The sequence below is a fragment of the Falco rusticolus genome, chromosome 1 (assembly GCF_015220075.1).
Source record: "Falco rusticolus isolate bFalRus1 chromosome 1, bFalRus1.pri, whole genome shotgun sequence".
Lineage (NCBI taxonomy): Eukaryota > Metazoa > Chordata > Aves > Falconiformes > Falconidae > Falco > Falco rusticolus.
This window is the reverse complement of record NC_051187.1, coordinates 78,040,150-78,111,504: the sequence shown is the minus strand read 5'-3', so window position 1 is coordinate 78,111,504 and position 71,355 is coordinate 78,040,150. Positions and strand designations below refer to the sequence as shown.

Below are 71,355 nucleotides of genomic sequence, written 5' to 3'. Positions count from 1 at the left end.
GTAAAGCTTGAAAATTGTTGTTCTCCTTCAGTCATCAATTAGGTTAGTGATCATTGCTGGACTGGGCACATAAAATGATCCTATTAGTCTTTCAGGGTTCAAAATCAAACTGCAGTTTTTTAAATTCTTCAAAGAGCTCTGTTAGATCTGTATATTTAGATCATGCTTCCATTTTCTTTCCTGGACATATGTGGCTCTTACAAAACCATTTTCTTCTAGAACATTTGCATCTCAGCTGGTGCTATCAGCTTGTTCTTGGGGCATGTATCCTGGCTATTCAATTGGAGCTGCCACCTATAAAAATAACAAAGCAATTCAAAATAGCTGTTATATTCACTATTAGTTTCCATGAAGTCCAGCTGAAACTGAGGTTTCCTACTCATGAAGAAACACAATGTTCTGAAATGTTTATTTCATCCCAGCTGAAAATTTAAAGTCAACATTATCTAACAAATGGTAATTATAAAAAAAAAAGGAATATCATCATCCCAGGTCCCCCTTTAATGCTGCAACATTTAGAAATTATACGACATATAGTTTTTGAGATTATTTTGGGATCAAACTTGGATGGAAATTATTCGCTCTCACTAATTTCAGTCAAAGCGATATTTCCCAAGAGAACCTAATGTGTCAGAAAACTTTGAGCCAGTATAGTCAGCACCTTGAAGGGATTGCCTCATTACTTTGTTTTCCTCCCTCTCATACTTTCGTCTATGACTCTTACCTTATGTACTGTGACTGTAGCAAGGATAGGGCAAAAGAAATGCTCCCTTGATGGGGATGCCAAATAAAGGGCATTTATGTCCAAGTTCAATACCATTGATGGATCTTGGATGGTGGCAGGTGCAGTGTAACAAGCAAGAGGAGCCCTTGGGAAGACCAACCTCTCAGACTCTGTGGTGTAGGTCAGCCTTTCATTGCTGGCAGGGTACCTTACATGTCCTAGTCTGTCACTGAGCTGCCCAGGCGCTTCTGTTTTAATAGCAAGAATGACCACAAGGAAATTATTTCCACAGCATAACTTAGGAAGGAGGTAAAAAGATATTCAGATGGAATAGCAAAGATCAATTACATGGGCTCTGCTTGTACCTTTCATTCACAGTAAAAGAGAAAAGAGGGGCTTTACTGCAAGTCACTGGACCAGATATGGTCCCTCTATCTCTGCTTTTCACAGTATCATGCTTGAGTCACTGCCCAGGACTGTCAGAGGCAGAGGAGGTGCTTGGCAGTATCAGTAGGGTAGTTCAAGTGAAGCAGACATCTCTCCCATGATTAGATGGTCCATGTCCCACTCCCTTTTCTCCTTTCCCTGCCTCCCTCCCTTGGAGCTCCTATAACTTTTGTAGAAAATTTGGAAGAGAAGTCTGGTCTTTAGCTGGGAGCTTAAGGTCCTCCATCCATTCTTTTCTTGGTTTTGTAGGGCTCGAGTTATTCTTCTGTAAGACAACTTTTGATCATCAGAAGACTGTACCACTTGATCGCAAATAAGGGAACAGTGCTATCTTAAACTCTCTGTGTATTGTTTCGTCTTCATAGGTTATGAGTTTCTTTGACATTATTGGCCTAAAAATACAGCACATGCTGTGAAATTTCCCGTGGGAACTGCAGTTTTAGGAGAGCTGTGGTGGCCAGGTCAGGGTGGGAAAGTGCTGTGAAAGCTTTTCGTAATTTGGGAAGGAGTGCCTAGAAATATTTGGTGGAAACAGATGAGATACCTTTTTTGCTCTATTTATTTACTTCTTTTAATGTCGTCGTCGTCGTCGTCGTCGTCCCATTTTACATTTGTGAAGGATCTGAGTTAGCCGCTAGATGTCGGTGGTGTTATAGCGAAGGGAAGGCTCGGCGCGGCGCCGCGCACCGGGGGGCTCTCCCCGCGTAAACGGCTACAAACTGCCGGAGCTCTTGGACACCGCCTGGAATCTGGGAATCCAAGCATTTCTGATATTTTCCGTTATCAAGACTCGCACCCGATGGATTAGGTGGAAACCATGATGAAGTCACAAAAACACGTGAGAGTCTTATAAAAGAGTATTTTGGTATTTTCATAATTAAATGGCAATTTTTCACTAAGAGAAATGCAGATACAGGAGTGAAAGTAAAGAGCTAGACTTTTTAAATCAGTGTGTTATTTGTTCTGCTATTATCTAGTGGTAAGCACATTGAACATTTTCAGATTGATTCCACTGAGGCTGTAATCTATCTGATAAATGTTATCTGATACACACAAATAAGTAAATAAATGAGCAGCCCATTATCTGTTAATAACTGAATCCTTTAAAGTGAGGGCAAATGTCTATTGATGAAAAGAGAATTTAGATGCCTCTTTTTAGAGTGGTAGCAGTTATTTGGAGTTGCATTGGCATCACTTACTTATAGGACAGTGAGAAAATATACATTTTGTCCCTGTAAGGACTAGACAACTAATTGTGTTTGAGTTTTAGTAAATTTTAACCTCTTTCCAATTTCACTTTTATTAAAGCACAGAGTGCCACTCCACAAGAAATACTGAGCCTGATCCCAGGACTGCCTCTTTCCTAAGCTTTCCTGAAAGTAAGGCTGGTCATCAGTACTGTGTTAGGATTTGGGGATGTCTGCTTTTATAAGGAAAATGGCATCTTCTGGACAGTCTTATATGTTTATAAGTGGAAATCAAGGATATTCAAAGGTCTTAATTTCCTCAGAAACACACACTTGACTGCCCAGGAATCCAGTATCTGTTTCCTGGGAAATAACGCACCTACACTAAAGCAGCAACTCACAGGGGGACCCCACTGGTTTCCTTCCAAGCTCACAAAATACATAGATCTGTGTTGTGGCTGTGCACATTCACCTACAGAGAAGAATATCTTGGGGTTTGGAAACTATCCCACATGCAATTTATCTTTTCAAATGATTAATAGTATGATCATAAATCCATGAGTCTTCTGCAAATTTTATAGGACTTTCATCGTTCATCAAAATTGTCATGTCCTTCTGCTTAGAAGAATGGTGGAACCAAAGTGGACCAGAATTTGCATTTTAACACACAAATCAATTGAAATGAGTTGAAAAGGAAATCACCATTGCAAAAACTGCTAAGAAAAAAAAAAAAAAAAAAGAGGAAATGAGGAAATCAAGGCTACTTTTTTTCTTTCCGTAATTTTAGTCAATATAAATTCAGAAACTTTTTAGGAAAATGAGAAGGTGTTCACAAAAGAAAAGATCCCTTTTCTTGAAGTATAAGTCAGAAACAAACCTAGTGCAACAATAAACATAATGGAGTAAATACAAGTTACAGAGACAGATATTTGCGCTGGCAAGCATCAATTCACACTAGTCAGGAGACTGCAGACAACTCAGGAGTTCAGCTATAACGGATTGGTCAGAGCTAAATATGCCTTTAATCCATTGCTAAGAGTCCCTGGAATGCAGTAGGTCAAGATTAAAAAAAAAAAAAAAGTACCCAAAGTTCAGAGCTTTATGGCAAGATTTTCAGAGGAACAAACAGACAAATGGATTAAGTTGTCTCTTTAGAACCTTAGTACCTTGTACCCTTAACATTCTTTAGCCTAAATTAATATGTTCTGCCCTAGTCTGAAATAATGCAGAGCACACAGGGTCATCCCTAACTTTAGTGGGTCTTTACTGCCACTTAAAAATCAAGTTGTTCATGCAGTGATCTTGATATTTGTTTATGTCTCCGTGTATTTCTGTATTCCTTCCTCGTTTTTTTTTTCTTTTTTATTTTAACTTGCTTCCCCATTACCCTTCTAGAACCACACAGAAAAATATCTTTCACCTTCACCCACAACACACAAACCGACTGGTGCCAACACCAGTGCATGAGCCTTAGCTTCAAGGGTTTGCACACAGTTAGAAAGCAGATTTCTACTGATTACTGTAAAATTTGAGGTGGCATTTCCACAGTGCATAGGTATTCTATCATGATTTGTACTTTACAATGTGTCAAATGAAAATTAAGCCACATATGCAAAGCAGAAGTGGCTTTTATGAGTAGCATCTGAGTACTTTTGTTCCCTAGAATATTATTCATGACAAAACATTACATAAACCCTGCTTGTGGTTTAGGACAGGAGGTAGACAAATAACTCTCTTTACACCATTTTCTATGATTTTGTGCTGCATGAAATGAAAGCCCTACCAGTCTAAGGAGAGCCATCAATACATCATTTTCCCAAATATCTACAGGGTTTTCTGTATAGTTACCTGCATACACACATTTTACACTGCAAGAGGAATGCAGCACCAGTTCAGGGAGTTCTGCAGCCACAGGGGCATTTTCCTTCCTCTCTCTACAGCACAGTGACTCCACACTGCACTTTGTTATGCTGCAATCTTAGTCTGAGACCAATCTTTTCAAGCACAATTATATGTATTACTGTACTTTTCTTGGCAAAAATAACACATTGCCTTTTCCATTCTTCTCAGCTCTTCAGGCCCTCACTCACTTTTGTTCTTGCTTCGGATCTATCCTGTTTCTGTATATAATCGATCAATTCGGTACAAGGTAATACCACCCAGCATGTGATTCATCCTCTTCAGAAAGGAAGCTGTGAAGTGTTGAGACTTTGAGACTCTCCATGGTTTTGAGCACCCACTGTCACCACATGTGTAAAGTACCAGCCACATTCTGTCCCTTTAGGTTTTGGGATTAAGGCAGGACAGAAACATGGACATTCGCAGTTACAGGGTTTGTATTTCCTCTGAGGAGGATTCATGATGATGACAATAGAAGTCCTGCTACTAGGCACAGAACTTCTTTTCCCCACCTCATCCCCGATGTCATCTTTCCCTGTGTTAAGTCATAATGCTCTGAAAAACTGTGCCTACACAGACCTATTGTGGACCTCATGGGTTGGATGGCATGAAGTCATTTTCCCTGCCTCAGTGCTTCATGAGAAAATGTGAGTCATTCAGGCTTGGAGGGCAGAGGCAAAAATCTGCAAAGGTTGTTCTGAGAGAAATAATAGCTTAATTTCTGAGGAAACCAAGGTAGAACTGAGGTGATGATAAATGATGCTGGCTCCTTTTGAAAACTTTGGTCACAACCTTTTGATATTAATATCCATTACTGCAAATACATCATGTTTCTATATTACAAAAGTAAAGATAAAACTGTCTTATTAGATCATTATGCAGATCATGATCAGTAAAACTACAAAAGAGTAGTAGCAAGAGACCATGAAAGCTGTCATTTTGAGCTTCCTCTTAGATTAAGCTCTTTAAAGCATACATCTAAAAAGACACTCTTACATGCACATTAAAAACAAGAATGAAGTAATACATTTGACAATGTCACCTTCAGTGGTCTGCAGCCATTTGCACACTTGCAAAATGTAGAACTTGTCCATCTGCATTGGGCTAACAGAAGTAGAGAGCCAAATGGGAATTGTGCAGCAGGCAGGCGTTTCACTTCATGGAGGTCCCAGTGGGATCCACCGTCTGGCTGGTTTGTACACACTGGTATATAGTGGCCCTTACAAATAAAATTGCTGATGATGCTGTGACTTCTGTTTGCTTAAACAACTTGTAACCTGAGTGGGGAATTTTCTGGATATAACCTTGAATATTACTTCTTAAGAAATTAAATAAAGCCATTTAACAAAAAAAAAAAAATAAAAAAATGGCTTTGTCTGCAATAGCTGGTTACACATAAATAGGAATTATTATAAAAGTCCATTTAAGAACAGATGCATGGAATTCGATTTTGATATGTATAATGCTGTAAGGTAGAGTGGGATACTGCTTTGTAACTCCAGTACTGGGGGAAGAAAAAAAAAAAAGTACCTGTTCTATTTCTTCACCTTTTATTGGTTTACTGAAAGCATCTTGGATGTTGCTGTTTGCCCAACCTGCCAATGACAGTATGTTTCCCCTATATTTGAATGCTTCTCCATCACCCAGATGTTCTGCTGTTTTTATTTACATAAGGTAGTGAAGCACTGCAAGTCCAAGGGCCAGATTTCAACAAAAGTCTGGCATGAACTCTTGTAGCAATGAGTGACTGATATTTTTCTTTGTAACACCAAAATTCCAGGTATGAAATGTATTTGAGTAGTGTATAAATGATGAAAATGCCATTACTCCATTTCCAAGGGCTTTACAAAAGCACATCCTCACAATAATGATTTTTCTATGAAAAAAAAATGTCTTTGTATTTCATAAGTCCACTCCTCTTTGCTGACTGTAGGTGTAGAAATGAAATGGCAGATATGTGGCTAGCACAAGTAGAATTCAAGTGCGCAGCTCCTAAATTCTACAGACACCTCACTTTTAACACCCAAGTCCCTAAACAGCTAAGCCCCTGTATCCATGCCCAGATTCATCTCAGGCTTTACAGGACTGGCCTTTTTAGCTTATGCCTAAACTCAGTCAAAACTGTAAAACAGTTTTTCCTCAGCCTATCCACCTCAAAAGGGGTTTGATCTAGTAAGACACAGCAGAACACAAAATATAGCATACACACACTGATAGTTAACAGGTTTTAAGGCTCCCATGCCGGAAGGAGATCTACATCCCATTCCTTCAACCGCTTGAGGAAATTCAAACCACATTTCTTCCCTTGCATATGGATTCCTAACCAAGGTCTGTAGGCTCTTCCCAGAACCAGCGGAAATTACAGAAGAGCTCAATACAATAAACGGTGGCCAATCTCTAGAACAGACAGTGTTCCCCAAAGAGTCCCAAAGAAATGTAGATTTGAAACTCCTAAACCAGTTATTAAAATCAGCCTCATGACCAGAGGAAGGGAGAGAGGTTCATGTGACACCTTAAAGTATCTGCTGCACGCCTGCAGAACCAGAGACTAGTATATCTCAAGCATCGATAGAAATAGAGCTGAAACGGCTTTCATGGAGAGAAGTTATGTCTCCTAAGTGTAGTAAAGTTCTTCAAAGCAGAAAATATGCCTGTGGATAAAGGTCACATATTTGATGTAATGTTCTTAGATTTCTAAAAAGCTTTTGATGAGGTCAATTATCAGAACCATTTAAAGTAGATAGGATTTAATGGGATAAGAGGGAAGATCTTTGTGTGGATTAATAACCGCTCAAAAGATTTGTAACAAAATGTAGTGATAAATGGTAGAAGGTAATTGCTGATGAAGTCCCACAGGCATCCAGATGTTCAACATATTTGTGAATGGTCTGAAAAGAAGGTAAGTAGTGAGGTAGCATGTTTTTTTAATGATAAGAATTGTCTGGAGTGGTCAGAATTAAAACCATCTATGAAACATTTCAGAAGTATCTTTTGATACAAAATGGACAAAAAAGGGAAAACTCAATACTGAAGAATAAAATATCATACACATAACCAATAATGAAACCCTATCTATGTATACACGCACACATAAATAAATGTGTATCTACATGTATATGTATGTACACAGTGCTGGACTCTCACCCAGCTATCACCATCTGCAAATGAGTCACTTTGCTTAAATCTTGGAAAGAATCATTTCATCATTGAGCTGTGGTCAAAAAGAAAAAGAGGGTGTAGGAAATATTAGGGAAGGAAGAGGAACCAATATCCAGAATGATGCCACATCAATAAACCCATCATGCATACACACTCCTTGAATACTTTATGCAACTACCTCACCTCAGAAAAGATTTGTTAAACAAGATGCATGAAAGTTCAAGACAGACCATTGAATATCCAGAATGACTCCCACATGAGGACAGATTAGAGAACAAGAACTCTTGCATTTGAAAAAGAGCTAACCTCCTGGTCCCTGTATTTCACATACTCAAGTATCCTTGCTGAGTTTAATACAAGTACATGTCACAAAGTGCTTTGGAACTACCGGAAGCAGTTTACAAGCAGGAGATGTCTGCTTAGAGACACCCTAGGACTGGGTGAGATGAGGACATAGCTGAGGGTGTTGTATAGGAAGTCGAGTCACCCCGTTTACAGCTCCGGACTGCACTTTTTGAACATGAGGCTTTGTTAGTAAGGATGGCACTAAATCAGGAAGAACTAGCTACAGTGTCAGTTGGAGTTTTCAGAGCAGCAAGTTAACAGTGGGAAGCAAAATCTTTAGACATTAAAATTAAATATGTCTTTAGCAAGAAAGCAGAAGTACTTCTGAAAATACTATGTTAGGGAGCCATGTTTCACATATGTATTATTTATTTAAAAACAAATGGGATTTTCACCTTATTGTGAGATAGACCACATAGAGCATGCCAGTTTGTTTCTGGTACCTAATAATCCTCTTATGCCAACCTTCTACAGAGAAATATCTCAAGACCTTAATTTAAAAGTGAAGTCATAGATTGCTGTAGAGACACAGGGCAGCCTAATACAGGCACCTTGCAGGTATAGCTGTATCATTGCAGATGGTCAGGCTCAAACTGAAGGGCAGCAGTATGTGCATATTTACCCCTGATCACGAGACAAGGTAGGAGGCATGATGTGTTCTGACTCATCATTAGATGCTGTTGATTGTGCGAGGATTATGACAGTAGTACCAAAACTCCTAAAAAACTCTCAGTGTTATTGAAATTCCTTCTGTCAGCTGGATCCAGTTGCTGTGACTACAGGGCAAACTGGTAGATTAAAAAAAGAACCTTAACAAACACGGGAAAAGAGAAACTACTAGCATTCTGAAAGGGTATCGGAAAACAAAAGCTAGAAAAAGGGGCAAAGGGAAAACTAAGTGGATTTATCAGTTATGCCAATCAGTGAGTACAAACTAAAATTCCAATTTTAAACAGCTCTGTATAAATAAAATCCTGCTGAGCAAATATCTGCTGGTTTCTTCCTACTCTCTCTTTCTCTCTCTCTCTCTCTCACACACACACACATATATTCCAAGCATTTTTCCCTCCACTTATAAAACTCAGTGAAAGGTAATGAAATTTTCTTTTAAAAGAAGGTTTAAATTCACATAGACTTTTTTAAAAATTCTATTTGGTTGTATTTTCCTAGAAACAGAAGAGTATTACAAGTACGTAACACTCATTATCAGTGCATGAAATGTATGGCACAGTAACCTATCTGAAACTAAAAATAGAGGCACGCTGGGAAGGATTAAAACCTGGCTTCATAAATCAATAGCAAACTGATATAGAACTGGAAATCTTTCCTCAAATTAGAGCCCATTACTGATTGATGTATTTGGCTGGTAAAGGTATCTCTGCAGTGTTTACAGCACAACTTTCAAAGTTATCTAAAGGAGTTAAGACAGACATTGAATATAACTGGGGTCAAAATCCCTTAACTTCCTTTGCCTCCTTACAAAGCTTTGGCCTACATGTACACTGTGGTGCAAAAATAATTATTTCGTTCTTCAGAAGAGTTTTCAAGATTTTATTTTTTTTTGCACGTTTGTTATTCTTACCTGTTGAATGTTTCTTGGTGTGTGATAGCTGCCTGGACACTGCCAGCTGAGTGAGAACACAGGGTTCCTAGTAGTATGGTAGTGATATTTTTGCCACTGTAAATTATTCTTACAGTTACAATTATTGTTGGTGTTGTTATTTCTAAAATATTTCTGGAAGTTACGTTACAAGTGCAGGTCCTGTCCAGAAGATGTAGATATTTCATTGCAGCAATCATTTTGCCATTTGCAGTAATCCTCACTGTTTATAATGATATCCAACATATTCTACTTTCCCTGACAAAAATATTCCTTTCCCCTTGTATCAAGTAAAATTCAGGCCAAAGTTTTAAGCATCAGGTCACAGGGCTATCTAAAAAAGAAAAGCAAACTTAACCTTCATATATATTACATCTGGGGTTTCTTCTTCTTAAAGCATCTGCACAGCACCCGAGGTCAGTTTGTTTTTTGCCTCAGCTAGTCCCCCTAACACCTAATCCTGGCCTAACACACTTGTGATCCTGAGTAAAGGTTGACTTTACCCATGTGCCAAAAATCAAAAGCCAAGGTTGAAAATTGCCAGCCCAGCCCCGGAATTCTCTCCATATGATCTGAATAACAAGCCTGTTTGTATGCCGAGTTTTTCTTCAAACCATCCCACTGGCACTGATGAAAGGCTTGAAAGGCAAAGGGCAGTGTGTGTGAAGAAGGATGTCAAAATCCAGATTTCCATGAATTCCCTAAGCAGAAGAACAGTGCATATCGAAGCAAATTAGCGTCACATTTCTTCTAAGCATGGCTCTTTACAATATTTGTGTTTCCAGGTGGAGTTTGGGTTCTGGCACCCTGCGTGGCCGAGGCGGCTGAGTGATGCTCTCAGTGGGGAAGCCTGTGAGGCGGCTGTTTGCTCAGAAACTCTGAGCTGGAATTTGCTCTGTGGGGGCTCACCGGCCTCTCGGCTCCTCAGTACCACGCATACCAGTCTGAAAAATGCAGGAGGACAGGATCAGGCCCTGAGCAGTCCTTTAATCCTATCTTATAGGTCTCAGTGAGGAAAATCCATATTATCTCGTAGCCTAATACTGTTCATGGGATACAAGAAATCAGCTTAATAAAAAAATCCTCTGTAGGACAAGTGCAAAATATTCCTTTTGCTTTTAAGTTAAAAGTGTATCCACTGGGAGGCAGAGAGTAGAAGCAAGAAAGGAATTTCTATCTGAAAACAATACAATTTGATCATATAATTATCTTTTTTTTAAGTTGGTTTACATACCAGATACTAATCCAGTCATTAAAGAGAAATCCATGTCTGAAATTTGGATGTTTCTTTCCTTTTTTTTTTAAGAAGGTAAATGTCCATTCTTTTAGGAAAATAGTATTTCCTGCTGTTGATTTGTTACGAATGGCTGGTGTATCTTCAGCAAAAAAAATCACAGGAAGAGACTTCATTGAAATCCTGGCTTCACTGCAGTCAATGGGGCTTTTACTGCAGCTTTCTCCAGCAACGTTAACACAAGTAGTTCTGCTTTTAAACAACCATAATGCTTTGAAACTTTTTTTTTAAATACTGTATTTTTCACAGTGTGCCGTTGTATAGTGGATAGTAAGAAAATTTGAGATAAAACCTTTTTGGCAGCCGTAACACCAGACACACTTTACGAAGTCACAGTCTGTGCAAAATATTCCCTCTGAAAATACAAGCAAGGGCCTGGACAGAGCCCTGAAGATGTAAGCATGACCAGTTAAACACCAACTCTGAACGGGCTGGCTTAGCACGCAAATACAACAGGTTACAGCCTTGTCACCTGCAGTCATACAACCATGTCAGCCTCTAGCTTTGGGGGGGGAGTTGTTTACTTTTTAGACTGTGTGGACACAAGAAAAGGTTTGGGGGAGGGGGAGGGGAAAGCCGAAAATAAGGGAGCAGGTTCAGGCAGGTGGGGTCTGGAGCTCTGAATTTGGGCCTTGTCTCTTCACACAACAATTTCAAAGTTTGGGTTGTCCCAAATAAGGCAGAATAGGGTGAGCAACAAAACATAACCCCAGAGAGCAATGGCCTGTCCGGGCAAGCCTCATTTCTGCTCTGGCTGAGCCTGAGGCAAAAAATTTCTTCCCATGTTCTAGCAGGGAAACAGGCTCTTTGCAGACTGTGAGAAGCCAGACTGGCTTTACGATGGGAGTTCATTTATGAAATGTAATTCTGGGGAGATGATAGAGGTAAACAGCAGGGGATGGACTTGCTTAAGCCTCCCTGGGATGCAGGAAAGTATGGCTCTTCCAGACGGGGAGGAACATCCCAGGGTCTCAGTCTGACCACAGCACATCATCCCATGCTGACATGAGCAGGGCTGCAGCATGTCACTCCCAGGCATGCTGGAGAGCATCCCATCAATCTCTGCTTTCCATTCAGCTCTTCTATTAACAAAGCTGTGACTGCTTTCCTTGAATCCTTGGAAGATGCCCTCAAATCCAATGCTCAGATGCACACATACCTTCCCATTCAGCCAGTCCACCATAAATCTGCTGGATTCCCCCTGAAAACACACCCCAGGACTGCAGGTCTGCAAGGCAGGATCCAGCCCTGTCCCTGAGCACCTCCCTGGGCTAAGAGCCTGATGCCGAGGTCCTGATCCAGTCCCATTGAGGTCGGTGGCAAAGCGCCCGTCCAGCCTGGGGAGAACAAAAGGGTTGGGCTTGGCAAATCATTCCCGTTAATGTACGAGACAATTACTGATGCCTCTTTGCAAATTGCTTTTCTTTGACATTTTTATAACTCAGTAATTTCCAGTTGTGTTCCCATGTTTGCCTCTTTTGTGTATAGTTTTCCTATTTTTGAGTGCATGGTTCACAACATTTAAACAAGCACTAACAACAAATTACCTGCTCAACTGGGTTCTGTGAAAAGAGGCCCTGGAACTTATTTACAAATTAAGCGGACTCGGGCAGGGAGGGAGTAGTCACCGGGAGCGACTTGCTGGTGTGCTGCAAATCACGCATGGTTTTCCAGCCAGAAAAGCACTGCATTTAGGGAGAGGTGAGGGCCCGGGAGCAGAAATCTGTCTTTCACCCAAGACCTTCTTCCAGTGGGGAAAATTCACCTGATTTCTTTTTTTTTTTTTTTCACCTATTAATAACCCTCCGGAGAAATGATCCATCAGTAAATCAATACGCGAACAACTCCGCACCCGACTAATTTGTTTTCCCGTTTAAAGAATTAAGTCTACTTTGTATTTGCTTGTTTATTTCTCTCTGATTGTAATAAAATAAATATTGCATATTGACGTCCTAAAAAAATATAACATCTCAGTTTAAAACACATTCATCACACGGATTCAAATTTCGCAGCCTTCCACGACTCTCCGCCAGAGGTTTTTTAACACAGATTTGATGACTCCAAATGCAATTTCTCCTCTCCTCACTTGAGACACATAATCGTTAAGCGAGGAAGTAGCTGCCTACTTTGCTTTGTTTCGTTTCATATTTTTATTCCTCTAAATCTCCGCAGTATTTTCCTGCACGGCGGTATTGAAGTATTTCGACTGGGGCTGATATTAGGTATCCTGCATCCCAGCTTCTTTGGCTAACGCTGCTCTCCCATTGCAATATCTTAATTTCGTTACGGCTATAAAGAAAACTCAGGGCGCGCTTTAGAAATAATTTTAAAGAAACGAACAGAACACAGATTACTGTTGAAGATGCCGAGCTAGGTGGCTGTGTACCCACCAACTTTAAAATTCGGTCTCGAGTCATTTTAGATTACTTTTTTATCGCTACACCAATAGCCTGAAAATTATTTATACCTCGGGCTTTCGCTGCTCGGCATTGCAGCTGTTCTTTGTGGTCCCGGCATTTTGTGTTTTCCTTTGATTCGCCGAAAGATAAACTGGGACCCACCAAAATTTGCGATCGGATTTGTTTGCCGCCTTTCGTCGCTGCGTTTCGAGGCATCTTTATCACGCTCCGCAACGTCTTTAACATTTAAAACGTCCTGTTGGACAGAAAAGCACCGACGCTCCTTGGGCTGCAAGAAGGAATTTTACACTGGAGTAGATTTCTGCTTTTTTGGTTGGTTGGTTGGGGGGGAGGGGGGTTAGTTATTATCGTCATTATTTTCTGCGCTAATAAAAATATAAGGTTTAAATTGTATTTAGGCGATGGCCGAATTGCAGGTGGAGCCTGAGGACCGGGACTATACCTTTTTTTCCCTCTTTTCCCCTCTTTTTTTGCGGCGGGGAGCCGCGGGCCGCCTTTCCCGACCCGGGAGTGGAGGTCGGCGGCTCCCGGTGCTCGGAGACACCGGCGCCGGCAGCACCGTGACGGCCCGAGCCGGCCGGGCCGCCGCCGGCCTCCGCCTCGCCCTTTGTGCGGGGCAGCCCCGCCTTGGCAGAGCTCTGCCCCCACACACACACAGAGGGCTCTGCCCCCCGCGCAGCCCCGCAGGCCGCATCCCTCCCTCCTTCGCTGCACCCCACCACCTCCCCGCGGTCCCCCCGCTGGGCACCGCTGAGGCGGCGCCGGGCCGGGCGGCGCTGCGGGCCGGGGGGGGTTCTCCGCACTCCCGGAGGAGCGATAGGTGAAAAGAAAGGCGGGGGGGGGAGGAGGGGGAATGATAATGATGCTTTTCGGTGTCGTCGGAAGAAGCGGCTCCGGAGCAGGATCAAGAGAAGGGTCCCGCGGGAGACGGCGGGGAGCTGGCGTGACCCAGGGGAGGAGGGAGGAGGGCAGCTGTCCTCGGGCACTCGAGTCGAGCAAGCCTCTTTCATCTTCAGTCCCTTTGGCTTAATTTACCTCTTTCCTCCAACGCCCTGTGAGTTTAATCACATCAGATCTCCTTCAAGCCAGAGCTAACGACTGGAAAGAACGAAAGAATGAGAGAGAAAGAGTATGAAAGAGTGGAAGGGGCAGAGACAGGAGGAAGAGAAGGGCTGCGGGAGGGAGGAAGAGAGGAAGGGAGGGAGGAAGGAAGGAAGAGAAAGAGAGAAAGGAAGGAGGAAAGAAAGGAAATGAAAAAGGGAGAGAGAATACGAATACAAAGACGAATATGAAATGAAATAGTTCCTTTATCTTAGGAAAGACGAATAAGTAGGTGGTCGAACGGTTTCTGGTGACACTTGAAACATCAGCAGAGACGTTACCGCTGGCCGCGCGCGCAGCGCAGGGGCCGCAATCGCGGCCGCAGAAGCGCGACCCGCGGGCCGGGCGCGGCTGGGCAGGCTGGGGCTGGGGCTGGGCCTGGGGCTGGGGCTGAGGTTTGGGCTGGGGCTGGGGTTGGGGGTCCTCCACGGGTCCTGGTGGGGCTTCGCCGCCTTCCTCCCACCACTGTGTGTGTGTGTGTGAAACCATTTGTAGCACTGACACGCCACACAAACGTGCCTCTGTGAGAGCCCGCTCGCCCCTGGGCACCTTCGAAACCTAGGGCTGACTGGGGGGCTGTTTTCTTTTGCTTGGGGAGGGGGTGGCGGTGGCGGTTTTTTTTTTCAGGAAGGGGGATCAGCATTGCGGTTCTCGACCTTCTCCCCTGAAACGAACAGAGGAAATGTTCCATTTGTTGGTTTTGTACAAATACTGTCATGGCGGGTTGCGATCCTTTACTAGTGTTTGCTGTGTTGTTTGGTTGCAAAAGGAGAACCAGGAGGATTCACACCATTTCCTTTTGGTTAATGGGCGCTTATTGATTAGTTGTCAGGCAGGGCCGTGCCTATGTCTGCGCCGTGCCCCCGCTCACTGCGCCGGGGAAGAGCCGGCGGGTTTCCCGGTGGGTTTCCCGGCGGGTTTCCCGGCGGCTACTCCCGCAGCCATCGCTCCCGCACACATTTCCAGCGCTGCAGGGCGAGAGGAGGAGACGCTGCCTCGGCGGTCGTGACAGCCGGCGGCGAGCTGGGTGCAACATATCAATCACACCCGAGCCTTGCATTTGTTTGTTTGTTTGTTTGTTTACTTGTTTGTTTATCGCCCGGCCTCTGTCCCTCAGTCCTCTCCCCGCCCGGCACGGTGTAAGTGTAGCAGTGCCCTGCCGCGCCGACCGCACGGTGCGACGGGCGGAGGAGAAGCCCCCAAGGCAGGAGCCCTCCCCGGGCAGGAACCTTCTCCGGGCGGGCAGCCGCCTCTCCCCGCAGCCCCCGGCCTGCCCTCGCCTGGCGCCTGTCCAGAAGCCCCGCCGGGGCGACCGCCGCCTCGACGGGAGCCACCTGCGGGGATCTCTGGATGAACCCGGCGGTGGGGGTGACCACCACCCCCAGCGGAACAGGGGGCTTGGATCAGCAGCCTGACATGCTTCTGTCACCTTTGAAGCCTTCTTAATGAGCAAATGTGCTCCCTTCCAGCCCCCCTTTCTGCCCCATCTACTCTGTTCATCCTCAAGCGGGTCGGCGCGGAGGGAGGGATGGGGCAAAGGGGCGGGTTCTCTGGCTGGTGGGGGGGAAGGGGAGCTGCCGCCCTGCCCTGCTCCTTGCAGGACCCCGCCTCACAGGAACGCTCCCACTTCGCAAACCTGGCTAACCCAGCGCTCCCGGCTATTTTCTAGGGATGAACCCGTCATCCCACTCCTTCTCCCCTTCTCTCGGTCAGTGAAAAGCGGCCACCCCTCGGTCAGTGCCGTGCGGGCTCACCGACAGCCGCTCGGGAAGCCACTAGAGAAGATGCGGCCCCCCCCCCCCCCCCCCCATGGGACAGGGCGAGGGAACACCCGCTGGCACTACCGGCCAGCGACAGTCCCGCCAGCCCAGGAGAAGGAACCGGCATCACTCGGAAGCCCTAAGCCTCCCGGCGGGCGGCGGAAAGAGGACCGGTGGCTGCTGCCTGTCCATGGGTAAAACGGACCGCAGCCCCGCCGGCAGCGACGGCCTCCCCAGAGCCATTGTGCAGATGTTCAATAAGGTAAAATGTGAAACCAAGCAAACAACGACACCCTGCCCCAGCGAAGGTGGCAGATAAGAGCTAAAGGAAAAGAAGGACCAGGTCGGGTGGACAGTTGTCGCTCCTGGGTTGCCTTTGCTATGAGTTCACATTTCAAATTACATTCAGGTGTACTGTCGACAGCGGTGGTAAGCCCTGCTTCACAACCTTACTGAGATTTTCCTTCTGGCCGGTACAATCCAAGCAGTCATTCTTTAAAAAAAAAAAAAAAATTAATTAAAAAATGCCCAAATGCGTGGAATTAAGGCATTACCAGGATTTATGCTTTCCTACCACCACCGAACAGCACCCCGGCATCGAGAAGACCTGCAATAGGGAGCACTAGTAACACCTTTCCCCTCTTGGAACAAGCAGACTAGTAATTTAAAAGTTTGTAAGCTTTTGCAAAGCCCCATGTAGTTAGTTTTAAATAGGCATCACCGTTAACAAGAACAAACTCGGCACATTAGCCCTTAAATAGCCCTTAAATACCGCGCTAATAGCCTCCACGTGGAAAGAAATCCCCAAGTGTTACAAATTCATTTTAACGACCAGAAAGCCGTCTGGGCAGCAGCAAAATGCGAAAACTCTTCTCTCAGTTCCCTGTCTTTGATTTATTTTTAACTACAGGCTCGTGGGAACGCAGCGCTAGAAAATTACGACCAGATGTACCTAAAGAGGCGCTTTCTCTGCTAAAATGCCCACTTCTAAAGTAAAAAGGAGAAAAAAAATTATCTAAAATAGTTTGGGTTTTGGTTTTAGCGCGGATGGAATTGCAAAAAGACGGGGCACAGCGGCGGTTGCGGAGCGCGCAGCTGGGAGGGAGCAGCTCTGAAAATAGAGCGCAAAGGGGCTGCGCTCCCCGCGGCAGCGCTGTGCCCGGGTGGAGGCAGCCCGGGGCTGCCGCTCTCCTCCCAATAGAGCGGGCTTGGGCGTTCGCCCCGTGCGGGCTGTGACGGGGGGCCGGCGCCCCTGCGCCCCAGCTCGCTGCTCTGTCGGCAAAGTAGCAAAGATGTGGCTGTGAAAGTGCGGGAGGAGGGAAGAGACCAGTCCCGAGAAACGAAGGAGCTTTTTTCCAGGTAAGAAACCCTTTGCCTAACCCTAAGTGGGGTCGTTTTAGCGCCTTGAAATTTTGGAACGAAGAACATCTATTTTAGATATGTTTCATGAGGTTTATCGTTTGTTTTTTTGTTTTTTTTTGTCCTTGAGAGCTGCATTTGGAATGGAATGGGGGAAGGAAAACAAACGTGGCTGTGCTCACTTTTCGTTTGTGACTTTATTCCTCGATTCTAATATGCCATGTAATAACAGCAAATAATAACGGGACCGTTCATCTCCTTTCGATTATACGATGTTGGACTTTTCTGGTACAGTAGTCTGGTAATTTAAGATTTCCTTTTCTTTCCCGATAAATAAAAAATAAACAAATTGCCTGAGCAGTTGCCTGCAAGGGGAGTACCAAGCTGTCTGTCCACGCCTTAGTATCGCGTATTGTAATTGAAATCCAACACTTTTCACCCCGTGTTATTGGAAAAGGTTATCGGGAGCTAGCTTTTGTTGCAGGAAACCTCATTTAAAAATGGCTCTGTAGGCTGCAATCCCCGACACTGATCTCATTACAGCTCCCTCTTACCGCTGTTTACAAATCCTGGGATTTACCAGCCCTTGGCTGCGATGCCTGGTGGCATCGCTTGCTGCGGGCTGCTGTTGGGAGACGGAGGCTAGATGCCGGTTTCTGGATAGTTTTGTCTGGAGGAAGCATTATTACTTATCGAAACAGTCGGCCAGAAGTAAATCTTGTGTGGTGACTCATGCAGTACAGTCTCTCAAACCTCGGGACTCTCCGTTTGGCAGAGGGCGTGGGTTTCTGTGCTGGAGCCTTCTTGCGGAACCGCCTAATTCAGCCAGGTGGGGAGAAGCAGCCCTCTAAGTGATGGGTTAATGGTTAGATTTATTAGTCTCAAGAAATATGAAACGGCAAATCAATAGAATTAATTTCTGTTTTAAACTGGCCATTAAAAAAATTCTGAAGAGATACTCGTCTGGAACATATCTTTGGGTAGGACTGTGTGTTTGCAGTTGTGGTTACCTGGCTGGTAAATAAGAGCATCTTTCGGGTATTAGCAACTGTATGGACAAAGGGAAGAGTCAGACCTTGAAGCTCGACTTTGTCTTGAAGTAGGAAGTTGCAAAACATATGTTGGGTGGAGGTGGAACAAAACGTAGCTATGAGTTCACTTTTGACTTGTCTACCACCAGGTAAAACCACAAATCAAAACCAGGCTGAACGCTTTCCTAAAACTCCTCAATTTTTTAATGGCAGCTGGGTCCAGGACCAGGGAGATATGTGGCTGTATTTGACTTCTGAAATAGATGGTAGTATGAAGCTTTTAAGCCCGTTTTTGAATAATAATAATGGGATTATCCCAGCGGCTACACTTAAAAGGTTTCTGTTAGATTTGTGTAAGGACAGAGCTGGCAGCCAGAATACTGCCTTTTGTGTCCTTAGAGAGTATCTATCTGTGATACCTAAATCATCCGTGGGATTTGTCTGTTGCAGTGCTGCCAAATTGGTTTGGGGTTAGGTACTTCAGAGGAATCGGAGAGTCTCAAGTTCCCTAGCCACAGCACCCAGGAAAAAAAATGGACTTTCAGGAAGAGAAGGAGATGCCTCCATCTCCTACTTACAAGACTTCAGAAGGACAGGCCTGACAGCCCATACCATATGGGATCTCTCTAGGGGCTCCTTTGTCCTGGTGTGTCATGTCTGACACAGCTGATATATTTTATCCAGTTGCTCGGCAATTAAATCATGCTTTGAAGGTCTGGAAGACCAATTCTCCTGCTTGAGTTGAAGCACAGGCCTGGAGTTGAAGGCTTTGCATCCCCTGCTAACTATGGGGTGGTCTAGGGTGAGGATTTCTTGTTAACGCTGCTCCATTTTAAGAGGATAACAGAGGGGGGAAAAAATGAGGCAAGACTGGAGCCAAGATTTCCTAAGTGTGATGTCTGTTATTGGGTTGTAGAGATTTTTCTCAACATTTTCAATTTGTCTTTTTGATTCTTTTTTCCCCCATGCTTATTTTTCACACTGATTTCTGATGCACAAGACTCCCTATCAGATTGAATATTCCTGTGTTATTATGAGTTTCTCTGGAGATTGTCTGGTCCAGCACCCCTGCTCAGAGCAGGGTAAGCTAGGGTAAGTTGCTGGGTAGTTAAATGGATTTTTCTGTATTTCAGTTTATGTCCATTGCCTCATGTCGTTTCACTGGACACTATTGAGTGCGGCCTCATCTTCTCTACTCCCTTTCCTCACAGGAGTGTTACTGACACATATTGGTAAGATATCGCTCAGCCTTCTCTAGGCTGAACAGCCCCAGTTCTCTCAGCCTCTCTTCGTATTCCGGATGCTTCCGTCCCTTAACCACCTTTGTGGCCCTTCAACAGACTCATGCCAGTAAGGCCATGTCTCTCATCTTGGGCAGCCCAGAACTGGACCCAGCACATGACCCCTACAGGTGCATTTGGGTGGGATGTCAGTGATAGGGTCCGTATGGGAAGGGTCCAAGGCAGGTCAGTTTGCTAAGACCTGACCTCATTTAGACATATTTTTTTTCTAGATGCAGTGAGTCAGAGATGCAGGTAGCAGTGCTCCTGATAGAAGTGTAATGCCTAGTCTGCCCTCTATGTGCTCATGGGCAGCTAATGTTCTTGTTCTTGTACTTAAAGAATTTATCTGGCTTACATAATTGCCTCCAATACTTAAGGCCTTCTTGTGTTTCCAGAGAGCATCCTTTTTCCTCTGAGCTGGTGCTTTTCTAGGCTTTTTGTTCCCTGGTAAAGTCAGGACAAATCCTCAGCTTCATACAATCATACATCACAGTAGCTTTACGCACATGAAGTGTCCCGCTAAATATTTCACTAAGAGGTGGCTGTGAATTCATAGCCAGCACGTAAATGGCCTCCATGCCATTTAAAAAGTCTGTAAATTATTTTGTGTTCTTTGTCTTGTTAATGTTGTTTTACATGTTCTATTATCTTAGGTTATGCTTCACCATTCAGAAGCTGGATCTTGTTGAATCTGAGTCGCAATCTCAGTGGTATTACCAGTGCTTTATCATATTATTGAAATGATGGCAGAAGAGATCTGATAAACTTGTGTTTAAATCGCGTGAAAAATTATGCAAGTTTACACTTTAATTTCAAGTTATTTTACATGTGTATGAAATCTGATTGGGAATTATTTTTATCTGAAAGTAAAAAACATTCTTGGACTGTAGCTTAAATTATATGAATGTTAAAAAGTGGGGTTTTTTCTTTGAAAATCAGCTCTTGGTTTTTTAGTAACAAAAGATTTATATGATGATTTGGGGAATATTCTTGGTTTTTTTCTGTGAAGAGAGACAATTTCCATTGCCCTGTTACACTGGAAAGATTGAAATGTGTTGCAAATGGCTTTTCCTTTTAATGGGCATACTTTTATACATTCCTAGCTAATATAGTCTTGTTCAGTGGGATGGAGAAAATGGAGCTAATGCAATAGTTTTTACCAAAAGATACTCTGATCTTTTTTTTTATTATTATTCACTATTTTTATGATGTTAACATCTATCCAAACACAGAATAAAAAGACAGTTTATTCCCTGGACAATTTACAGTTTAAATAATTCCAGAGTTAGCAGCAGAATCTGAAATCTCTGTAGCCCTAAAATTCACTGTCTGGACGGTTGATATTTCAGCAGTAATGTAGCACTGCTCCCAGCGCATGATGCAATGGGAGCCACTTCAGCTTATCAATAAGGTCATTAAAATGAAGCTGTAATAATGCTTTTGGAAGCAATATTACACAAACTCTACAAAAGTCCACAATCCATAGCCGCATAGCCCAGCAGTCTGCAGCAGCTGCTGTGTCTCACCTGAACCTTTGCCTGAAGTGTGTCCATCACTTGAAGACACTCAGTCACCTAATGGCTGACCTCGTTGCTCTGTGGTTTGCAGGCAGAAGGCTGAAGGTTTTCCTTGGCATGCCGACAGAAATATTTTACAGGTAGTGAGAATGGACCTCAGGAAGAAGGAACACTGAATAATTCTTACACCAAAGTAAAAATCAGGGTTTTGGCTTCCAGAAGGTATCTGCCACTCCTGGGCTAAAGTTTGGCTCACAAGAGTAAGGTGCTGTTATATCCCAGGCTGGCACCCAAGCACGTGTGGCTGTACCTCCAAGAGGGTGGTTGCTTTAGGAGTAGACCCCATGTCTACAGCTGTTCACTACTTGGGAGAAGCACACACATATGAGCAATGTCATGGGTGAGATAAATATCCTGACAGTTGGGGCTCTTCTGGGTCTGCCTAGGGATGCTGCCTGGCATCATCCTGGGGCCAGCCAGACTCACCTTGTGCATGGTAAGAGCCGCACAAGGCATTTCCCAAAGGCCATGAGCTGCTGGCAACCTGAATGCAAGTGGGTCTTGCTCCGCTCAGCAAGGTTCACACCTTTGGCTTGGTTTATCTCGAGCCCCTTTCAAATACTGAAAAGTTGTGCCATGAGGGTGGGGTTTCTTCAGCATTGCACACAGCAACAGAGCCCTGCTCACCCCAAAGCTGCTGGTCCTTTGGGCATGCATGGCTACCAGCAGGAGAGCAGCTCAGTGTAGTGAGACAGAAATACCATGTACTTTTTGTCTACCCACCTTGCTGATTAAAAAAACAGGGAAATTCCGATTTCTTGTGGTATAAATACTGTTAGTTCTAGTCCATTACTGAACATGCACCCAGCACAGTAGGGTTTTATTTGTGAATATGAAGCACTGGTGCATCTGTGCTGGACAAACTCGGCGTTCCTCTGCAATTTAGCTAAAGCTGAGGATAATCTCACTGATTTTATACTGATGTTCCCCCAGGCACCATCTACCCATGACCCCCTCTTCCCACTGGCACTGTTGCCCTCAGGGGGCTGAGGGTGAGCCCTTTAGCCTGCCCACAGCAGCTGCACGCTCTGCCCAGGCCTAAAGAAGACGTTATTTTAGGAGGCGCGGTGACTCAGCCAGGATGAGAAACCATCCATTTCAGGAAGCAAACAACCTTTAACATGCTGCATCCTTATATATGAAATAAACACTTGCCTGAATCATCTACAGAAAAGACGACTGGTTTGGCAAGATTACATCCTGTGTAACTAGGAACAACAATACAGTATTAGCAACAGCAGATCAAGAGTTAGTGCAAGTGTAAATGGTAAGAAAAGGTCTATTCTAATAGATGATTTACCAGGAACCTTACAGTCAGCGTTGTTTCTTAAGTTCATCAGCAATACAGTATAATGTATGTTGCAAAGTCACTGACCCGGTAGTACATGTAAGAAAAAAACAGGTGGGATTTTTTTAATGTATGAGAGAAAGAAAAATGCCCACTTTGGAAATCTCTTCTGTGCGCAAAACCTTTCTAGTAGCTGAGCACTCTGCATGCTCTTCCTCTGCTTCAGTGTATGTAGCAAAGCAGTGCTCCATCTGTTAGAAAGGCACTACCGTACAAGGATGCAAGCTTAATAAATTTCATTTATTATTATGCAGACATTTATAATTTCAAATAATTGGGCTCACAGTCTTTGAATCATTGAGTCATTTCATGATCAGCAGGCTCATAAGAGGAACACTGAGGTAACGTTTATATCTTGTGGAAAGCCTTTGGCACTTGGCATCCTAAGAATCCAGGTTTAGAGAGGATCAATATGGCCTGAAAAGATCAGAGCCATGCAGGGAGATGTTTCATTCTACCAGGCTGTGGAGAGGACTTTCTAGAGGGTAAACCACTGCGGAAGTCTACGAGGATCAGCCTTCAGTAGTTGGAACAGGGTTAGGCAAGGCGAAGGGTGGAGAAATGCCACTATACTTTCTTGTGCCTGGATGCCTGTGGGAATTTAGCAGATAGATAGTTTGTTTTCTACTAGCAGCCCTTCTGCTGATGAGGGGTACCAAGCCAGGAAGCAAAAACTAGCTCTGGATTCTTGGATTGCTTCTAATCCCACTAGGCGCTGTTGTTAGCACTCTTGGTTCTGTCTCCAGTCCACCAAACTCTGCTGCTTTTCTTAGGGGATTTCAGCCTTTGTTCAGGGGTGGTATTAAACAAGACTCAAATAATAATTCTTAGATTTCTGTACATAATATTATAGTTAGTCAAAATCATTTTTTGACTGACAAATCAAAATTTTTTATTGACAAAAAGAGAATTACAAAAGCAAAAGGTGGATTTTTTTTTTTTTTCCAAAGCCTTGCCTCACTTCTGCTGACCAAAATGCTCAAGAAAACTCAAGGGTGAGATTTGTCTCCGCAGCTCTCCCAGGCAGGCTGGGCTCTGTGCTCTACACCAGGGAGAGCCAGGGCTTGACCAGGGACACTAGTGCAGCTGATTGCCCTGAAAGAAAACCCTCCTGTTTTTCAACTGATTTATGTCAAAAAAGTGCTAAAAGGAATTTTCCAGCTGTTGCTCCTTAAATGCCAAAACTCACTGAGCTGAATTTATTCAGCTACCTGACTGTATCTGAGAGCAAAACTGTTCTGTCATCTCTGATCTTGCCTTTGCATATGATCCACACATTAGGGCCATGGGTCAGGGAAAGAAAAAACAAATGAGCAGCGTTTTTCAAAAGCAGTTTCCCTGCCAAGAGAGTTGTTCAGGAATGATGCCTTAGGCTGACTACCTGCTTCTCTGGAAGAGCAGCTGAAAATTCTATTTGGGGTCCCTCACCTTTGTTGTGTGGTGTCTGTGTTTCTTCCTTCACTGCCTCATGCTGGACAGGAGACCCAGATGCTGGTGTCCTCTTTATATACAGCTGATTACTGACGAGTCTGTAATGGAGCTGTCAGCTTCCTCCTGTGGCCAAACCTAGTGTTTTTCCACCAGAGAAGCCCGTATACTCATTTAATCTTCAGCTCACTGTGCATCTCATGTTAGGTGTTTGGAAAGTGTTTAGGAAGAATTCAAAATAAATTGAAAGCCAGGTTTAGTAGTTACATAAAGCTCACATTGGGTCTTCTTAAATTGAGCATCAAGAAAAAAAATTGAAGAGTATTTAGAAAGAAAGCACAAGGTGTTGCTAACAACACTAGCAATATCTCTGACTATATTTTTATCCAGCAAGGTGTTCTTCCTGGATAAAAACTCTGCAAGGCAATGCAATACTTACCCCTAGGTCAAGTGTCCATTCTCTCCTTCAGTGGTGGCAAAACTCTTTGGCTTTAATGGGAGCAGGTGAGGTCTGCTATATTTTCCTTTTAAAGAACCCAAAGTGGTACAATGGTTACTTCATGGCAACAGAAAAATGAGTCACTTGTCTCAGTCTATCAATCGAGTTCCTAATGGACACGTGTCCACATATTAAAAAAAAAAAAAATCCCAATTAGCGTTAATTGGCATCCTTGCCTGCAGTTTCTGTGGAGAATTCAGTAATGGGCATGGGAGCAGAACTCCCTCCATTTCACCCCAAGAAAGGTCCCACCCCAGCAGACCGAAAGGCTCTTGGTGTTGGCACCAGGAAGGTTCGTTACCATTGCAGTGGAGATGTAGAAGACCTTGGCTTTTAGAGCTGGCACTGGGATCCCATGGAGAACAAAACCCCTTGTGCTGTTGGCTGTTTGCAGGCTGGTGTTTCCAGCTGGCCCTGGAGAGTGAGGGACGTCTGGGGACAGCACTGGGGGCAGCTGCCTGGGCACAGTGTGCTGCCCTTAGACAACCTGTGGCAGGAGAAAAGTGTTTCTTCTGTGAAATAGTAAGGTGAAAAGCAGAATAAGAAATAGCTGGTCTGTAGATCTTCCCTACCTGCCAGCCCTTCACCAGGTATTGGCTCACAGGAATCAAAAAGGCTGTATTGCTGGTGATCACCAGTTTTATTTAGCCATGTTTGGTTGGCTGTTGGCTTCCTTTTAAAAGTTATTGTCCCCTTGACAGCTATGGGATTAAATTAAGACAGTGGTTTGAAAACCATGGAGTGTTACAGACACAGACTTAGCAGGAGAAGAGCAGAAGGGCGAGCTTAAAGCATCTTTCTCCAGGAAAAAGACTGTAGGGTGACAAAGAGCCCACATCAACTGCTGAAAAGCTGGTTTTGTGATGGTCACAGGGACCGGCAAAGGCCCTTGAGTAACTTGTGAAAGTCACAGGGAACAGTGCTTTTTCCATCATTTGGATGGCTTTACATTTTCAAAAGTTTTATAAAGAAGTAGAGCAAGGGAAATGGCATGAATAATTTTCCATAGAGCCAAACTCCATTTGCTTTCACTTATTCACTTAAAGTTAAGCATAGGATTAAGCAAAACAAGTTGTGGGTGTGTGTGTGTGTACTAGAAGCAGACCCTCACATCACATCTGCTGGTCTCTCCCTGCTTTCTGGCTGCCAGCTGACTGATGCCCCCACCTCATCCCAACTCTGAAGGCAGCAAAGGCAGAGAGAGAGGAGATGAAAGAAAAGGTGTCCTGTTGTCCCTGGCTTTGGCTGCATCCTGACAACACGCACAGTCTTTGCTTTTCTCTTGTCTTTATGGGTTTTTTGCTCCTTAGTGTTATATGAGTTTGGGCTTGGGGTTTTTTGGTTTTTGTTTTGTTACCTTTCGATTTGCTGTCCAGTCAGCTGGCACTGGTCTGTGTCTGCCAGCGGCGCTGCTAGTGCAGACCAGCTGCACTAGCTAAAACTAGTACGTGCGTGGCAGGTTTGGGGTGACTGGTCAGGTTATGGGTTGGACTCATTTCTCCAGTGGTGGCTGATGAATGAAAGGCACAATGAGAGGCAGAAGGTGAAATTTTAATCCCCTCCCTTCATCTTTGTGTTTGCATTTACTTGTCTTAGAAGAAACAAATCTGGTTTCTGTAGCAACATAAGGTCTCAGGCAGTTTTCTTCTTCCTGCCCATAAATCAGAGTTAAGGGTTGTTCAACAGGACAACAGCAATCTGTCAAAGTGGACCAGAGAGGAAAAAGATTAATATAAATGTCACTTAAATTTTAAGTGATTTCTTGTGCTTCCTTTTGACTTGTACTTCCTGAAAAAGCTCTATCTCACATTGCCTTATTTAATGTAAGTGTTGTCACACTGAAATTTATCCAGTTTTCTTTCCTTTTGCTCCAAGAAGATGACAGCTTAGGAGTGCCAGTTAAATACAGTTGTTGTAACCTGTTTATAACTATATCAATCTTCAACAAGGTATTTACACCATAACTACTACCCAGGTATACAAATGAACGCATAGAAAGCAATGCAGGTCAAAGACATTTATAGGATCATAGAATCATTTAAGTTGGAAAAGACCTTTAAGATCATCAAGTCTAGAATTAATTAAATAAAAGAGAAAATAGAGTTAATTTCCCCTGATGCGGTATGACTAGTAATTTACATTAGTCATTAAAAAAATATATTATCGTATTAAAATAATTTAGAGAAAACCATAATTTACCTTAGTTTTCTGAACTTCTGTGACTGTGAGTCAAAGTGGGATTTAAACGGTTTTGTGGCTTTCTTTTCGCCTGTGTTGCAGCCGGGATGCATGGAGTTTCTGACAGTTTTTTCCAAAGAAATGGTCAGTAACAGCATCAAGATGTACAGTCTGCTGATTTGCTTCTTGTTTTCAGGAAGCCTGTGTTCCACAGCTCTACAAAAGAAGCAGTAAAATTCCTTTGGTCCTTGGGACTATTGTTGCACATCGCCAGACTGAACTTTCAGGGAGTTGTTCATCTGTCTGTGGAGTCTGATCTTCATAAAAAACCACACACTAATTCTTTTTGTTTGAAGCCATCGGTGTTGCCTATGAGCATACTGATTCATTAATTCTTATCTCTTGTCAATGTACTTATGGTGGTAGAAGTAAGATTAAATTTAGGCTTAGAAAATATTCCACTAATGCAGCTGCAATCAATGTTATAGCAACGGCAATAACAAGAAACATACAAACTACCCGGTGCTTTTATACTAGAAATACTGCACAAATGCTTATTTAAAAGAGAATTTCAGAAGTAGAAATACAAATTTCAAAGCAAAAATCTCTTCTAACTGGAGCTAGTTCAAAAATGCTAGGATTCTTTCTCATGAGGATTTCAAAGTATCTGAAAATTGTTTTTGACCTAAATCGGAATATATAATTTTTATCTTTTTTAATCTTCCCCGAATAGCCTAGGTTGAACAAAACATTCTTCCAGTAATTTAGAGTAATATAATTATGTAATTTTACTACTTAAAAGTTAAATGCTAATATTAACTGAAATATGAAAATAAAAATTCTATCACAAAAAATCCAATTTTTTCCTGTTTAATGTATAGGAACACTGGAAATTCTCCTGCATTAATTTTTTTTTAAAATTCATGTTTTTGACCTGATTAAATCTTTCATTAAGTAACTTGGTCAGCTTTCAGCTGGGCAATAACCAGATTTAGACATGCTAAAATTTAAAGCTCTTGACTTTTGGGACAGAAGATTTTTACTAAGATGTGTTCAGATATACTGGAATTCTGAATTACTGGATGAATTCTTTGGGTCTGTGCTCTGCAGTAGGTAGGATTACAATAATGGCCCTTCTGTCTTTAAAACTGATTGACTGCATCACTTCATAAAAAATCATCTGGTACTTTCTATGCTGAACTGCAAAAGATAGAAGACTAGCTCCAAATCAAATACCTGAAAGTGCTCAGAAGGTTTTTATTTTTTCTCAGCAGAAGCACTGGGCAATCAGGGTTTCTAAGAAACTTCAGGAGTTTGATGAAAGAAGATAAGTACATTGGAAAAAATCTGGTACTGCAGATTATCAATAGCTTATCCATAAGGATAATACACCTAAGGGTAGCTTGGCTTCCGGGCAGACATTTGGTGCACTGATGCATTGGGCTTACACACAGTGAAGTCAACACACCTTAAACTTTCTGCATAAATTTTCAACATATACCTGCAAATTCACTTTGTTGTTTTTCCCTGGACATGGGCTTTTTCTCTATTGCTCTTTCCCTAAGCTTCTGATTTTTTTGAGCTTTTCAAGGCTGGTGTTCTCTTCAGTGCCCTGGTTGTGGCAGACACACCTGGGTTTCCAGCTCTTTTAAATACTGTAGATACTGAATCTGGGCAGTAGAGAGAACAAACACATAATGTTCAGCAACAGAAGAGGAAAGAGCATTTCTCTTCCTCAGTTTTTTCACCACCTGCAGATTTTTCAAGGTTAATTCAGGTTTTTTGGTGATGTAACATTGCCCTCCTGAATATTTTTTTCCTAATCTTGGTGTTTCAACTGACCTAAGTGGTCTTTCGTTGACCTTGCCTGGTCCAACAGTCACCAATAGTCTCTTCCACAAAAACTGATTCTCTTTTTTTAATTTTCTTGCCTGAAATTTTCTTTTCTTGTGTGTCCTTCCTCTTGGCATTTAGGCTGGTTTTTTCTTGGTGTTGCTGCATAGGGACCTCTAACCTTGAAATCCCAATCCCTACTGACAAGCTTGCCTTTTGCTAGTGAGGAACACCATGATCTCTAAACACTCCTGCCTGTGTGAATGTATACAGGTTTAACAATTTTCTGCTGTTCCTGGTCAGGGACTTACATGGCATGGGTCTGCCATCACAGGCTGGATCTCAGTTATGCAGGAATGCTATGCATACTCATAATAAAACAAATCCAGAAATTCACTGAATCAGTATTCATAAATCAGACATAGAGTCCCTGAATTGTCTTACCACTTTTCTTCCTTGAGGAGCAGTGGACAGGACTGTTTGTCTTGGATTCTAATGACTGAGAAAATTAAGAGAAAAATGTAATTTACCAGAAAAAGTATAAAAATTCTTTATGAACATGATGTTGGACCAGATGATTCACGAGGTTGCTTCCAACATGGTATTCTATGATTTTTATTTTTTTTTTTACTGTAAATAATTGTCATTGTATCAGGGTCCCTCAAAGCGAATTCTTCCCTTTGTCCATCCTGAAGCTTGGGGAAGTCTTTTCCAGGACCCATAATATCCAAAGTGAGACATGACTCACTACCATGGTGGTAGGGGTCGGTACATTTAAAATTCCTTCCTGAGAGAGCTTCCCCTTGTAGTACTAACAGGGTAGAAGCCCAGTCACACTCACTCCAGTGTGCCTCTAGAGATGTTTATTCGATTCACAGTCTAAGATCCATAAGAGCATTTTCTAACTGGAAATCAGGAAAAGGAGCGGGACATATTATAAGGAAATTCTGCTAGTAAAGTGCTGCAAAAGTGCAAAGTATTTCTGATCCCACATAGTGGCAATGCTAGAAATAAAATTTCTTCTAACTTCCTCTGCTGTTCACTAGAGCAAATTTCTCCAGTGGAAACATGCATATGAAAATATTATTTGTCTTTACTTTGTTTTGCAGCCATGCTCATACTCTTTCCTTTCTCAAGGATATCAGAGATGACAGGTGCAAAACAAACTGACAGTCACTCTGCAACTTTCTGCTGGTTTCACAGTCTCAAATTCAGGCAAGTTCAGTCCAGACATAGAGGTAACAAACATATGGACAACCACTGTAAGGGTCACAATGCAGTAAAAAAATGTAAAGGAGTCTTTTCTGTTGCTGTTGTTTCAGTCTGAGAGATGAACTAGAGGCTAGTAGCAAACCATAGTCAGATTTTCTAAAGAACACGGGTGGTGTAAATCCTACCCAAATGCATGAGAGAGGTGTTATCGCTTTTAACCAAGCAGCAGTGAATAAAAATCAGGGGGTGTTTTGTATCTGTATGTAGGGTAATGAAATCAATAAAAAAAATCCTGTATCCAGAGTTGCTTTTTACAATTTAAAGATTTCTGGAAAGTAGAAGGCGGTAGAAAACAGGGAAAGGAAAAAAAAGAGTATGAAAAGAATAACAAACAAACAAAAAATGTCTGGCAACTGAAAATGAAGCCAGATAAACTCGAATTGCAAAAAATCCAGGTTTTAGCCATCATGGTAATTCAACAGGGGAATGTCCTACCAAAGGCAGCCATGTGAGGTCTATCTTTTATGTTCTTGATTGAAGACAGCCTGCCTTTCTACAAGAGGTATGTCTGCCCTATAGAAACTGTGCCTCAGTCAAGCACGAGCTTGGCTTCAGCAGGGCAGAAAGCAAATGAGTGAAGTTTGCAGAGGTGTGATAGACTGAGAAGAGTCCCTGACCTAAAACTCCTTGTACTTCCTCATTTAAGCGCACCACCTCCAACTGGGGGGTGGGGTGGTGGAAATATAATCACAGTTGTCCTCAGCTGTCAGTCACTTTTGGCAAACCAGGGGTAGGGTTCCCTGAATGGAAATTTCAATCCCTACTGGTTTCATCCAAGAGTTTTTCTGCTCTGGCAGAATAACATCTGTCTTACTTTGAATGAGATTTTGCCACTGAGACCAATGGAGAATAGTCTTTAGATCTTCAGGCAGGGGGGTGGGGGGTGGGGGTGGGAATCAAAGAAATAGTTCTTTTGGTTCATGGGAACCAAGGAGGAAATTTGCTCTTGTAAAACCAAGGACCAGAGACTGCAATAACTGTGTTTTTCAAGAGCATTTGGCAGGTTAGTTGGTGCTGAATAGTGATGACAAAATGTTCAGCAAACCAAAAATATTCCATCTGTTCACTAAAAAATGGGATTATGTGAAGCAAGACAAATAACAGGAAATACAGAATTCTTTCTCTCCTCCAGGCATTTCGAAACTAGCGTCTCAGCCCGTCCACTTAACTAGTATTAAAAGCCATTAAACCCAGCCTTTGAAACAAATCACGCCTAGCCCGAGCCTCAGCAGAGCGGAGGTGAGCAGGGAGGGCAGGACATGGGAAAGGCTGTTGCAAGGGGACATGGCTAAAAGCAAGCAACTCTCCTTCTCCGAGCCCCGCGTCCCCAAGCTCCTCGTCCCATGGGGATTTCAGCACAGTAGGCAGCACTGCTGCAGGGCACCTTCAGCCTCTGGAGGCAGAGGAATTTCACTTGTGAAGAAACGCAAGCTGTTCAGGGAGGACTGGCTGTGTGGGCTCTGCTGGGCTTTTCTTCCCCAGCCCCCCTCCCCACCTTCCCGTGCTTGCTCAGACTGGGGCTCTGCGGGGGGGTGGGGGGTGTACAACAGGAGAGAAAATGGGCTGTTTACTCAACAAGATTGCTTCGTGGCTAGTTTTGACAGCAACACTTGCAAAGGCTGTGAAAAATTCCCTCTGGTGAATTAATCTGGGACTTCCTTGAAGAGAAGTTGGGTAAAACAGACCTTTTTGAGATGCCTGTGAGTTCCCGAGATGCCAGAGCTGGGGACAAGCTTTAGCTGTCTTTGGGCAGATCACGCAGAAATGCCTAGCCTTTCTTTGAGCTGTTTGTGTTGCTGGATTATTTTACCAGGCAAATGTTTCACAAGCCTGGTTTGAGTAAAATCAATAATTTTCTCTGGAGTATATTGTCTTTGGAGCACATCATGTCCCTCCGAGCAGACAGGCAGAGGACTGCAGCCCCTGTTTCTGTGATCTTTCTGATTTTTTTTTTCCAGGTAGACCTTACCTCTCCTGTTTTCTCATCTTTCAAGCCCTTCAGCTGCTCCCAGGGCAGACACACAAACATCTTTCAGCTTTATCCTTACCCTGCCTCTCCCTGTATGTGTGTTTGGGCAAGTGCTCAGGCTGTAGCAAGGGAAGGCTGATGAGGGTTACCATCACTGAGCCCTGCAGGAGAGCACTGCTTCTTATCATCATATTTGCGTAATTCATTATAAATACATGCAAATTTTGACTTGTCTGACCTATTACTACTGTAAATCTAAATAGAAAAAGGGTTTCTAAAAAGAGAACAAAAGAAAACAGTCTTCCTTGGTTTGATTTCGCATCTCTGCTTGTGGGTTCTGCTTTACTGGTAGGAGTTTTAAGCGCACACATGCAAGCGCACAGCTGGTTTGCTATACATTGTAGTGCCCTTCGAAAACCTCCCTTGCTGCTAGCCTTGATCCCATCTCATGCTACTTCTCAACAAAGACAGTTCCAATTTATACCCATTTCCAGCCATTTCAAACTGACTGCTTTAATTCATCTCATGGTAGTTACCAAGGGTCAGCAGAAAGATAAAGAAAAAAGGAAAAAGAAGAACAAATACTTCAGTTTCCAAAAACTTCAAGCTCCTGTGACCGCTTTGAGCTGTCTAACCCCAACTGGTATTAATGGCATTTCTTGTATTTACAGGTAAATTGATTTTCTTTCTCACAGGAAATGAAAGAAAATGTAAGTTTGAAGAGTCACTTTCTGCAATATTCAAGAATACATTTGATTGCAGGAAGCAGGTTCCAAACCATTTACAGTGGCAGCAGAGGGGACAGAACCAGGCAAGGCAGAGTCACAGTGACTGCTGGTGTCTAAGTCTGATGGCAGTGAGGATCTGACACAAAGTACTACACAGCTGCACAAGCTACAGCAAGGTCAGTAGCTCACTTAAAAAGCCAGATTCAGGCACTGTGGCTTTGAAAGGGGTATGGAATTGTTAAGATCAGGTCATTTTAAAGAAATAATTTTCAGGATAAAATTGTAACTGACCCAAACAGTTGACCACCTCACTCTTGCAGACGCTGTTGTTCCTCAAGGGAGGGACACCAAAACTCCCCTGAGTCATTCCCACCCAGCTTTGGACCCATGAAATCTCATGCCCAGGTAGGACATCGCTCTTCAGGTGCTGTATCATCCCTCAGCAGGGTGTGGTGATGTCAGCTTTTATGTCACATCAGCCAGAGCTCTGTGTTCTAAATCACTACAGGCTTGCTTTTTTATTTTGATTTTGGACTCAGAAAGGAGTGTCAAAAAAGAAACCTGTGGGGGGGGAAACTCATCAGCCTATCTTTGAACTGAAATTAAAGGGAGGTTTCACAAATGACGAGTCATTGGAACATAATTTCATGATGCTGCCAATTATTGTTCACATTGTGAACCACTCAGAAAAATACCCTGAGATGCTATGTGCAGACAAAACCAGGATTTTAGCTAGTATAAATGCATTACTCTTAATGCAATGATGCTACCTTTTTTCCTTCCAAAACATAGTATATTTTTAAGGACACATTCTAGTGTAAGCAGGGTACTTTTCCCTAACTTCTGCGTAGAGGTATCTCTTTTGGGATAAGATCTTGTTTATAAATGGGGCAGGCAATCTTAGCAGGCAGGAACAAAGAAAAGTGTTTTTATTAGCAGCAGGAACCCCATGAACAGCTTTGACCCCAATTTAGGATTTAGCTTATCATTTCACACAGAGGCTTGCATCAAGAATTTGACACTGGTGCCCTTTTCTAATTTGTAAAGCAAACTAAAAGGAAAATAATGGAGTACGGATAAGTGCTGTTCATGAGCCACTGAGCAGGCTCTATTCCATTCTGCCCAAATTACTCCACAATCAGTCAGAAATCTCACGACAGACTAGATTGTCTTTTTGTTGTTTTTATTCCTCTAAAAAAAAAAAAAAAAAAAAAAAAAGGGCAAATTAAACCACCAGGCCTGTCTGTCCCTATCCTGCTGGCGATCAGGAGTACTGTGGAATTGGCATTCCTTGCGCTCATCACTGCATCCACGGAGGGAAGCGCTGCCGGGGCATGGAGGGCATGTTCGCCTGCGAATGTTAGAGCTGTGGTCGTGTGATCGAAGAGCAACCTAAGGTTAGGTCTTAAGCGTGGTAAAGCCCTGGCAGCTTTGCTCCAATTCCGTGATCCTAATGGCTTGAGACTGGCTGAATTCTTCTAACCCCAGCAATTAGTTCTTTCATTTTCTAGAACGGCTCACTCGAAGTGTTATTTTATCCACACAGAGGGCGCATCGGAGCTGGGGCTTAACCCACCCGAATGCGCTGGCTGTGTGAATCGTCTTTCAGGCAAAGCCACTGTGCCCTGCACCCGCCCGTGCTGATTCAGCCAGATTTTTGTCCCTGACAGCAACAACAACAAAAAAAAAAAAAAATCACAAATTTTGTTAGCTTTCGTGAACAAAAGAGCTGCGTGAGAGCAAAAACATACAAATGATCTTAGCAGATATGTGGTATTGACATCTCAGTGAGGGAGAATTTTAGTCTTTCTTTTCTCTAGCTGAAAGATGACACAAGGCAAACCCAAACTGCATTATTTGTTTCCCCCCCCAACAATGACACCAATATCCTGTTCCTGTGTGCCAGAGCAGCCTTGCAAATTAAAACTCCCTTCTCACCATATTTACATGGCACCCCTTCTGCAGCCCTGTTCTCTCCTGGCAGCAACTGCTGAAATAAGTGTGACTTTTCTAAACAAGGACATGCATCTGCATTGCTTGAAGTAATATATATATATAATATGGGAACTGCTGAGTGGCTTTTCTTCACATTACTGAGAAGCACATATTTCCTCCGCAGATTTTACAACACCAGATGAGTGGCCCCAACCCAGTGAGCAACGGGAGGGCTTGCTACGTGTGATTTTATGGAGCACAGCAGGACTAAGGGCTCCTCAGGAGCTCTGCTTTCACTCTGTGTCACTCTGGTAGGAGGGAAGAGCAAAGGGTGTGCAACATGTCTCTTTGAATCAATGTGTAGATATACGGAAAACGTGTGAAAACCCACACAGCCATCTGTTTACATGGGTTTGTATCATCTGTGGGAAGCAGAAGCATAAGGAGAGAGGTTTAGGCTCTGACTGTTGTTGGGGAAAGCTGGATATAGGACAGGAGGAGAAACTCAAGATAAAGAAAAAAGCCAAAGGAGGACAGGGCACAGGCCCAGAGGGGAGAGAAATATAAATATAAATGAGTGAATAAGGAGAAGATATATGCTATTGCTGTGACCTGGCTGTGTCTGCCTCCCAGGCTGGTGTCCAGCTCTGCTGATCTACTTGGTGTTCAACACCCTTGCAAGTTCCAGGCTTCCCTGCCACACTGCCTTGGTATGACATGCCTGGGAAAGTGTGTGCAACACACCATTCATGCTCTGGACGTGCCAACCTCATGCCGCCAAGCATCAGGGTGCATCTCCAGCTTCACCTGTAAAGCCTAGCTCTCTCTGAACTCAAGCACGATTTGACTGCTGATTTTTCAAGAGTTATCATCTTGTTGATGTCCTTGTGGCACATAACATTTTGGAATTGATGTTATCTGTAACAACCCATCATAAAGACTACTTCTGAAGGGTACTTTGGAGCACTGGGACAATACAGTTGCATTGCTCACAGACCTGACTGAACTGGCATGGTATCACCGGCATCATGAGCAATGCCTTAAAGTGCCTTTTGAAGCCAAAGCAATGCAATGTTAAATAACATGTGGTTAAATCTAGCCCTTGTGCTTGACTCAGCATTAGCATTAGGAAGATTTGCTCTGGAAACTCCTGCCAAGCAATAGGATCAGCGTGACAGAAGGATGGTGAATCGTTTGCCGTGGATCTTAGCTTGCAGACCAGGAGTTCAGAAATAGAGAAGATGAGATTGGAGGGTGACTGAAACTAGCCAAGTTCAAAAGCCTTCTTGCTAATTCAGTATGCAAACAGCACACAGGTAAAGGCATAAAATAGTTTTCCCAGCTACAGCCTGCCAGATCCATGCCCTAAGCATGGCTGAGGAATCCTGTGCAATGTGAACCAGGGATGACGGGGAAAGCCCGAGTCCTTCTCCAGCCAGGCAGGTTTCCTGGAGATTAGTATGTACATTGCACAGTGCTGCAGGGCTGTGGCTGAAGTGATACTTTAGCCGTATGTCTCCCATCCCCGGCAGTGCTTGCAATACCATTTGCATTTCCAGGCTCTCGCAGCCCTTCTCCAAGGTTAAACACACTTGGCAAATGTAACTCATTCTGCAGCTAGAAAACGGAAAGGAGCAGAAAATGCTCCCAGCCAAATTACCCTCTTGATCTGATTCTTCTTGACTCATCTCTTCCCTTCTATCCTCTCTGCCAATAAGCTCCGGCAAGCAGGACTGAGTCTGGCTGCAGGAAAAAAGGGTAAAAACCATGGCTCAGCAAGTTTGGCCCAAAATGGTAAAACCAAGTGATAAATTAATTTGTTACAAGCAATGCAAGACTGGGCTTAACAAATTGCCCTTTCCTGAAGTCAGAAGGACTACCTGCACCTGCACTTGCACCTCCATCTGCCAGTATGGCTGACCAAAGAGGTGATCCTCCTGTTGTGGTAGTGCTTTCCCATCACTGACTCCCCAGACTTAATCTTCATTCTGCAGCAGGTAGGAATTAATTTTGCTATTGAGCAAGACAGTGTAAACAACAGAGATGAGTTTGTAGTGTCTGAGGTGGGAGTGGAGGAGCAGGGAGTGGGATGTCTCTCAGCACCATGTCTGCAGCCTATGGCCAGGACTGGGGAGTTCAGAGAGAAGAAAGCTATATGATCACAGCCCACCTGGGACATTAAGTCAACAGGGCATGTCTTGTAAGTGGCAGAATCGGGCACCTCCAGAGGGTGACACGGAAGCCCCTGTGCTGGACTGCTGCCTGGAGGGTCTTAAATCTCTTAATTTTTTACCTATGGGGAGACTCACATCTAACTCAGACACCTAAATATATAGCCCAGACTTAACACAAACATCCCTCCTGATCACCATTAGATTTTATCAGAAGCAAAAGATGTCTAAGAAATGTTGGGGGTTTTAAAATATTTTTTAACAGAAAAGTTTAAAAACACCCAAAACTTTGAAAATAAAATACACAGCTCTGCAATTACATTGTGAAGTTACAGAAAAGCTGCCATCTCAAGACTAAATGTCTCTTTAAAAAAAAAAAAAAATACATAATGTTCTGACTTGTCTTATTTTGAGGTGTCGATAGATACCCAAACTTCCCAAAAGAAAGTTTGTTGGGAAAAATGCAGCAATGTGCTGGTAGAATGGAGAATTTATAGGTGATTATCTATGTTAAATAGGTTAAAGAACTTCCTCACTTTTTCCTGTGCAATCACATTGGATTTCTGGTGCAGCAGCAAATGACAGTTTAATTATAGTCTTATACTCTAAAAATAACTCTTTACTTATTTGTGTCTCTTATAAGGAAAAAAATGCTAAGAAAATACTTGCTGAGACAGTTCAGGACCATGTGAGGCTAGGACTGATTCTTCCTAAAGGGCACGTCACATCCAACTTTGGCCTTGATAGGCTACAGAAATACCTGAGTAGTATCTTTTCTGGCTCAGCACATTTTGTAAAAACCCTTCAGTTGCACTTTCTTTTAAAAATCTGCATTAGCTGTAAAAACCTTACTGGATGGCCTAGTTTCCTGTGGAATTATAAAAAAAAACAAAAACAAAACCAAAAAAAACCCAACAAAAACAAAATGTGCCTTGGGTAGAATGACCTTATTCTTTGCATTCTTATTCCCTGCAGCTGGTTTTTATGCTTTTTACTGCTGTGATGTGTTGGGTTGTGTTTTGTTTCTGTCAGTGCATAAAGTAAGGAACTGGGTGTGGAAGCAGTAGCCATGTGGGAGACAAGAACTTCCCAAGATGTAAGCTCCCATCAGTGGGCACATGATCTTTCCCACTTATCCAACGTCATCTGTTTGACTTTCTCACCAACTTGAGAAGCTGCAGCACGTGCCCTGGCAGCCGCATGGTCTCCTGGGAGATGCAGGTTCTGCCTGGGTCGTCTTCTTCCTAGGTGACCATGTCTAATCATTAGGCAAATATACCAAGAGTGGCCATCAATATTGTCAGCTGTAAAAGAAAATGTGTAGGTGGCTATCAGTTAGAGATGGGAAAGGTGAGAAGACAGGAGCTGCCTCCCACCATCTCAGGACTCTGCTAGCAGGGAGCATCCAGTCAGCACAACCCCCTCTCTCACATACCAAGGGCTTTTGCCCGTGGGGACTCAAATGCTGCTGGAAAAGTAGATGGGCTGTTGAGCTGCAGAGCTTTTTTGCAAGGTGCCTGGCTTTCACTCCCTCCTGTTGGAGCTGCTTCACTTTGTACAGGTGATTAAATATTCATTGGGCCGGGGAGAGAAAAACAAGAGATTGATTCTATTGCCCAGTTGTTTGGGTGCTCGCCTGGGATACGAGAGATGCAGGGTCAAGTCCTTGCCCTGAAGATGATTTAATTATTTATACAAAGTGGAACAGCTCCAGCAAGAAGGAAGTACGTGCCGGCAAGCCTGATGGCCCTCTCCTGCCCTGCACAAAGCCTCTTCCCTTTTAACCTGGGTGATGACTTGGTGCAAGTTTTCTCCTTGCCAAGTAAATATTTCCTGTGTGCATCGTGATTTATTAGCTTCTTGTTCTTGCTCCCCGAGCCAAGGCTCACTTGGGCACTGTGCTTCACAGCTGGATTCACAGCTGTGGCTCCTTGCCGAGGGAGGCACAGCCACCTTGCCCACCATTGCCCACAAGGGTCAAGGATTAACCTTTTACTAAGCTGCATAGCCACCTCGCTCCCTGGCATCTCTGCTCTCCTTGCCGTCTATGCAGCAGAGGAAGCCTCAGCAGCTGCAGGGAGGGCCAGGCTCTGGGACGCAGCAGGGAACACAACTTCCATAGGGATTTCCAGGGCTCATGGGGCCGCTGTGAACAGAGGGGCAGTGAAAATGCAGAACTTCCCCTGTAATAAGGAAATGACAAATTCTCTCATCCTGTTGGTTTCTCCCTAAGTGTTTTGATGTGGATTATTTACTTTACTACCATAATGTCAATGCTGCTACTATTGGTTGGTTTTTTTCTAGCTGACAACAATATCTGAAATTGAGATGAAGAACTAAAGTTTTCCCTTGCAGGGGCTGGTGGGAATGGCCTGTGCCATGTTATCTTCAACACATGAACAATCTTAATTTCAGTAGCATCCCACAAACTTTAAGTGTCTGGTTTAAAGCAGTGATTAAATAACCTAGTCTGCTTTACAGAAAGGATGTTTAAGCACCTGCATACTAACACAGCTGGTTTTCCACAGGGCTTTTAAATTGAGTGTGCCACCTTCAGCTAACCAGGCTATATCCATCACTGTTCTGCAGCAAATGTCACTAGGTAAAAAAACAAAGATATCAGTACGGTGTTTCAGTTTACACACACAGTTAGCATGAGCTAATCTATTTCCTCATTTTGCACAGTTTGTTCTGCTGCTGTCAATTTTTTCTGTATTCACAAACAAAGGAAAAGTTCCTCATAAGGAAAATCACTGAGCACAATAAAATATAGTAGCAATATGATTATTCTTTGCAAGAATTAATTTTTAAAACAAAGCCAAACAAAACAAGATTTAAAAAATATCTATTATAACATAAAAAATGTAGTGCTTATACTTGCTATCAAAATCTGGTCCTGTTGACTAATGGCTTGCACTTGCAACAGAGATGGCATTGTTTACTTTCTTACCCAAGTTTACATTTACTATTACTGCTAAGTTTTGTGTTAGCACACACTGTTTTAAATTAAATGAATATCCAAATACTGGTTTGAAGTTGCTAATGGCACCATATGTACTACATTAGCTTGCATACTATTTAAAGAAAAGGTCTTAATTGTACTACCATCGCCTGAGGATATTTTTGTGGTAAGTGGTTAAGATTCATTTTCTTGTTCATGTAGAAAATCACTTCATGAAAACACTGGAATACAATAACTTTTGTCCAGTTTATGCATTTTTGCTTTGATCACTTGGATTAAGGGAAAAGAGGACTATCATTTAAAATCTGAGTGTCTCAGTAAGCATTTAGTAGTTATTTTTAACTGAAGTAGCTTCCTTCCCTAACCACAAAAAAAAAGAATGTAACAAAATGTAAACATTTACTTCTAGACTTCACTAGTGAGTCTGTTTGCCCTCTGGTTTCACTGCTAAACAGTCTACAAAAGGTGTAAAATAGGCAGTGTAACCTCAAACTTGGCTGAAGGGTTTAGCATCAGGAAAAAGAAATAATAACTCCATAAATGCATCTAATATCTGGAAAACACTGGAGGCAAGAGCCCTCACTTTTAGCAGGTAGATGAATCGCAAGCTGCCTGGCAATGTGTCACCTCAGTGCCACCAGCACAGCCACTCACACCCGGTCCCTCCTTTTGTGGGGCTCAAAATTCACAGCTGCAGCAGGATGCTGTGCGACTGGGACTGTGGGATGCAGAAGAGGGTTCGTGTTGTTGCCAGGGCTGGACCTATCCCTGGGTGTGCAACAGCGGAGGAGGAAGAGGCTGGGAGCCACTCCGCCAGTCCCACACTTTGACATTGTTTTGGAGTGATTTGTTCTTCATGACAGGGTCAAGCTGCTGTGAAAAGGTTAAACAAACGGACTTTGTAAGCTTCTTTTAGGGGAAAGCTGGTCAGACAGCCCCTTTAATCACCAATCCCCTTCAGCCCTGGGAAAAGGCATCGGCCAGACTCACTTGTGCAGCTGTGGGGAGCTGGGGTGAGAAGGGGTGAAGGCTCCCTGCCTTCCTGCAGCTGCCTTCAGCCGGAAAAAAAGAAATCCTGCAAGGGAAGGTGTTTGGCTGGAAGTGCTGGTGTGCCTCCCCCTGCACTGAGGTGCTGCCACAGAGGAGGAGGAGAAGGAGGAGGAGGAGGAGGAGGACATTCCTCTGGGGCCGGTGTGTAGCCCAGCGTCCCTAATGTTGTCTGCACCCATCCTGTCAGGAGGGTAATGAGGGGAAAGTTCCCAGACGAAAATGCAAAGCACCTCGGTCTTCAGTGGGGGCTTGGAGGAGGCTTGTCTTAGCAGCCTCCACCTTCCCTCCACCATGGCTGCAGTCTGGCACTCTGCTGGGAGAGGAACCCTGGAGGGTCAATCCCCGCAGACAGGCAGTTTTCAGGTCAGCTCCTCTGCCCCATTTTGAGGTGTAAACATCTACTGGACACCCAGCACATTACAGCATTACACACCTGAACTGCACCTTCTTGGAGATGCCCTAGGGCAGGGATGGTTCCTCCTGCCACATTATTCACAGGGCAGCTTAATAAATAGTACTGGCTTGGCTCCCCTCCCATTGAGAGTGGCAGCAGCCAAGGGCGGCATCATCCCTCCTGCCTGACATGGGTGGTGGAGGCGGCAGGAGATGGCAGTGAGGCTCTTTGGCCCAACATGGTGTACAGAAAGGGTGAGAAGACACACGGTGAGAGCTGGGATGGGCAGCAAGGCCCACAAACACTGCTCACTCTGTCCTAAGAGCTTCCCTGCCCTTTGCAGCTGACTAATTTGGACCCTCATCTCCTCTCTGCTCATCCCCATTAAGCATGCTCCTTCCCCACCCTCCACCCCCAAGCGTTAGCTGTGAATTGCCCAACATCCACACACAGACACGGGCTTTCATTCCAGGAGCAATGTTTGCAGGAAAGCCCAGGGGTTGCGATGAGCAAACCCTGCCATCTCCCTGTGCCAATTCCAGCCACGCTAGGACCATGTCTTGCCTGTTTCCTCCCTTAGATCCTTACATCTCTCATCTTATTATCTTCAGCTGCTTTCTTACCGCAAGCTACTTTGGTAGTGATTTTCCACAGTGACCACAAATCTATTTTATTGCTGCTCTCCAACCTGCCACTGGTTCATGCTCCTCTCCTTACCGCATCCACCCTCCTAACTTCCTTTACCTCTCCACACGTTCCAGCACCTTGTTTCACATACATTCTTTTTCTTACGCTGCAGATAAATATGAAATAAGAAAAGTTCTCACCTCCCTCCTGTTTATTGACATGTCCTATCAGAGATGCCCTAACTGCTTGTATGAGCACTCCTCATCTATTCCAATGCAAAATAAAACATATTAATTCAGCCAAAAAATAAAGCTGATTTCCCCTAGTTGCCATGAAAGGGACTGGCTGTTACAGGGTTCCAGCCACAGAACTGAGGACCATCACTCCTTGGTTGTTCCTGCTGGATCCTTAAGTGCATGAGTGTGTAAGATGGACGGGTGTCAGTGAAGTCCACTGACTATGCTGCCAGGCAGCAGAGGCTTTTCTTTCCCCTCTGAATCAGGATTTTCTAGATCTTCCTACTTTTCTGAAAATGACCAGGAATCAGCAGGTATGTTAATAACTGGAGAACAGCTTCAGAGGATTTGTTCTTGAGAAACTTCCTTAACTCCATCCAATCTTTGCCTAAAACTTCTTTTGCCCCTATGTTATCATTTTCATTTGTATGTGAATAAGTGTCCTGAATGTCCAAGATGTAGAAAGACAGCTCAGAGCTTCCTACTTTGAGTTCTTCTCCAAGTAATCTCCTTGATGATTGAAATAAAAATGCAGGTTTCCTTCCTATAAGCAGGTCGATTTTGTATCCTTTCTGCACTACTTAGAAGCCATTTCTCAGGCAATAACTTCAGCGTTCAAGATCTGGATTAAGATTATTCAAATAAAACAATGAAGAGGAGAATGAAAAGCTTGATACTTCCACTTAGTAATATAGTTGTGAACCTAATAGCCTAATTGCCTTCTGCACCCCTCTGATCTCCAACTGTCATACAACTCGTGCTGGAATAGCCATCATATTTCACAAAGCTGGGATGGATTTGGTAAGAGGCCAGTCTTGCAATCTTTCTTCAAAACAGAAAAATGGACATGGTAACAACTGCCAGCGAAGGACCCAGTACTAAGCTACTGAAGTCAGCAAGCTGCTCTGCCAGCGATTTGGGTGTGAATTAAGAGCCTGAATTCCAGATGAATCAACATCTTTCTACCATCATAGTCGGTCTTCAGCTGAATTTAATCTCCGTGCTGCATCAGCTGTCAACCAGCTGAACAGTTGTCTTGCCTGCGGGGATTTGTGGCAACGAAGCACTGAAAGAGAATTCAAGAAATCATCCAGGCCACTCTCCCATCCTGTGTGGAAGTTAGCTGAATCACTTTAGATAATCTCATACATATATTTCTTCTAACCTGCATCTCTGTAGTACAAGTCCTGGGATTTCTATCAAACCCCTGTCTTAGATACCATCTTAAGAGGCAGACTGTGTCTCTGATATTTATCCTGGGTTTTTATGCTGCAAGTTTAAGTAATTTCTCGTTCTTTTTCACTTGGTCACAACTGATCACCAGCAACTTTGTAGCAACATTTTACATATAGAAAACTGTCGCCTCCCTTCTCTTTTTTTCCCCCAGTTTAAACAAAGCCACATCTTTCATCCCTCATGTTTTCCAGATTTCCGTTATCCCATAGACTCTTTCCTGTTGATCAGTATGAAGGCAGCCAAGCTTCCCAACTCTGCAAGTAGCATGCCAAATGCCATTAAGCTGGAAGCTGGGAGGCACGTACCTTGGAAAGATGAGCAGGGAGGAACCAGTACTCTGGAAATTAGTTGCAGTGCAAAAGGATGTGTTTCCTGTGAAAAGTGGATCCTATGAAAACCTGGAATTTCTACAAAAATCTGAAAATCTGGGGCAGCTATTCCCCACAGTGACTCAGTGCGTGTGATCACACCACAGCTCAAGACACCTTGTTTTCTCTATATAGGGAATTTGGATTATTCAGCAGCCCCCAGGCAAGTAAAGACTGATGTGATATGGCCAGGTAGGAGAGATGCACTTCAGCGGTTCAAGAGCAGGAGTGTTGCCATCCCCAATTAAAGCATCTGCATATCCTATCTCTTAAAAGAAAGATAAAAGCCTCTTAAAAGAAAGATACATTATTTCTTGGTCAGAAATAATGTTGCCACACACACGACATTTTCATTCACATGAGTGATACAAACGTTTTTGCATTAAGCCTAATTTTCTCTTCCTCATCAGAAAGCAGATACCATAATCATGCAGTTCGACTAGTGGGGCATGGAATTGGTCCTGGATGTTATCCATAATTACATATAGGATCAGATCTGAATTAACTCAGCTTGGTATTCAAACCTAGATCCTGAAAACATGTGGTTTGTGTTTGGGAGTACCAAAGGCTGGGCAATGGGTTCAGTCGTCTTTAATTTTTTCATGAGTTCTTAACACTTAATTGCTTGTAGGTCCTACTTTCCAAAAACATGATCATAAAAAGCAAATTTGCCAAGTTAATTCCAGCATTTCCTCACACTGATGAACTTTGTAGGTAAGATTTCATGCTGATATTAATGAGTTCCCAAACAACCAAAGCTGATTTCAGAAAGTAATAAAATTGGGGCTTAAATGTCTTACAAAACTGGAGATAGATCCAAAATGCAAAACCTCAGAGATGTTCAGAAAATGAACAGATTTGCATCTCCCTAATACCAAAGTCCATAACCAACATATCACATTGCTAGGAGACAGCCAGCAGTTACAGCCTACCCAAAAAGTGACCTTTGGTTTGTCTCACAAAGCTGTGCAAGTACAATGTTAATCTTCAGCTATAGTGTTATTCCAGATTTGGCACAGAATAGTCAGGTTAACATCTCTGTTGCTACAGAAGTTATAGTTAGGTGATTGTTTTCTATGGGGCAGGAAATTCTGTCAGCAATATACTGATATGACTTCTGAGACCCCTGGTAAATACAAATGCAGAATAATATCTTACAGGCCCTAGAAGGCTCTCTGGGAAAGGCAAAAGGCACAGCTCACCTTCAAGAATGGAAAGGATCTAGTATATGTTGGATTCTGGTTAACCTTTATACATTTTCTTTAAACTTGCTTTTTTAAAAACATTACCAATGTGACAATATTATGGGACAGAACAGAGTTCAGTAACAGCCACCAGCATTTTTTGGTTAAGAAGAAAACAACTATCCAAAGGAGCAATGTGAAGGGCAGCGAGAGTGGGGTAAATCAGCGTAAAAACCAAAACATAAGGTAGTAGCAAACACATTTGGCTGGAGAAGGACTCTGCAGAGCCCTGGTGGTGAGGAAAAGAGGATGAAGGTGTGGGTGAAGAAGTGAGTGGAGAAAATCTGCTGGAAACTGTGTGTACAAAATGCTGATTGCCGTTAGTGTTTCATGGGGAGTTCTATGTCCATGGTCAGATGCTGTTCTCATGGCTCACAGGGAGCAGGGCGTATCTCTATGGGATTTTTCCCAGAGAAAAATACTTGTTCTGCTTTGATTTTCACAAAAAAATTAAGGTAGATGTTTCCTATGTGATGGATCTGAGCAAGGCTCCAGAGTAAGGAAATGACTGAGGATGTGCACGCTAAAAGAGGTGTCAAAACTTATTTTAAAAGAACTTTGCTTTCATAAAGTCAAATCTCGAAAAGATTAGAGTCCTGACTCGGGAGCTTCCTACATGACATCTGTGTAGCTGGGTGTGTATCTTTCATCCTGGATAGTCACATATTTATTTTTTTTTATTGATTTAGGTCCAGACCCTGTTTGGTCCAGTCCCAGGGAGTGCTAGCCAAAAAAATAGTCTGATTTTCATTTGAACGAAACCAAATATTCTGGAAACGTTCTCTTTTTCCAGTTCCCAAGCAGCCAATAAAGGTAGCAACGCCTCTAAAAATAAATAAATAGATGAGAGAGAGAGAGAGACATAAATAAAAATCTCAAACTGTAAGAAAAAAAAAAAATTCTCGCTGCTTTGGCATAAAGCCAAAGGAGGAAAGAGACATTCCTGAAGTAGAATTATTGGGAAGATGCTTCTTGGGGAGGACTCTGTAAGGGTCCCCTCGCCCTGCATCCTGCTCTGCCCCGCGTTCGCCTGCAAAATTCACGGGATTATCCCCGTTTCACTCGGGATGAGGGGAAGCGATGGGACAAACGCCGCCGGGCCGGTGGGGACACCGTTTCGCTTCCCCCAGCAGCGGCGGCGCCGGGGCCGCAGCCCCCGGGAGGGGTGTCCGCGGCGGGGCGGCCGGGCCGGCCACCAGGCGCTGGGCACTGAACGAATTCACCTCCCAGCTGGGCACAGAAGCTGCTTTTGGGGGTAGAAGTTTAGTCCCCCGTCTCCCAGCCCCGCCTGCCCCTCGGCTGAAGAGCCTGGCTGCGCAGGGCCGCGCTGGTGCCGCTTTGCCGACGGCACTGCCCGGGCGCTGCCGGCCCCTGCTCCGCGTGGGGGGTCGGGAGGGGTGCGACCACCCCCTTACTTCTTCCTAGGGGGGCCGTGAAACCCGGGGCTCCAGGGCCGAGAGGGTCTGAGAAAACGAAATTAACACAAAAATGGGTTTCCCTAAAGAAACAAAAATTAAAAGCAACTAAAATAAAATCCTTTCCCCTGCCCCTGCTCGCTGCCAGGGGTGGAAACGGGCCACGGGCGCAGCCCCCGGCGGCCGGTGCCGCGGGAGAGACGAGGGAGAGCCCAGGCGCTGCGGGGCCGGTTGTGGGCCCGGGCCGTCGGGGAGCGCTCGGGACCTCTCCTGCGAGAGGGCTGCCACCCGACGGCAGGTCCGCTCGGGCCGGGGAGAAGGAAACGCCACCTGAAGATGCAGCCGTGGGCATCCCCTGCTCTGACCCCCAGTGCGGCCGGGAGCTGGCCCCGGGCCTGGAGGCGGCATTGCAGGAGGTGCGGGACCGGCGGCCCTCGTGGGAGCTGGGCCTGATCGACGGGGTGGGGACAGACACGGGTGGCGTTCCCCTTCCCCACAAGTGGCCGGGGAGGGTTTGGGGCTGGGCTGAGCATCAGCCTGCGGTCGCGGGGCCGGGGGAGGGGGGCTCTGCGCTGCCCCTCTGCCCCTGGCCGGCCCCTCCAGGGCGCCTCGGTGTTTTCCCACCCCTGCCCTCCCGGCCGGTGCCGCAGCCCCTCCCGTCTCCTTAAATTAACCCACAAAGGCGATCTCTCGCCCAGAAGTAGGGCACAGGAAAGTTTGGGGCAGAGGAGCCGGAAGATTCTTGCCGTTGGCTGCGATTCATCAAAAAGCCCCTTCATTATGAACAGCCCAGTTCCTATCCAGGGCGGGGGACCGCCTTGCCGCCAGCCTTCTCCCCCCGGCGCACCCCTTTCCCCCCAGCCTCGCCGCCCGGGGCCAAGGCGCCAGACGCGGCGGCACCGCCCGGCCCGGCCCCGCACCGCCTTCCCGGGGGCGGCTCGCCCGGCCTCGGCCCTCCCCGGGGCTCGGGGCTCCCCGGGGCCCAGGCGCTTCCCCATCTCACCCCCTGCTCCCCCCCGGGAAAGCAGCCTTCCCCCGCTGGCGTCCCCCGGGGGCGGCTCGGCAAAGCAGGGGTGAGGGATAGCCCCTTTTTCTGGAGAGGAAGGCAATGTCTGATGCAATGCAAGGTCTGGTTTCCCCGTGTCCGCTGCCAGGCTGACGACCCGGGGCGGGCCGTCCAGGACCTCCCATCCCCCTCGCGACCCTGGGACAAGCCTGCCCTGATGGCATTTGCTTTCTCTTTCATTTGGTGATCGTTTCCCTCTGCGGCTGCGGCCAAACACTGCACGCGTTGAAATGCGCGCTGAGACCGGTAACGCGCTGCCTGCCGCAAGGTTTCCTACAGACGCCGCGCAGAGGTTAACCATAATTTTGATGACGATTCTTCAATCAAATCATATTCTTGCTGTATAACTGTATGTACACAAAACTGGCAAATCCGTCAGTTTTACTACTGAAGAATTTTTCTTTTCCAAATAAAGACTAAGGAAAACCTCAAGTGTCACCGCGTTGTTGGGCTATCTAATGATGCAAAGGCAGGAGAGCGCGTGCTTTCCCATCAGTGCTGCAAGATACGGTACCCACAGACGGGATCCCATGGATTGAGGGGAAATTTGGTGGAGGCAACGCTGGATGCGAAGACCCTCCCTAAAGTTAAGCATCACCCTTCTCTGCAGCGGGAGTGCAGGAAAAAGGAGCTGCATCTTTTCTCCATTTATTACCTGGAAAACAGAGGGCAGAAACAGTTACGGTGTTTCCTAGAGGCTAAACATTCCCATAAAGAACTTACAGTGGTTTTACAACCCGCCTTGCACAGAGACCACGGGTGGGCGGTGGGCGATGTAAGGGATGGGGCTCTCCCTGTCCCCACCTCCCAACAGCTCCAGAAAACCGCGCACGACCGGAACGCGGAGCTGCTGTGCAGGTCTTTGCCCTTGATTTGCCGGTGGACTATAGGAAAAAATAATATTCGAGGAATAAACAACTAATGCACGATATTTCGTTAAGGGAAATAGCAGTAGGTGATTATGATGACGTTGTAAAGTGTGCTGAGTATTTCTTGCCGCATTTCCTTGTGATTTTAACACCCACCAAACCCAGATTTGTTTGGTTTACATACAAAATTAAGGTAACTGCTAGAGCCTAATAACTCGTGTATTTCTTTTGACTTAACTAGATTTAGCTTATGTTAAAAACATACATTCAATTCAAGTAGATGGTGAAATGTAATTGATCTAGGCATTGTCTTTTTCAAGGTTAAAAAACAGAGAATTTACACGGCATTGAAAAATGCTGTTTGAACATAGCAATGAAAATAAATTAGGTCTTTCTATTGAAGAGATTGACAAAATCCCACCAGAAATAAGTGAAATAAACAGTATGAAACAGGTATAACGGTGAAACTTTTTAAAGAGTAAAAACTTAAAAAAGAGTTTTTAAAGAAGCTTTGAGACAAGCTTCGGTCATACGGACACAAAAGGTGCAACTGGGTTGATAGCCTAATTTTGACAAGTGTCAAGACTTAAAGACAGTGCCAGGGAAAAACCAGGAGGAGAAGAAGTGCAATTTCAGCACGAGAAAAAGACCATTCCCAATGTGAGGAATGGCTAGGTGGCCGCTACCTAACTGATAGGTTTTTAAATGTGCCTGAAGATGGTGCTGTTTGGATAGTAGAAGTAAGGTCTCTGACAGCTGCAGCGAAGTGTTGTATTTTGAAAAAGAATTTGCTCACCCGAAATTGTGTTAACAGCAGATTACTCCAGCAGCGCTTCGAAAATCTAAACAGTGGAGACGTATTGGGAAAAAAAAAAAAAGGCTTAACAAGCAACATAATTCTAGATAATTTCAGAAATTAATAGTGTCACTGTGATAAAGCAGCTTCTGGTAAGTTGAAATTTTGGTCCCAGTGCCTATCAGCAGATCTCACCCTCCCACGCCAGCCTGGCTGCTTCTGCTTCTGCTTCTGCTTCTGCTCACCCCCCTGACGCCCCTCGCTAGGTACAGCCTTTGTAAACTTGTATCCGTGCACCCAGTGCCCTAAGGAAAAGAGAAGTTCCAGGAAAATATTCATGGCTGATTTTTATTCAACAGATAGTGAAGGAAATTAAAGTAGAATTTCCCACTATGTACAAGCTTTCATGTTATTAAGCTTGATTTTAATGTGAATCCAAAATGATCCGCTATAGTTTATGACAGTTAGTTCAACTCTCTTGGCCAGGCTGGGAACCAGATTTTCTTCTCATAGTTTTAATAAAGGAATTTTTAGAAGGTCACCAGGAGCTAAACTAGTAGATTCGAAAAGAAATGTACTGGCATATGTAAGACACTTCCCTGCAATTAGCAGTAAATAATTCGAGGGCAAAGCTAGCTTTCTGGCAAAATACAGTTCTTACAGAATTTATGTTTTCCCCTAAACTGCACAATGCTTTTTAACACCATATGCCAATCTGGGAATCTCAAACATAATAATTAGCTTTGAGTTTTTGGAACACTTCATAAAGCCTGGATTAATCCCAACTGTATTATCTGGTGTCAGTTACTGTAAGTTGGAGACGCAGCATACCAAGTTACCAGCCAGTGAACTGTGCAATAATGACCATATGCTGCATGCTATTTTTTGTCTTTCTTCTTATATATATATTCTACCTATAACTTGTGCTAGGTCCAAGTAAGGGAAAACCCATGTTTGCTCCTGATCCAAAGCAAAACATGCTGCGTTTTACGTAAAGTGGATGTCTCCCAAATGGCAGGCTTTAAATCACCCCCCTGCCAAGCCATTGTACTGAAATACATGTTGCTTTTTAGGACTTTAAATTTACTTCCTCGGGAGAAAAGTATTATCCCAGCACTATCTAATGACCCGCCATAGAACGTTAACAGCTTGTAGGGTCAGTCTTGAATGGAAGTGCAGCCTTTGCATGGATTAAAGCATAGGAAGCCCTTCCTACAGCCTGTTGCTGTCTACTGCCCTCCCTCACTGTAACAGCTTTGGCTTTGCCTCTCCCGTCAGAGTCCCTGCTCTGTGCTGCCCTGTGGGAAGAACTCAGAGCTGGGTCAGCAGTCTCAGTTAGTCTGGCAGTGAAGTCTCCACTTCAGAGGAGCCAAGAGCACCTGAGAGGTTTGCATAGGAGCCCGTGTGCGCGGCTCATTATTTTCTGGTAATTTCATTATCTTTCTTACTTATGCCCCAGAACCAAGTTCGAGGTGGCCTTCTAAGTGTCACCAGAGGGACTGCAAATCGACAGCTAATGTAACTGAATTGCTTTGTGATGGTGGTTTGCTTCCTTTTCTAGCAGGAGCAGGAGCCCTCAAACCAGGGAGCTTCGGGCCACAGGGCTTACATCCAGCGTGCAGAATCAAATCCAGGGTGAATAGTGCCTAGGGCCTGATGAATCACTTTGCTTTCTAGTGTGTCCTCCGAAAAAAATACAGACGTTAATGATGCCGTTTATCTCATTGTCTTTGCAGGTGGGAATCAGCTGCCAAAGCAATGTGTCTGGTGTCGTTCCAGCCATATAGCATTAAAAGATCCTGTTCTGGCACCATGTGAGTCTCCCAGAGGTCCCATGTCATACTTGAAGTCCCATGCAAGTGTCTTGAATGTCTTTGGGAATATCAAAAGTCACTAAGTAGTCACATTTAAGCAACCTATGTGCTGGACATGTGTACCTCAGCCAGCTACCATGGGCACTCCTCACAGTCAGTTAAGGGGTTTAGTCACTTTTCAGGCACAGTGTATCTGATAAACGTGTCCTGTGAATGAGACAGGACTGTGTGCTAGGTTCATGTTTCTGTGCAGTTTAGGGTGTCTAGGCTGGCTGTAAATGTCTAAATTATAGATGATTTCCACTCCAAATAACCCAGGTTCTGTTTTTCTGCTTTATGTAGTAATAAAAATGGAAGTGATGCTGGCAGACCCGGAACATCTGTGTTTTTCGGTCTCCAAAGGCCTCACAGATTCTGGTTGGGAGGGAGAAAATAGCTTTTCCAAAGAAGTCATGAGAGTGCTTCCCAAAAATGTGAAGATGCTTCCAAGGCATTAAAATAGGAAAAAAAGGAAAACCTAAGGAGGAACACAAACTCATTCTTTCAAAAGAAGAACCTCACCAGAGTTGTCCATATAGAGCAGCTTGTTCTGTGTTGTGGTGGTGTTTCTATTTCAGTCCCAAAGCTAAGCACCCAGTAAGACCAAGTCCTATAAGACAACAGTAAAAGAGGGAAACGTATGAGGCTCAGTTTTCAGGCAACAGTGAAACAAGGCAAGCTAAATATCTATTAGTCCAAAGTCAGAAGTCATCTCAGGTAGAGTCAGACCTTGAACACAGGATTCCTCTGTGCTGGTCCAATGTTCCCAGCAAAATGACTTGTCTTCATCTTTGTAGAGACACATGGGTTTGGCAATGTACTGTGTAGGCTTTTTTTCAGCTAGATGTGAAAATTGAGGCAGGCTTTGTAGAAAATTCTATAGTTGATTGGGTTTTCTAACTCTTTTCCCCCACCCCTCTCTTTTTTTAATAGACAGAAAGACTGTGGCTCATGAAAAAATCCACACTTGGAAACACTGCTCTTTGAGTTTGGTTATTAAGTGCTAAATCACTTTTAAACAGGTCTGCTTCCTATTTTTTCCATTTCCAAATATAAAATATGTCACTGTTTTGTCTTATGTGTTAAGATGTTAGATCAATATCTGAATAATTAAATGCAGCAGGGCAATGAACTGTTTAATTAGCCTTGAGGTTTTCAGAGTATTAGCTATTAAAACTAAATAGGAAAACTGGCTTGCTCTGAGCCCTTTTATTTATAAATTGCAACTTGGCAAAAGTACAGATCTAAGTTTATTATGCATTTGGATTGTGCAATACTGAACTGCTAGGAAAAACCTTAATCCATCTAGACCACAGCCATCACTTTTGTTTGCAATCGGTTACACGCACTACGCTCTCGCAACATCTGTGAGCATCCCGATGGGTTCTGAAGTACCGGCACACTTTTGGAGCCGTTTAACACCACGGACCTCACCTGTGTTTCACTTTGACTAATTTTTTAGTAAGGGAGATGAGAAAAACGCAACCCTCGGTCCGGGTTGAAAGCGTTTTAGAGAGGTGTGTGCCTGCTCCGGGTGGGATTTGGCCTCGAGGTGGCACTGTGATAAGGCTGGTTGGGACTGCAGTGACACCAACTCAGCCAAGTGGCTTGCTGCCCTGGTATTTAAGCAATTTAAACATATCTACAGATCATCATATCTATGGACTAGGGTTAACAAGGATGTTCTTCTATGTCATCTTATTTTCAGTTATGTTTCACTTATATTAATATTTCCCATTTTCTTCCATGCAAGTAAATATAGACACATATTTTGAAAGCAGATTGAAACACGCTGATAGAGCAATCCAGTACAAGAAGAAGAAACTAAAGGGGGGAGGAAAGAAAGAGAAGGATTTTAATCTTTTTCAACGTAAGTGCAGAGTCATCAGACACTTTTTTTTGTTTACTTTACACAAGGAAGAAATGCAAAAGGCTGATTCCTGCTAGCAAAAGTATTTTTCCACATATTGCTTCACAGGTGTAGTGTTTCATACCAAGGGAGTCTGGCTACATGTGCACCTGGGAAAAATGTCAGGTAAGATTGCAGAATAGAAATAAGTCAAGTCCGGAACAGGGACCTTGTGGCCTATGGTCAGACATCACTGTCTTGAAATAGGTCAGATCCAGACACTTACTCAGAAAATTCCCAACTCAGGAAAAGGCACAGATTTTGGATTAATTTCCTCAGATCTCATCTAGATCCAAACTATTCTTGCTAAATGGAAGCATAAACTCACACGCCAGCTAATAATTTCCCCAGATTCAGACTCCGTGAATGACAACCTTAAGATTTTTAAACTTCTTCTAAACATGTTGATCATGGTAGAATTTTAAATAGTGTCTACATATCCTGCTTAATTTCTGATTAGGTACCAATAATGCCTTTAGGATTTATTAGTGCTTGCAAAATTGCTAGTAGTAATCTAATCTGGAATATTAATCTGAATTTAAATTGAACCTAAAGAATCTGTAGGTTCTCATTAGGTGTCAACAAGGCTCCCAAACCTCTCTAAGTAACACGCAAATACTGATTAACTCTCCTTCCCATGCCTCGTGCAAACTGTAGATTTGATCCTTATGGAAAGAAGAAATCAGATTCCCCAGACTCAGGTTTCTCAAGGATAATTTAAATATGTACCTCTTCAGGATAAGGTAGGGTTTTTTGAGCCAAATCTCAGTGGATTTCATTTATTTTTTTTAAATGGCTTTAGTAGATATATCAAAAGGAAAAAAACATGTAGGAACACTTGGAATATCGGCACAGGACAGAAGGCAATAACACAAGATCAGATAAAAAGATGCTTGATGTTTCTGACTCAGAATCAATGTCTCTTTAATCCACTGTTGATGCCAGTGGTGCTCACAAGACTTCACTGACCATCACAATGTCCAAGGAAATATTTCTTTGACACTTTTTTTTTTGTGTGTGTGTGTGTGTGTGAATTGAACGCAAGGTTAAGATCCACGTAACCAAACATAATTAATTCAGAAAAATATAATTGTTTTGCTTAAAAAACAATTAAAATTAAGCTGGAAATGAAGAGTTCCAGATGATTCAATTGGTTTTTATCCCTGTGGACTAAAAGAACAACAAATCTAAACACCGTGGTTTTTATCCTCAGCTGAACTTGACATCGACTTCACTGTGCCATGTAATAATTGGGTCACTGTCACACAAAACTTGCCATTTTATGTAAGGGAATGGCTGCCATGCATCTCTGTAGGGCATAGTTTTGAGGCTACATGCATACATTTTTAAGGGTAAGCTGGAGACGGAGTGATGAGTCAGGTCTTTATTCTGCTTCTGCTGTTCTTCACACTAAAAGGCACAAATGGAGAAAGGATTATTGCAGCTAGACAAGCTAGAAGCAGCCAGAAAATGAGGAAATAAAGAAAGGTAGGCTTTATTTCAATCAGCTTCAACCAGCTAGAAGTTAGGTGTTTGGTTTAATGTCATTGTCCTCTACAGTGATGTCTGGCACCACTTGGTGGTAGCGTTCATCCCTGCCAATTTGGGGTGCATGGAGAGGGGAGATGGGTCACCTCAGCAGGTGCCCCTCTGCACAGGAAAAGTCAAGATAAATCTATCAGACTTGACACCTGACTTCTGGCTGGCTCCTGCCCCAGGTGGGGATCCTGGAACGCTGGAAACATGTGCATGCTGCTGTGGACAGCCACCTTGTCTAACGCACACATCCTCCATCCCGGCTGAACCCTGTGGAGACCTGGTGGTGTTTGAGCCTTTGGTCTGACAACCAGAAAGTACCGATAAGATCATGCTCAGGCTGAATATCCTGATTGTCAAACATTCAGGAGACACATGAAAGCAAAGGCTGTGTTCAGCATCTTGGAGAGCAATTGCAAGCAGATGGTGGACATGTTTCTCTCTTGCTAAATGTAAGAGGACAGCTTCTTAGGCATGACCAAGACTGGATGACCTGTTGGGGCTGCTGAGAGGATTGAAACCACCTCACCCTAAGCAAGGAGCAGGGCAGGGTCAGGCAATCTCTGCAAAAGGTGGAGACAGAGCACGTAATGTTTCAGCAGCTCTAAGATACACAACAGAGTGTGTTACCTGCTGACAGCTCCGGAGCAGAGGGATGCCAAAAGACCCCAAGCTCCTGCTACAGAGGGGTGCCAAAATCCTGGAGTGCTGGCATCCTTCCAGCTATTTCCCCTGTTGTTTTCCTGCTGATCTGTGCAAGCAGCCAGACAGTAGATGCGGATGAGGGAAAGCCTTCTTAGTTCATCTGGTTTACCTCTTTGACAAGGTAGACATATGCCCTCCATTTTCTGCATGGGAACAGTCAGCTCTGTGAGGAAGCACCGTTACAAATCACCTGGAATAAGTTTCTGAAAGGTTCCTCTCCTGTACCTCGACAGCACAGTTGGCATGAAGAAGAAAAGTAGGTATTTGCAAAAAAGACTGGCTTTAGGATACAAGGGACCTAAGTATCAACCCCCTGACCCCAACTTGCCAAATGTTCTTCTCCTTGACTGCACGGAAGCCCCATTCAAGCACAAGCCTTGTTTGCTTATTTATTGAGTACATATGTTTTACGGAGTCTATGATCTGCAGAAAACATTCCAGTTTTTGGACCCAAGGGCAAAATCCTTCTTTCCAATCTGCACAGCTGATCTTTACGCTGATATTTTGCTCTTCCTAAGGGATTTCTGTGCAGTGAGGGAAAGAGAAATACCAGAGCTCAAATCCACCAGGTGTATCTGAAAGGAAAAGCCTGCTTTGTTGTCCTCCTCATTGCCTCCCGCAGCAAAAGGAGAAATGTAAAAAGGACAATGCAATAGAAAATATGACAGCCGATATTGCTAGTATTTAATAAACTGACTGTTTTGAACTAAACCTGGTGGCTTTTTGCAATGCCAGTTCCACCAGCATTAGCAAGACTTCATAGCTCAGCAAAGTAATGAAGATACTTCTCTCACACCCAACTTAGGTGTTTTCTGTGAGAAAGAGCAACATTTTGGAAAAGGCTTCCTTTCCACTCTTTAGATGTGTGTGATCTTGGATCACCCCTCTAGTTTCTCTTCCTTTTTTTTCCCCCAAGTGTAGTCATTTCCAATAAGGTTCATGAAGGGTTTCTGCTTTTGAAGGTCCCAAATGGCTTAAATCACTCCTAGCACAAATGCACTCTCTATTGTGGAAACTGAAACCTGCCACACCATAAGGTGATCTATATATTAGAACCAGATATCCCTTCACATCTGCATTTCCAAGCAGTGATGTGGTATGTTTTGAGTTAGCCTACTTTTAGAGTGGCTCCTCAGATAGAGATACAGCTATAAATACTGCTAAAGGGCTGGTGTTTGCCAGGCTTTTGCAAGGATGCTATCTAGGGAGAGGAAGATGTGTAGGCAAGAGGTACTCCCCTTTGCAAAACACACATTAACTACCCAAACTACCATAACTGCACACTGTGATGACGAGCACCTTTTCTTCTTACTGTCTGAGGAAACTGCTGTCCCTTGCCAAGCAAACAGCAGGGTTTTGGCTGCTTCGGGTTGGATCCATGCTGGCCCCATCCTCTAGTCCTAAGTGCAAATGGCATGGCTTGTGTCTGCAGACTACATGCTCTTCCACTTCAAAACAGACTGGTCTGATACCTACCAGGACCAGACTGTGGACTTTATTATTCTATAAATGCCCTGACATGGCCTGGAAGGGGAGTAGTAGGCCAAAATCTGCCAGGGAGTAAGTTTACAGTGAAGACTTTGAACAGGAATTTGTCTAAACCTGTGCCACGATACTTTCTAGCTTGCCTATACATGCTCAGCCAAGAAAGGCAAGTCATATGAAGCATTTGAGCAGGACAAGGGAAGACCAAGTCATCTGTGACTCAGAGTGGAGACACCACACTATCACTGTGTGCTTGCTAAAGGGAGCAGTCCCACCTGCAACTGAGTGCCTTTGCCTCATAAAATCCAGTTAACTGCGTCTCCCCTCAGAGCTGCCCTTCACCCATCTGCACCATGGTATGTATTGTCATGAAGCAGCAAGAAATCCTCCCCAAGACCAGACAGCTGGAAGGAGACATGTGAAGTGATCCATCTGTCTTTTCTTCCATGACAGTTACTCCCTGATTATGTGGACAATATTGGCTAGATATGGTTTGTCTTTAAGAAGAGCACAGGATGAAAAGGTTAGATGTAGAGGTCTCCACTTTGATTAATCCTCCCAGTAGATGTGGTAAGAGAACTTTGCATGACAGAAGGCGATAAAAGGGCTATTGCACCTTTTCCTACTTAGCTGGTAGGACGTACCTCTTTGACACACAACACGGGTGTACCTTCAGCCCTCTTTGCCCATCTCTCCAGTACTGCCTCCATTTAAATCAAGACTTTAGCTTGCTCTGGGTAAGACATGGATTTACAAAGTGTGATATGGAAATTTTCCTGCAGCAAGTCCACCTATTGCTCCAATTTCAGATAACTGCAGTGTAGATTTTATTATTCATAGCCAGAGGCTTGTGTAAATTTCTGGTTTGACTTCTCATGTCCTCACAAGGACAGAATGCTGGCCATGGTGTTCAGGTTTCATAAGGAACTGCTGTGGGAACTGGCTTGTGCCATCCAAACACAACTCAAGGATTTTGTGAAGTCAAAGGGGAATCTTGTGAGAAGGAGCTGATATAGCTGGGTTTCCTGCCGAGCCCCATGAGATCCTGGGGAAGATAGAACATCTCAGTGCTGCTTGCTGAGGGAAAGCAAACAGAGCTTTACCACCGAGTTCACTCAGTGTTTGACCCAGCCTTCCTACTGCTTCAGGGTTCTCTAGGACTAATCAGACTTGATAACAAAATAATTCAGAACAAGAAAGTGAATGCATCTGGGGTTTCCATGGATTTACATTAGGATCTGAGTTCATTACAATATTAATTTTGACTAGGTCCAGTCCTTTCTAAAGGCATTTCAACACTACTTTCACGCTATGTGAAAATGTTATTTTTTGTACACCATAATAAACATATTTGCATGTATGTAACTGTATATATCTCCAGATACATATCTCCACATATGCTGGAGCATTGCAATTTTATTTATAATACAATCCAGAACCATTTGAAAATTACTTTCATCCCCAGATTTTAATGACTCACATAAACTCTAACTACTCATTGTTTTCTATAAAGATTATCTCTGAACTGACTCAAAAATTCATGGTTTTACATTTGTATATGTATCATTGTGACAGAGTTTTTTAGTGGGAAAATCTATATGCCTCACTTAAATATGATTTGCAAAGGTATAATTTTCACATGACAATGAAAAAAGGTTTCCTTGATCTAATCACAGTTTTAAAGCTTGGTATGTTGTCCTCTTCTATGGTAAAGGAATTACAGGACAGTGGAAAGGAGATGCTTTCTGTTTTCTATCTATGCAGAGCTCACTCACCTTTTATTAATATAACTCACAAATATAGGTGATTTTTTTTATTTAATAAAGCTCCATGTAATTTTCACAAGTTTTCTTAAACCTTTCCCTTTGGAATACACACAGTTTGAATCATTTTACTATAAAAGTGCAAAAGCTAGTGTAATTTTTACCCCAGTGTTAATGTTATTTGCAGGCTAACTTTGATCCATGCATCAATTTTCCTTTTACACAACTGTAAAAGACAAAGGATGTTTTGTACTGTAAGTTCTTAATACTTTCTTTGATTGAATTTGGCTCTGTCCTGGAATTAATCTAAAACTCCTGAGTCAATCAGATTTAAGAAGGTATGAGTTTTTTACTAAATTCACTAAGCTCCAACTGTTTTTGAAGTTTGATCTAAGAATCCAATGTATCAACACACGGGGAAGTTCATTACAGTCCTTGAAAATGGCTTAACGCTTCACTAAAATCATTCAAGATTGGATCAGGGAAGGAAAACAGCATTTTAATGAAATTTTACTTCAGAATCCTCAGCTTCAACTTCTGGCAGAAAATCTTTAGATTCAAACTGTAGGTGCATACAAATTAGAGTTAAAGTCTACCTTGTTAATTAAAAAAATACTTTGATTTTCTTATCTTGCATAACACAAAAATCAAATGCTAAATGTTATTTCAAAATATAAAGAGTTATATACTGTTGTGACAGTGCAGTATTTTCTTTTCTCTTGATCTTTTGTTTTAGGCAAAGCCAAGAGTTGTGTGCAGTGTTTCATTTCAGGAGATCTGCATTTTCTGAGGGAAAATAATTCCAAAAGTCTTATGGATAATAGGTCAATGTTCAATAGCTCTGAAAAGTAATTTTTTTTTTTTACTCTGTCTCTGTATTTTCCAACTTGATTGTTAACAGAACAAAATATCCATGGTTAGGTCTGGTAAGGATCTCTTTCCATAATGCTCTTTTGTCTGCATAACAATAATAAAAGCTTTATTGGCACCTATTTCACATGACCTCCATAATTCTCCTGTGGCTGACCCTAACCAGTACCAATAAAACCATGCATTCTCTCACTGTACATAAAAAAAAAAAAAAAAAAAAAAAAAGTCACGTTAAAATTGTGTCAGGAAATAAATGCCAAAGAACTTTCTGGAAAAGTCACTTTTAAAACAGGACTGTGTTATAATTGTTAGCTCATTTCACTAGGGACTACCTTTTTTTAAAGACATCATATAATTTCTGATGATCCATTCTCTACCCCTCTCCCCACGTCCATTCAGATATTTAATAAATATTTCTGAAAGGGCTCTGGAATTTTAGCGCATGGGAATAGATATTCCCCAAAATCATTCTCAAAGAGTTTTCTTTGCTAGTATATTCATGTACCCAAGGATATTCCCCAGTCTGACAATTTATTATGGGTTAAAATACCCTTCATACAGCAAGGACCCAGCACTTCAGCGATGCAGTTCATGCTTCCAACGGTGTGACATCTATAACGAGCAACAAACAGGTATCATGGACAGTCAGAACATGCCACAGGCTTCAAGTGTCCTTCCAAAGCAGTTAATAACTATTTGTGAATAATGAATACATCCACAGGAACCTGCGTGGGTTGTGCAGCACCCTTGAAAGGGGAAAATTTCTCTGCCAGTATGACTGATGGTGAAGATTTCGGTAGGGTTGGGTTCATAGAGGTAATTTACTGGGGGGGGCAAGGGGATCCAATGATTATCAGTTTTCCTGTTTCCCCATCTTCAGAGACCCCTTAAAAATTTACTGCAAATTCGGAAAAGAATTCCACAAAGTGTTGCTGCACTTCAGTGCTATTTAAGCCACATTTAAAAGCGTTTAGGGTTTTCTCTACCTGCAGAAAAAAAGGGGGGGTCCTGCTGCCGTGTTGTCCTTGTCCTTTGCAGGTTCCCTGCTGGAAAGGCCACCCAAAATGGGGTATCCCCGAGGGCTGCGCACAGGACCCTCACCCAGGTGGGCCTCCCCCAGGAGCTGAGCGGGGCCCCCCTTCCCCCAGCTCCCCGGGAGGAGGAGGAAGAGGAAGATATTACACAGGGGTTTAGAGGTGCAAACATCTTCTTGTTGCTCTTTTATTTTAAGGTTTTCTTTAAGTAGATATCCAAGCCATCCCACCACCACCTCTGCTCCTCCAAAGGAGCGTTGGACCCGAAAAACAAACACTGCTTCCGAGCATCTGCTTTTGAGTTTTGGTGGCTCACGGCTGTTTACTGAAGATGCATATACGGTCTTTATTTGTTTTATTTTTACAGTTAAACCGAACCTGGCTGAAAAACTATTTTTATCTAGCAGTATGCGCATATATATATATATAAAATGTATATATGTAAATACATATCTATAGATATACATCTCAGTATATCAACCAGAGGCAGATGTTGGCCAAGAATTTCCTTACCCGGCAGCGCTGCCGCCTGACCCGTTAGGAGGGTGATAGGAGCTGGGCGACCTGCGCAGTGCAGGTTTTTGGCACGGAGAAGGGAGGCTGATTCGCCACCCCCGCAAGCCACCCCCTCCCGCAGCGCTCGGGGTCAAACGACCCGGGCTCCAAGCGTACGGCGGGCCCTCGGAAGCGGGCAGGAGCAGAGGTTAGGCAGGGAGCGCTGAAGCCTGTCTTTCATTTCGCTGCTATTTTACGACACATCGAGGCAGTGCTGATGGGGGGAGAGCACGGGGAGACATCAAACACCAGCGGGGTAATTGCATTCACATTGCAGGCAGGCCTGCTTCAGCCCGGCCGGGAGGCGCCACGACAGCGGCCGGAGCGGCCGGCCCGGCATCACCGTGGCTCACCGGAGGCTCTTGCCCTGCCTTGTTTTCGGCCCCACATGTAGCCCTCCTTCTGCTGGTTTCCTCCGGAGCCCGGCCCCAAATCCCCGCTCCTCCCTGCCCCTTGCGCTGCAGCCGGCCTTGCTTTGCACCCACGTCGAGCCAACCCTGTCGAAGGCTCAGGCGCCGTTGGAGATGGTGACAGGGGGCATATCTCACGGGCACCCCACGCCAGGTGGCCGGCGGGCATCCCACGCCAGTGATCGGCAAGGACTGGGAGCCAGAACTGCTCAGCAGGAGAGACCCCACCTGCAGCGGCGCCGGGGCTGCTGGCCGCAGCCTTCCCGCACCTCCCAGAGCTGCCAGCGGTCTGGAGGTCTCCAAAGCCTCGGGATAAAACACGTACCGGGGAAAGAAACAGAGGCAAAGATGGGAAAAATAAGGGTCTCGCCACCTGCAGTCTAAATCTGGTCTCAAAGCCACCTCTGCCGAGAACGGAGGGAAGCCCCTTCTGCCCCACCGGAGGCAGGCGGGAGCTTGCTGCCCAGGGAAAGCCTTTCCACCCAGCTGCCTGCAAAAAATAAAAGGTTCACGGTGCCGCGAAGAGATGGCTGGGGAGGAGAGGGTGGTGAGGGAAGGAGAGGTCCTTGCCCGACCGGGGGGTTAGCCCGGGGTGACCGCAATGCCCTCGGCACAAGGGGACACCCCACCCCGCGCTACCCCCAGGCAAACGACATCGAAAGGAGTTGGGGCAGGGGCCTCCTGGCATTAAATTACGAAAATACCATCACTGGCTGCTTTTTCTGCTCCCTACATGGACCCCTGCTGGGTGGCTGCAGGGAGACATCCAGTAAACACATGCCCTTTTTCTCCTCCTCATCATAATAAGCACAAGGAGTATTAAGCACAAAATGTTAGTAGTCAAGTCACTACTGCAATGTGTGACTTAAACATAACTACAAGCTTAAAAAAATATCCCTTACCCACGGACATGTATGTACAAGTGTTATATTTGCAGGTATAGAATTATATCCATCCGATTTTGTGTTTCAGGAATATGTCTGAGTATACATGACTTTTCACAAACACAGTTCAGCATTATTGCACACCAAAGTTAGTTACACGTTATGCTAAAGAAATATGGAGGAGGAAAAAAAGCTAGAGCAAATTTACTCTTATTGATTTTATTAGGCTATTTCTAAGTGGAAAGCAGACAATATTACGTAAACTGTAGGAACACTTTATAAAATATGAGTACGGGATACATGCATAACGTTTGCACATTGCATATAAAATGTATAGAAGTAACCAGGGTCCACGTTTTTCTCTTTATTCCGGATAACACACGTATATTTTTCTGAGTCTGGCAGTCAAACAGATCTGACAGTTTATGGATGCTTAAGGCACACCGGTCAGACTCGTATTTCCTATGCAGCAACATGCACCAAGATGCGCAGAGCATCAAACCAATGCTTGTTAACATCACTCCTGTGCAACAAGTGACCAAACGACTTTTCGCCTGGTTTACAATTCCCCAGGCTGCTCTCGATCTCTGCCCAGGTGGGACCGAAAGCCGAACACGCTGCCATATATCCCTGCTTTTCCAGAGTCCCTTTCGGAGCTCTGGCTGCTGGCATCTTTCTGGAGTCTTTGGAACTGGAATTATTCCCTTTTTTTTTCTTTTTTTTTCTTTCTTTTTTTTTTTGTTATTTTTCTTTCTTTTCTTTTCCTATTTTTCTTTTTTGTTGTTGTTGTTTGTATTGTTTTTTCTTTTTTTTTTTTTCCCCTGAGTAAGCCTTGACCTCAAAGGTCCCCATTGCCACTCCGGGAAGGGGAGCGGGACAGCTCCGTGCCGAGGAGGCTGGCTCCGCTCCCGGCTGCGCCCCGGCCCCGCCGGACGCTCCCGCCGGGCAGCAGCCAGTGCCCCCGTCCAAAAGCGGGAGGGGAAGGCGGCCCTTGGGAAAAGGGCTCTTGTCCAGGAGACCCGTAACGGGGGACAAGTAGGGATATGCCGGCCGAGGAGGCAGAGCAGAGCAGGGCAGCAGGAGAGAGCTGACCTGCAGATGAACACTGCCGGATGAACCTCCACGGGTCTCCGACGTGCACTCTGGGTCGACCCGTCCCTCTAGAGACCCGGCTGGCCTGTTCCCGAGGGAAAAGGCAGAGGCTAACTCTGCTGCCCCGGCGCCCTGCAGCGAGGGAGAGTTTGTGGGGGCGCTGGGGGTCCCTGTCTCGAGGACGGCGGATCCAGAAGTCTCGGGAAAGGGGGCAGGCGGAGGATGGCTTCACGGCTTTCCATGAAGCGGAATTACAATAGGAATAAAAATAAAACAGTCGGGCTGCGGGAGGGTAACGCCAGGAGCCGTGGGCTGGGTGCTGGAGCGGGCAGCGCATCGCCGCTGCCTCCCCGTCAGGGGCAGCGGGAGATGGGGCGTCCTGGGCGACCCCGCCTTCCATGAGCGGGCGCTGGCTGGCTTTCCAAATAAACTGTACAGGTATAATATGCATCTATCTACACAAACATTCTTCTATATGTATATACGTATATACATATATATAGGAATACATATATATATGTATACATAAATCTATATATAGGAAAAGGTTAAATGTTACCAACCGGGCCCCGGGAGACCCTGTAGACGGCGGTTCCCTGTCGTCCCGTGCCGGGCACTCCCCCTTTCACCGACGGGACACTTCCAGCTCAGGGGGCAGATGTCCCTCCACCCACCCCACCCCCTTCCCCCCACCCCCCCCTTGGTTCAAGTGACCTAGCCGGGGTGCTCCGGACGGGGGGCAACCTCACCGCTCCGCCGGCAGCCCGCGGCGGTGGCTGGCAGGCCGGTGCAGGCTCTCCGGGCGGCGGAGGGCGCATCTCCTCCGTCCATCGCCGCCGCTGCAGACATGAAAGAGCTCGGCGGGGGGTGGGAGGGGGGTTGATTATTATTAATGATATTAATATCACTGCGGTGTCCGCGGCGCTGATTGGCTGGCTCAGCTGCCCGCTGAGGCCGCTGCGGCCAATGGGAGGGCCAGGACGTGGGGCGGCTAAGCCCCCCCGGCTGCGGCCCGTGTGCCGAGGCCGGCGCTGCCGCTCCCCCCCCCCGCGCCGGGATTTGCTCCCTAATTGACCTAAATAAGGAGCTCGTGAGTGGCAGCCCCGGGGCGGCGCACGCACACGCACATGCACACCCACCCCGCACTGCACACGCACACACACATACACACACGCACACACACACATACACACGCACACGCACGCCCAGGCACCGGCAGCGCCCGGCCCCGCCGCGCTCCGCGCCCTGCGCTTCCCCTGCGGAAATCCCATTTGCCGCCGCGCTCCTCCAATCGCAGGATCCCCCCTCTCGTGCCCAGCGTTTAACTCGCATGACATTTTTATTTCGTTATTATCGTTTTCGCGCAGAATCTGGCGCCTCCGATGGGTTGTCGGGTTGCTTTTTTTTTTTTTTCCTTCCCCGTTCCCTTCCCCTCCTCCCCCTCCCCCCTCCCCTCCTAGCTTGCAGGAAATGATGGCAAACCGCGATCTGAAATGATTACTCCGGAAAAAAACCCTTTTATACCAGGAGAGCATCCACGGGGCTAGGCAGAGGCAAGAGGCGGCCGCGGGGCAGCGGGGAACCGAGGAGCCAGCCGCCGGCGGAGCCGGGATCCCCCCTCCCGCAGTTCTCTCCGACGATGCCGGACGAAGCCACGGAAAGCGCCGGCTCCACCTCCGCCCGCGTCTCGTCCTTTTTCATCGAGGACCTGCTGGGCACCGAGGGCACGGCGGGCGGCGGGGCGCGGCGGGCAGCGGCGAGCGGCGGCGGCCGCGGGGGGCCGCGCTGCGGGCCGCGCTCTCCGCTGCGCCTCGGCGCCCCGGGCTGCCCCCTCCGCGACGCCGCCGTCGGCTGGTACCGCCGAGCGCACGCCGCCTTCCTGGGCTGCGCCAGCCCCGACAGTAAGTCGCCTTTCCCTACCCTTAATCACCGGGCCAGGCTGTGACTGGGGGTCGAAGCGGGGCGGGGGGGGGGCTGCCTCTGCTCCCTCCGGACCGTAGATCGAGTCCCGCCGCCGCCCCCGGGGCAGGCGCGGAGTAGATGTGCGGGGTGGCCCGCAGCCCTCGCCCTGCCTCCCCGTTTTCGGCCGCCCAGGGTAAATCTCCGGAAATGCTCCCTGTGTGTCAGGCACCTGGAGCCTCCTTCCTGCCGCCCGGAACGTAAACAGGGGTCGTTTGCTTGCTCGGGCATTTTCTTCTTTCCCCCTTTTCCCTCCCCTATTTCTTTAATTTTTTTTTTTTTTTTAAGACGGAGCTATGGCTATTTTTGACGCCCCAGCAAGCGGGATTGCCGGGACCCCCGTCCCTAGCAGCCCGGCAGAGAGTTCGGCAAGCCGGGGGAGCCGCCGGGCTGGTGTCCCCGCGCCCCGGCCCCGTGCCCGCAGAGCCGACCCCGCTGCCCCGCTCCCGCAGCACGGCTCCGCGCAGCGCGGCAGGCAGCGGCCTGCCTCCGCGGGAACCCCGCCGGAACGGGCGCTGGAGGAAAAGCCTGGGTTCAGGGGCAAGGATTAACATCTGAAAAAGTTTATGGGCTGCGTTCAGTGGTTATTTTTATCCTGATAGAAAAAATATTGTCCCTCGGTACATCTCTGTGATCCTATACGAGCCCGTGGAGTTCTCACGATTGCTCAATGAGGAAGAGAGGCGTGATTTGTAACCCAAAGAGTTTCTTTTTACAGTGATGGGTTTATTAATATTTTTAATTTCTCTCAGAAGTACGCCTAGAAACAGAGAACGACCCCAGAAACAACTGCCACGTTTTTCTCGCTTTTTCCCCCCTCCTTTTCTGTTTTCCCTCTGTTCTTTAAAGGGTAGGAAATATTTTTTTCCCTGTAAAATTGCAAATGTAAAGCACAGTGTTGGAAACTCCACGGAGGCGTGCTGAGAGGCAACGTCCCGGGATTTGAGTAGCTGACCCCATCCATTTGGTTTATCGAGTTCAGAATAACGTGAAGCCAAAATGTCTGTTTCTTACCTCCCTTATATACACACACACGCACTACTATACTTACCCCCTTACACACAGTAATATACTTCCATATGTACTTGCGAGTACATATGTGCGTAAGTATATTTGTGCATGCGTCTGTGTGTAAAGATACATGTGTGTATAAATAAGAGTTCAGGCGTATTCATAGGTGTACATACGTATATAAAAAGTATATACATGCTTCTGTGCGTATATACGTGTATGTATACATATACACGTACACTTGCATTTATGTGTGCGAAACATATATCTGAAAGAATATGTATATTGTATACGTGTGCATTTAGGTACGTGCGTACACCGAGATGCACGTGCACATCCGCACCTATAGGCGTGTTTACGCAGGCGAGCGCATGTGTATGTACGTGAAATGTAACTTCTGTGTTTCGACATGAATATGCGTGCGCGTGTGTGTATATACTCACAAATATTCGGGAGTTTCTATGGCAAGAGACCGCGCAGCGGCGGGAGCCTTTGCCCGGGCTCCCCGCCCGTCAGGCGGCCCCGGCCCCGGCCTCACTCGCTCCGCAGCCGCGTTGCTTCCCCCGCCGGCGAGCGGGGCGAGGGGCAGCGCTGCCCCGAGCAGCGGCCCCCGCTCCCAGCCCTCTGCCTCTCTCCGCAGCTAGCGACCGGGACTCGCCCGAGCTGCCCGAGGAGCCGGCGGAGCGGGCGGGCGGCGGCGGGCGGGCGGCGGCGCGGGGCCCGGCGGGCGGGCGGCCGGGGCCGGGCAGCCGCGAGGAGGAGGAGGAGCGCGGCGAGGAGCCGGGAGAGCCGGAGCAACGCGCCGCCGGCCGCAAGAAGAAGACGCGCACGGTGTTCAGCCGCAGCCAGGTCTTCCAGCTGGAGTCCACCTTCGACGTGAAGCGCTACCTGAGCAGCTCGGAGCGGGCCGGGCTGGCCGCCTCGCTGCACCTCACCGAGACCCAGGTGAAGATCTGGTTCCAGAACCGCCGCAACAAGTGGAAGCGGCAGCTGGCGGCCGACCTGGAGGCGGCCAACCTCTCCCACGCCGCTCAAAGGATAGTGCGGGTCCCCATTTTGTACCACGAGAACTCGCCGGCGAGCGCCTTGGGCTTCACCCTGCCCCACATGTCGCCCCCCTTGGTGGGCTTCTCCAGCGGTGTCAGCTACCCCCTGGGCACCTTCCCTGCCGCCTCCCTCCCGTTCCTACGATCGCAGATGACAGGACTCGTCTGAGCGCCCACCTGTGCCGAAACCGCGGCCCCTTCGCCCCCTCCCCCGGCTTCCAGCTCCACCCCCCTTCCTCCCCGGACTTTTGATTTCCAACTTACACGTTTCTCGATTTTCTGCTTTTGGACTTCTTTTTTTTTTTTTTTTTTTTTTAAATGTGCAATAAACTTACTTTTGGGGTTAACTCGGAGCGACGCGCAGTAGCCGGAGGGAACCGAAAGGACTACGAGGACCCCAGCCGGGAGCCGGGAGCCGGGAGCCGGTCGGCGGGGCTCCCCCCCCCCGCCCCGCGCATCCAAAGAAAATGCAGCCCTGTGGCAGCGGCAAAGCCCTCACTGCCCCCTCGGCCCCGGGGTGACATAGACCAGCGTTTTCCGGGGGGCAGCAAGCACCCCCAGACCCTTTTCCCCTCCTGCAGAGCTGCCAAGCGTGAGACGAATGTACGGAACGGCCGGGGCCCGGGGCGCCCCCCAGCGCCGCAGCCCCCGCCCCACGGACGGCGAAGCCTGGGGGCCCCCGCCGCGGCCAAGGGCCATTCCCCGGGTCCTCCACCGCCCCGGGCCCGCGCCCCTGCTGGGGAAACCCTTCATCTTCCCCGCTGCCCCGGCTGCGTTCCGTGCAGAGCGGGGCACCCTGCGGACCCTCGCCTCCAGCAGCTTCTCCAGGGCCCTTTGTTTTAGCCACTTAATTCGTACAGATTGCCCCCACACCCCCCTTCAACCCCCCTATCCCCCGTTACTCCCATTTTCATACGATCGATACCCAAGCATGTGCTGATGCTCCCTGATCCTTCTCGGTGCAGGCTTTGTGATTTGAAACAACTGGAAGGCAAATTGTTGGAATGAATTCGCCCCCCCGAAGTTCGAGCTGTGAGGATTTGGTTTCTTTGGTTTCGTTTTATTTCCCTGGCAAACTATCAGCAAAAATACAAGTGGGTTTTTTTTTTAATTATATATATATATAAAATTCAACATACTGTGTTTTACCAATGGGTTTGCCACTTATTTCGGTCTCCTGGAGCGGCTGAGGAAAACGCACCTCGGCTTGTCCGTCTCTTACGGGACCAGTTAAGGTGATAGATTACAAGTTCGCACTGGCGATTAAAAAGGAAGGAAAGAAAAATAATCACATGGGGACAGACTGAGGAGCTGTATGGCTAGTTATGCAAGGTAACCTGTAATGTGATATTATATGACGTATTATGCATGCCAAGCTATTTTCTTTAATAACTGTTTTCCCCTCTCTACCCACTGCTAAAATGAATATCGGGTCAATCATTGTTTCTAAAGGTTTGAATTTCTTTTTCCGAATACTAAGGGGGAAATGGCCTTATAAAACTCAGTCATGGTGGAAGGTCAAGCTTTGATCGTATGTTTTAGGGCATAATCAGATGTAATTGAACCGACCAGCTTGGAGCACTCGGTGTCCCCGCGGGGAAAGCTGGGTCCTGGATCTGTTGGGGTATGTGCATGCGGACCTGTCTCTAGTGAAGGAAGAGCCATCTACTTCTTACTATTGCCTACGCTTTACATTATATTTGGAGCGATCGCACAGTTCCTTGTTATGAAATCGATCGGCGAGATGCGGCGGAGCTTCAGTTTTGATACGAAACCTGAGAAGAAGGGTCAGGGGCGGATTATAACCTCTCCACAGCTTTTTTTTTTCCCCCCTTTTTTTTTTTTTTTTTTTTTTTTTTTTTTTTTTTCCCTCCCCGCTTTGGCCTGAAACACGGCTCTGGGCATCAGCCTGCGCAGTTGAAGTCGGGACGCTGAAAGCCTCAAAAACACTCGAGAATGAATTAAATATATATCTATCCTGGGTTCCTGAGAAAAGTGCTAACTTACCGGGGTGCTCGTTTCGACTTGAGCCCCGATTCTGGAAGCTATTGGTTTTTGGTTGTTTTTGTGGGTGGTTTTTTTTTGGGTTTTGTTTGGGGTTTTTTTTCCTCCAACTGCTCTGAAATCCCTCGTCTCACTCCGGGAGATCTTCGCCAGCTGTTTGCTTTGCATATCCGTCAAGCACCCGAATTTGGGGCGAAAACTTCTGAAACTTGGTCCCCGAGCAGTGTAAGGAGGACCGGGAGGCGGCGGGGCTGGGGGTGCCGGTACCCTGGACGGGAGCTGCCGGCCGCAGGGGGAGCGGCTGGGGTGGACTCCAGCTTTTTCATGGGCAGAGGAGGGGACTTCGGACGATGTTTCTTCCGAGGGGCGCAACCACTTGGTTTGATACCGTTCAGAGCCTGGCTACCCCTGGAAGAAAGCGGCCAGATCGTTTTCCCCCACCACTTCCAGCTCCCCAGATCTCCCAGTGTTACCTACCGGAGTAAAATCCTGATTCACTACAGTCATATCAGAGTAGATTGTAATCCAACGCAAAACTTAACACGCCTGCCACTCTCCACATGCCTTTTCTTTGGAGTAACATATGAGATTATTATACTTCTGATTCTACTAAATATTCTTTTCTTGAAGTTAAGGAACTGGCAGGGCTAAATGATCAATTGGATTTTTAATATGTGTTTTGACATTAGTTTGTTTTTTAAAGACGTTCTGATTATATCAATAAACAGATTTTTTTTCATACACTGTATTTGTAACTTATGATCATAGTAAAATATTAAAAGGTGCAAGACGTGAATTCATCCAAGAAAAAGTGCTTACTTATGCCTTATTCTGTACATGCAGAAAGTGCTTTACAGTAGCTTATTAAAAGTATGTGCTGAAAGTAGGAATATATACACCTCAGGTTTCTTTACCTCGTAGCTTTTAAAACGACGCTTTTCATTGTACCTGGTGGCAAGACATTTCTGCAGGGTGCAGAGAAACAGCTAGCAGAAGGCGTAGTCCCTGATGTATATGCCTTGAAGATTTCCAAACAGGAAGAAACACAAACAAACAAACAAACAAACCAAAACAAACCCCCCAGGCCCACCCTTTAGATCAGGACAGCGGGTTCCTCGCAGTTTTCTTCCCTGTGTGTATTTTTTGTTGAGCAAATCAGAGCGGTAAGAGTCACGCTTTGTGCTTCTGCAAACAGAATGTAGTGTTGGAGGACTGTTAAACTCAAAGTAGTTTCGCAAAGACTGTTTGCGACATTTAGAGACATAAGTTGTTGCTTTGTAGATCAAAGCAACCTCAGAATAGCTTTAAAATAAATGCAGTTATACTACAGCTGTAATATTATTATGCAGCATAAATCCTTGTCTGTTGACATTTATTTAATGAATGTTGCTACAACAGCTTAGCTAGATGGCACTCCAGAGGCGAGGCAAAGGAAAGCCTTGCCAGACTACTCATAAAGATAACTTGTGTTTATTGGACGCTAATAAAATAATTAGCGAAAAGATTTATTTTTTATTTTAAGCAAAGCAAACGAAAATAAGGTCTGAACTGACCTTCTGAAATAAATTCCTGGTGTAGCTGTCATAAGATGTTATTATTAATTACACTTTAAATGAAAACGATCGATATGCTGAAAAGCACCTTGTTAAATGGCTACTTTGCAAATGGTACATTGCTCACCGGCTTAAGATGGCCTATAACTTTTCTCGTAGGCATCGGTCTAAAATATTCATGCAAATCAATACTTGATAAATCTCATAGGTGCGCGCTGGCTCCAGTGTTGAACAACATAATTAGATCGATATTTTTTTTCCTTTCTTTTATACTGCATTATCTTGGAATAGTCTGTCTCTGCCCGCTGTGAACGTGCCGGCCGGGCGGGATGCTAGCCCCGCTCCCACCATCGATCGGCGGGAGGCTCGCTCCAGACCTCGGCGGACTCGCAGCATTTAGTGCTCGCAGCCTCAGACCTGATCCAGGCAATTTTCTTACATTTCCCGTTCCATTCCCGATGAGTATCACTTTATGGAGAATTTCTTAATGCTTCCTACATTTTAATTTCTGTGTAGTGAGATACATGAACGTCTATTTAAATAGATATTCATGAAAACCTAGATATGTGTCTAAAATTTAAAACTTTTTTCTCTTTTTTCTTTTCTTTTCTTTTCTTTTCTTTTCTTTTCTTTTCTTTTCTTTTCTTTTCTTTTCTTTTCTTTTCTTTTCTTTTCTTTTCTTTTCTTTTCTTTTCTTTTCTTTTCTCGTCTCGTCTCGTCTCGTCTCGTCTCGTCTCCTCTCTCCTCTCCTCTTTTCCCTTCCCTCTTCCCTTCCCTTCCCTTCCCTTCCCTTCCCTTCCCTTCCCTTCCCTTCCCTTCCCTTCCCTTCCCTTCCCTTCCCTTCCCTTCCCTTCCCTTCCCTTCCCTTCCCTTCCC

The 71,355-nt window shown here is 45.1% G+C and overlaps 1 protein-coding gene and 2 long non-coding RNA genes across 5 annotated transcripts; 2 read left to right on the top strand and 1 right to left on the bottom strand.

The window, feature by feature from the left end:
* The first annotated feature begins 17,071 nt into the window (after positions 1 to 17,071).
* Positions 17,072 to 59,091, top strand: LOC119147148. 3 transcript variants are annotated; one of them, XR_005103956.1, is made up of 5 exons: positions 17,072 to 17,295; positions 32,476 to 32,617; positions 50,547 to 50,624; positions 56,437 to 56,654; positions 58,798 to 59,091. It is a non-coding gene; the product is annotated as an uncharacterized LOC119147148 (long non-coding RNA). The 3 variants fall into 3 exon arrangements; XR_005103955.1 differs by lacking the exon at positions 58,798 to 59,091 and having other exon boundaries at positions 56,437 to 58,784; XR_005103954.1 differs by lacking the exons at positions 56,437 to 56,654; positions 58,798 to 59,091 and having other exon boundaries at positions 50,547 to 51,272.
* Positions 47,566 to 63,847, bottom strand: LOC119147146. Its single transcript, XR_005103953.1, has 6 exons — positions 63,656 to 63,847; positions 53,915 to 53,982; positions 51,393 to 51,503; positions 51,186 to 51,273; positions 48,811 to 48,856; positions 47,566 to 47,800 (listed from the first exon to the last, which is right to left on the bottom strand). It is a non-coding gene; the product is annotated as an uncharacterized LOC119147146 (long non-coding RNA).
* A 179-nt stretch (positions 63,848 to 64,026) lies between these two features.
* Positions 64,027 to 67,899, top strand: LOC119147140 (homeobox protein HMX1). The gene is made up of 2 exons (XM_037385752.1): positions 64,027 to 64,807; positions 66,517 to 67,899. Exons 1-2 carry the CDS (start codon positions 64,546 to 64,548, stop codon positions 67,089 to 67,091), a joined length of 837 nt encoding a protein of 278 aa, XP_037241649.1. The 5' UTR covers positions 64,027 to 64,545; the 3' UTR covers positions 67,092 to 67,899.
* The last annotated feature ends 3,456 nt before the right edge of the window (positions 67,900 to 71,355 follow it).

Bases quoted from the DNA above. Each gene is read 5' to 3' on its own strand.
- LOC119147140 (XM_037385752.1), top strand. From the start codon at position 64,546: ATGCCGGACGAAGCCACGGAAAGCGCCGGCTCCACCTCCGCCCGCGTC. The intron at 64,808-66,516 runs GTAAGTCGCCTT...CTCTCTCCGCAG, and splicing joins GGGCTGCGCCAGCCCCGACA to CTAGCGACCGGGACTCGCCC.